Source organism: Cricetulus griseus, chromosome 2 (assembly GCF_003668045.3).
Source record: "Cricetulus griseus strain 17A/GY chromosome 2, alternate assembly CriGri-PICRH-1.0, whole genome shotgun sequence".
NCBI classification, from domain to species: domain Eukaryota; kingdom Metazoa; phylum Chordata; class Mammalia; order Rodentia; family Cricetidae; genus Cricetulus; species Cricetulus griseus.
Genome location: NC_048595.1, coordinates 287,368,684 through 287,439,943, shown reverse-complemented (window position 1 = coordinate 287,439,943; position 71,260 = coordinate 287,368,684). Strand labels below are relative to the sequence as shown.

General features: G+C 47.0%; 2 protein-coding genes across 2 annotated transcripts; one reads left to right on the top strand and one right to left on the bottom strand.

Moving 5' to 3' along the window:
- Positions 1-19,792: 19,792 nt before the first annotated feature.
- Positions 19,793-25,854, top strand: Dynlt1 (dynein light chain Tctex-type 1). The gene is made up of 5 exons (XM_027401079.2): positions 19,793-19,893; positions 22,106-22,147; positions 24,367-24,490; positions 24,922-24,999; positions 25,420-25,854. Exons 1-5 carry the CDS (start codon positions 19,867-19,869, stop codon positions 25,488-25,490), a joined length of 342 nt encoding a protein of 113 aa, XP_027256880.1. The 5' UTR covers positions 19,793-19,866; the 3' UTR covers positions 25,491-25,854.
- A 1,854-nt stretch (positions 25,855-27,708) lies between these two features.
- Tmem181 (transmembrane protein 181) lies at positions 27,709-66,929 on the bottom strand. The gene is made up of 17 exons (XM_027401078.2): positions 66,774-66,929; positions 58,430-58,533; positions 50,247-50,302; positions 48,089-48,179; positions 46,538-46,659; positions 41,519-41,629; positions 40,624-40,704; positions 38,830-38,929; positions 38,143-38,273; positions 37,860-37,951; positions 36,659-36,716; positions 35,070-35,172; positions 34,663-34,714; positions 33,189-33,271; positions 32,145-32,234; positions 31,481-31,547; positions 27,709-30,699 (listed from the first exon to the last, which is right to left on the bottom strand). The coding sequence occupies exons 1-17, from the start codon at positions 66,779-66,781 to the stop codon at positions 30,621-30,623; spliced, it is 1,428 nt and encodes a 475-aa protein (XP_027256879.1). The 5' UTR covers positions 66,782-66,929; the 3' UTR covers positions 27,709-30,620.
- Between the last annotated feature and the right edge of the window lie 4,331 nt (positions 66,930-71,260).

Here is a 71,260-nt window from a genome sequence, read left to right as displayed (position 1 = left end):
TGTTTTTAAGAGAAATCAATGTGGGTGATGTCTGAGAACAATAGCCGGGGCTATCATCTGGCTTCTGTGTGCACGAGCACACATGTGTACCTGCACACACATGAGCAAATATACATGTCACCCTCACACAGTAAAAAATGTTGTGTAATAGGGCTTGGTGGTTAAGATAGCTCTGGAAGAATAACAAGTGGTTCCCAGCACCCACGCTGGGCCGCTTACTGGGTAGCTCACAACTGCCTGTAACTCCAGCTCCAGGGAACCTAAAGCTTTCTTCCAGCTTCTGTGGACAATACATTCCCATGCACAACTACACACTCACACATAATTGAAATAAAAGTAAAAAAATATTATGTTCAATGCATAACATGTACTGTGGTCATTTATCAAGTATCGTTCATACATACGTAGTACGTGCTAACCCAGCCATGCAGTAGGTAAGCATGTACCAAAACCACCACAAACATCTCTGAAATAGTCTTATGGGAACATTATGTTTCATATACATATACATATACATATACATATACATATACATGTTATATAGATGTTGACTGATGAGTCATTATGGAGCACATGACTAACTTTACATTATCTTAATTGAAAATACATTAGAGGAAGGTCATTCTCAGCCGTTGGCTATTGTTTTATAAGTATTGTCAAAACTCAAAAAAAAAAAAAACCCAAAAAACCAACCCGTAATCAGTTAGGGGAATGTGCATAACCACAGCAACCCTGAGGTTTCAATTATTTATATGCTGTAATAGCACTATGAGCACCATTAGGCATTGGGCCTTGTTTCTGTTTAGTTCAAGTCCAGAGATCCTGCATTCGTCCATCTGTCAAGAATATGTAGATGATTCAAGCGGTACACTTTCTGCGGTGCCATTTTAATTTTCTAGCCTACTGGGCCCCTTAGATATAAGGAGTCCTTTTGGTACTTTGACTACCACTCCTTCTGAGCTCATGAATGATGAGCTATAGCGCCTACAGCATCGTTCTCTTTCAGCAAATGCTCTTAACTCTTTTCTTCATCTGTAGTCTGGGGAGGTCTATGTATTTCTTTTGTTTGTTTTTTTGTTTTGTTTTGTTTTGTTTTGTTTTCGAGACAGGGTTTCTCTGTGTAGCTTTGGAGCCTATCCTGGAACTCACTCTGGAGACTAGGCTGACCTCACACTCACAGAGATCTGCCTGCCTCTGCCTCCCAAGTGCTGGGATTAAAGGCATACGCCACCAACTCCCAGTGTGGTCTATGTATTTCTGTGCATAAAATAAAGTACATTGGGTTATGAAAGAAATTGATCATGCTGAACTATTTAAAAATTGTTACATAGTAACCTGTGTATTCATTGACATGTGAGCTAATTAAGCCTGGCTGTTATTTAATTACTATCATAATGCCAAATGGCAATGATATAAACAATGCTTTGAGATACCTATGGTACATGATGTTATAGGAAAATACTTGTGATTTCTATTGGGAACAGTATTACAGGTTTGGCTGATTTTACCTTAGCTTTTATTTACATTTATAATTGAAAGAAATACTGAATTTTAGTTAAGATTAGTGGGATTGGGGTCTGAAGAGGTCCCCCAGTGGTTATGAGCACTGGCTACTCTTCTAGATGACCAGAGTTTGATTCCAATACCAACCAATCCTGGGATCCAATGCTCTCTTCTGGCCTCTGAGGGCACCAGACACACAAGTGGTGTGCAAATATAGCCATATAGCATAATAAAATAAAAACACAATTTAGAAAAGAGGAAAGAAGATAAACTTATTGTTTCCCCCAAAGACCAAGTTTATGGTCCTGCAGGCTAAGGCCTGTGGCCTGAGAGATTCTGTATTTGCTGGTTTCTACACTGTAAGATGAAGTTAACAAAACAGTTGTGGGGGTTGCATGAATGGGAAAGTTAGGTCTGAAAAGGGGCTGCTTGCCCTCTGGACTCCAGTTAAGTATCCTTAGGTATCTTGTCTTAGTCAGGGTTTCTATTGCTGTGAAGAGACACCATGACCATGGCAACTCTTAGGAGTTTTTTGTTTTTGTTTTTGTTTTGTTGTTGTTTTTGGATTTTTTTGAGACAGGGTTTCCCTGTGTAACTTTGGAGCCTGTCCTGGAACTAGCTCTTGTAGAACAAGCTGGTCTCGAACTCACAGAGATCTGCCTGCCTCTGCCTCCCGAGTACTAGGATTAAAGGCGTGCGCCACCACCGCCTGGACCGTGGCAACTCATGAAGAAAACATTTAATTGGGGTGGCTCACTTACAGGTTCAGTCCATTATCATCATGGTGGGGAGCATGGTGGCGTGCAGACAGACATGGTGCTAGAGGAGTAGCTGAGGGTCCTACATCTATCTTGCAGGCAACAGGAAGACGACTGAGACACTGGGCAGAATCCTGAGCATAGGAAACCTCAAAGCCCACCCCTACAGTAACATACCTCCTCCCACAAGGCCATACCACTCAGACAAAGCCATACCTCCAATAGTGCCATTCCCTATGAGATTATGGGGACCAATTACATTCAAATTACCACATTCCAAAGAAGTTGGCACCAGGGACTGGGGTATCAGTGTGATGGGCCTGCTTGTTTTGTTTGAAGGAATGTGGACTTTGGGACTACAGGTTAGAAAAGCAGTTGAATGCTTTAAGTGCTGCTTAATGGACCATCCTACTAGGAGCATGGAAGACAGTGGCTCTGAGTATGATTTGATGAACTGTGGGGTGCTCACTCAGGTTTCAGGGGAGAAGAATTTTAGTATGTTGCCTAGAAATCATTCTTGTGATATTTTGATGAAGGATGTGGCTGCTTTTTTGCCCTTGTCTGAAGAGTCTTCCTGAAGCTCAAGTGAAGAGATTTGGATTAATTCTATTGGCAGAGGAAATCTCAAAACAGCCTAGAATAGACTCAGCTTTGAGGTTACTAGTGCTAGCTCTAATGAGGGTACCCTCATAATGAAAAGGAGCAAGCTGAACAAGGAAAAATATTTGAGGAGAAAAAGAGTACATGGAAGTGGAATGGAGCTAAGCCCTGTGTTCAAGAAAATAAACAGATTAAGAAATGGAATAAAGGGAGTGGTGACCTCAGGGCAAGATCCTACCCAGTGAAGTTCAAACTTGTGAAAAGGAATTAAAGAAAAGCTTAGAGCCAGGTGTGGAGGTGCACAGCATTAATCCCAGCATTGAGAAGGCAGTGGCTGGCAGATCTCTGAGTTCAAGGCTATCCTGCTCTAGAGTTTCAGGACAGTCAAGTTTAGGCTGTGAAGGACAGAAAGCTGGTGAAGATATAATTGAACAAGGAGGCCATGTTCTAGCCCCAGTAAGCAGCAGAACTTGGCAGTTTCAGCCACATGGTTCTAGCTTTAGATAGAGTTAAGGATAGAAGAAATGGGTTATGGAATTTGACTCTGCACCTAAAGAAAGTCCCTGAGACCAGGCATATGGCAGTGGTGTCCCTGAATGGAGGCCTGGAGAGGCCATTCCAGGAAGCTGTGAAGTTGAAGCCTGGATTGCCTTGGAGATCCCAAGGTGTTAGAGATGCCAGAGTTGTGGAATACCTGCTGAGGAGAGCTGCTAACAGGGAGTGGATCCAGCCCAAGAGAAAGAAGTATGTTGCAGTCAACAGAGCTCTCAATTGAGTTGGAGATCTGAAGAGTGTTGACATCAGACAGAGAGATGTAGAGTCTGGAGTTTGCCCAGCTGGTTTTCAGTATTGTTTTGGTCCAGTATTTCCTCACTATGCTCCCTTCCCTGCATTTTGGAATGGCAATGTATGTCTTGTGCCATATATGTTGGAAGTATGTGATCTGCTTTTTGATTTTGATTTTATAGAGAGTTGGAGTTAAGAGATTGAAAGAATCTCAGAAGAGACTTTGAACTTTGGACTTTTAAAATAAATCTGAGACTACGTTAGACTATGGGGCCTTTTGAAGTTTGACTAAATGAATTTTGAATTATGATATTGCTACAAACTTATGGGGCCAGGGAGTGGAATGTGGTAGTTTGAATGTAATTGCCCCCCATAATCTCATAGGGAGTGGCACTATTTGGAGGTGTGGCTTTGTTGGAGTGGGTGTGGCCTTGTTGAAGGAGCTGTGTCACTGTGGGAGTGGGCTTTGAGTTTTCCTATGCTTAGGATGCCACCCAGTGTCTCAGTCCATTTCCTGTTGCCTGCAAGATGTAAGACTCTCAGCTACTATTCCAGCACCACATCTGCCTGCATGATGTCATGCTCTCTGCCATGATGATAATGGACTAAACCTGTAAGTGCCACCCCAACTAAATGTTTCCTTTATAAGAGTTGCCATAGCCATGGTGTCTCTTCACAGCACTAGAAACCCTAAGAAATCTCTGTTCCAGAAAGGCTTCCTACTGAAACATCAGGAAACACAAGGTAACAATGACTCCAGACTCTGGCAGCCACCTAGCATGTCTCTGTGCCATAGCCTTGGGTCCCCTTGTTCCCATTTTCCAGACAGACAATTGAATTAGAAGATCTCTGTTGCAGAGCTCTGAGTCTCCATGGAAAGGAAACCAATAGAAAAGATTGTGGTGATGGCTGGGAGATGGCTCAATCCATAAAGTGTTTGCCTTGCAAGCATGAGAACCCAAATTCAAAACCTGACAGTGTCACAGCTCGTAATCACAACCCTAGGAGGTGTGCAGGACAAATGAACTAGCTTAGCCTAATCAGCAAGCCCCAGGTCCCAGTGAGGGACCCTGACTCAGAAGACAAAGAGACGGTACCTGAGGAACAACAGCTGAGAATGGCCTCTGGCTTTCACATGTGCGCGTTCGAGCACACACACACACACACACACACACACACACCCTAGAAAAGAGTGTGAACCAATGCTATAAGGAGTGTATTAGTATTCCTTGTCACCAGGTTCCCAAGTGTAGCCCTAGCCTTAGCTCACCATAGGCTGTCTTCCCATTTTTGCTTCTAGTCTGCATACTGCTGAGTCAAGTACTGGTTTGCTTGATTCTCGGTTATGTTAAATGAATGTTTTGTGTGTAGTTAAAGCACTGGACGTGAACAGTTTTCTCTTCCTGGTTGGATGCACTCTCCTCTGGCTTCTCAGCAAAGCAAGGCCTCAGTGAGTGTCATCTGGGAAGGATAACAACAGGGTTTTCCACCGGGGTTTCCACAGGAGGAACCCTGGGGTTCTCAGTGCTCACTCAGTAGGTGTGTGTGTTTCAGGAATACAGCTATCTACAAAACACAGCTCTGTTCCATCCCCATTCTGGGCCAGCATCAAGAAGTGGGAAATACCCTGTCCAAGAAGGAGAACTCTGGGGCCCCCTTGTGGCCGAAGAGTGGAGTTCACCTGCAAGATCTAGTCATTGGGTATTTATGGAGTACCTTCCAAGAACCAGGCACTGTTCTAGGGCCTCCATCTGTTGTATATTCCCTTCCTATGATGGGACTATAATAAAAGCATGTAAAGAGCAGAATAAAGCAGAGCGACACCAACAGCAAGGAAAAGAGTCTGGAATTTCTACCAGGAGCCTGAAATGAGACAACCACTATCCTTCAGCATCAAATAGACTTCTGACCTTCCTAGTCACCAAGGCAACACACAACCCTGCAGAAAATCCAGAGGGTTCACAGAGTTCTAACAAACAAAGGAAATGCAGAAGAAGAACACTGAGACAGCTGATCACACCAACTGTGGTTTAAAATCAGATAGAGAACTACGATCCACGACTCATTATTATACAAACTCAAAGCTGAGGATGTAACACAAAATTTTAATTCACCGAAAGAATTTCAAACATAGGCCACATGGCTTTCTGATATTCTCAGAGGACACAGAGACAATGGTTGGCTAACCTCAGGTGTGAGCATTACAAATCCATGTCCCCGTGGTTAGTCTGGACTTTTGGGGACTTGGATCCTAGCTTGCTGTGGAATAGTCCTTCTGTACACTGTGTGAATGGTTTAATAAACAAGCTGACTGGCCAATAGCTGAACAGGATAAAGTTAGGCAGGAGAGCCAAACTGAGAATGATGGGATGAGGAAGGGAGGAATCAGAGGAGTCGCCAGCCAGCCAGACAACAAGTCGGACACACAAAATGGGATAGAGATAAAACCCACGAGAAAAGCCAGGAGCCTTGAGGCAGCACATAGATAAACAGAAATGGGTTATGTTGTAAGAACTAGTTAGTTACAAATCTGAGCTATTGGCAGAGCATTTATAATTTATATTAAGTCTTTGAGTCAGTTATTTGGGAAGTGGCTGCCGGTTATTTGGGGGCAGGTGGTCAGGCGGTATGGACAGGAAAACACCACCTACACCAGCTCCTCTATACATTCAGCCAAATGGAGGCTTTATTTTCATTTAATAAAATTTTAGTATGTCAGCACAGGATGTAAGTAAGGCCTTCTGTTGTTTGAAGCTTGTCTTCTTTTTTGTTGTCACTTGTTTTCTACCTTAGAGGGTTGTCCTGGCTAGTTTTATGTCAACTTGATACAAGCTAGAGTTATCTGCAAGGGAACCCTCAACTGAGAAAATGCCTCCAGAAGATCTGGCTGTTGGGCACTAATTAGTGATTGATGTGGGAGCGGGGGCAGCCCTTTGTGGGTGGTGTCATGCCTAGGCTGATGTCCTTGGTTGTTGGTTTTTTGTTTCTGTTTTTTTTTCTTTTTTCTTTCTTACTCTTTGCTCTTTGGGGGACCCACCACACAGCTCCCAAATCATGCACACAGAGTCTTACTCTTTCTTACGAATGCCTGGCCTTAACTTGGCTTGTTTCTAGCTAGCTTTTCTTAACTTCTCCCATTTATCTTTGACCCCTGGGCTTTTATCTTTTCTTAATTCTGTATATCTTTTCCTATATCTTACTTTCACTCTTATTCTGTTGCTGGTTGTATATCTGGGTGGATGTCTCCTAGTGTCCTCCTCTCCTTGTTCTCTTGCTCCCCTTCTTTTCTCCCAGATTTCTCCTTCCATTTATTCTCTCTGCCTGCCTAACTCTCCTATCCTTTCTCCTGCCTCGCTATTGGCAATTCAGCTCTTTATTAGACCATCGGGTGTTTTAAACAAGCAAAGAATCACAGCTTCACAGAGCTATGATTAAACAAATGCAGCATAAACAAAAGCAGCACATCTTTGCATCATCAAACAAATGTTCCAGAGCATAAACAATTATAACACACCTTAAAATAATACTCTACAACACTGGTTCTATAGGACAGTAGGCTGAGCAAGCAAGTATGCATGCCTTTCCATGGCCTCTGCATCAGCTCCTGCTCCAGGTTTCTGCCCTGTTTGAGTTCCTGTCCTGACTTCGTCATTGATGGACTATCGTGTGGAAGTGTAAGCCAAATAAACCTTCACAACTTGTTTTTTGGTCATTGCAGCAATAAAAACCATAACCAAGACAAGGGCCCACCCACTTCAAGAAAAAATAAAAAAGATCTTTTAAAAACAGTGACACAGAACATCATCCCAAGGTCATTTGTAACAAGAGTTAGCAGAAGGCAGGGCTTGGTGGTGCACACTGGCCTGTCAGCACTTAAGAGTCACGAGTGCAGGGTCAGGACGAATACACAGCAAGTCCAGTGTCAGAAAATAAAAGGGACTAAACAGAAAGCCAGGGAATGTTTGCTCTTTGGTTGGTGGAGCCTCTTCATAGTGCTTGGTGGCTAGGGACATTCTGTTTACGATGATTGATCACTACAGCGTTCCCTGGGGACAGTACCATACCTGGTTTAGGGATGTGTGGCTGTCTCTGTTATTATACTGATAAAGAATTGTGCTAAAATCCCATACATATGTTGACTATCTTACCCGATGACCAACTTTGGGGTGGGGGGGATGCACAGCCCTGGCGACAGAAGTTAACTAACAGAAACACCAGGGATGTTTTGCATACTCTGGGTTTTCAAGGAAAGCAGCTACTGTGAAAACTGGGGGCAAAGCAAACTTTGACCATCATTTACCATCTCAGAAAGACATCACTGTTTATAGCATTTGAATCAATAGCATGACAGGCTAGCGACAGTGGTGCAGATACCACCATCCACAGACAACTGGTTACCTCCCCTGTCTGGTGGTGTTCTTTTTATAGAGCTTCATGTTGCATCATGACAACTTATGTCTCTTTATCACGGCGATGACATTGTACTATTACTGTTATAATCACTGCATGTATTCATAAGTTATGCTGTACAGGTATTAACTGAAGGATGGAAAGTGGGGGCACAAGGTAGTTCCTATGACAACAGCTGAATCCTGTAGGCTTAAGAACCACTGAACTGGAGGACTCTATCATTGCCCAAATCACTTTTTTTTTTTTTTTTTCTGAGACAGAGTTTCTCTGTAGCTTTGGAGCCTGTCCTGGAACTCACTCTGTAGCCCAGGCTGGCCTCGAACTCACAGAGATCTGCCTGCCTCCCCAAAGGCGTGTGCCACCACCACCCAGCTGCCCAGATCATTTCTAAGCTAATTATATCACTCTCTTGTCCATTTGCCAACTTGCCACTGGTTTATAGGAGATTGGGGCCGAGAAAATATAGAGTACTGGTTGGTTACTGTTCAGGGCGTATAAACTGTTTTTGGAGTTTATTTGATTGTGAACTAAATTCTGTTTGATTTCTCGGTTATAGCACAGTTTGTTATTAGGATTGAAGTCTCGGGGCCTAGGGGAGAAGAGGGCGGGGGAGGGAATGCCGGCCGACGGGAACTCACTGAATTCTCCTGGGTGCCCCTAGGCTCTTCAGGGTCGTAAAGTTCGTTGGGCGCCACCTATTAGGAATGAAGTCTCTTTATTCAAGAACACACCAGGGCAAAACACAGGCCAGAGCTAGGTTATAGAACCCAGCAAGCGCGGCCAGAACAAAAGGGGCCCCGTTCCCACGTGCAGCCCCTTAAGAAGCTCCCTTACGTCACCCGGGCTTTCCTTCATCACGCCCTTATGGGCGAGTCCCGGGTCCACCTGGTACCTGTCCCAGGACTATTGGGCGGGGCTAGGGTGTCTCCCTACAGTTTGTAGTTGCTCTTTCAATATAAATCATTTAAATGACTTCAGCTGTGTGTCTCCAATCCTCTTGAGCTTTCTTTTGCCTAGGTTGGCTCTGAATTCTTAGGAGTCATTTACCAGTGTGGGGATTCTACAGTGTAATCCCTTTGGCGGAGTCACTCAGAGCGGCAAGCTCCTATAATCCTAGCCTTTTGGGAGGCTGAGGCAGAGAGGACTGACTACAAGCTCGAGGCCTGCCAGAGGACCTCAGTGAGGCTTTGTCCTAAGACATAAAAATGTGGGATGGGAACACAATTGTATGTAGCGTGCTTGCCTAGGATGCACAAAACCCCAGATTAATCACTGGTTTTTTAAAAAAAAGTTTACTGAAACTATTCCTGGTTCATAGTATACTTTTATACAACAATTTCTTAATTTGAAAAGTTGCTAATAAAATTCTTCCTAGTCAATAGGTATTTTTCTGTTAGATGTAGTTAGTTAGAAAGATGCTCAGGCCCACCATAGATACCAACACTTAACCATTCTAGAAAGATAAAGAACATAGCTACATATTTGATTTCTGGTCATGTGTACTACCAAGAAATTTAAAACTACATTGGGATTTTCATGTGTTTTTAAGAACGTTCACAAAACAAGCATACTTCTCTCTTGGATGCTTTTCATTTTTGTGACATTTTAGAATAGAGCGAGAAAGTGAAGTAATTCTGCAAAACTTGCTTGCACAGTCTTCTCACTACCCCATGTACCACACAAGGGCAGGCCTGTGCTTTTCTATCCTCAGTAACCCCGAGAATGCGTCCTGCACTCTGACTGACCTCACTTACGACCATTCACATGAGGCCAGGGAAATGGTTCAGTTTGCTTCACCAGTGTGAGGATCTGAGTTCGGATCCTCAGAGCCCAAGTAAAAGCTGGCCCGTGCTCTACGGTGAGACCAGGAGAGTCAGAAGAGTCCCCCAGACATTTATCGACACCGAGACCCTCCTCAGAGAAGGTGAAAAGTGAAGACTGACACCTAAGGTTGTACTGTGACCTCCACATACATACCGTGGCATGAACTGTCTCCCTCTACTCCACCCCTGCAACCACAGTCTATTCCCTGAGCCCATCATACACTCTTCTGTTTCCACATAATTTCTCAACTCTTCCTTCTTGACAACTAAATTTCATTTACTCTGAGCAACTGAAGACAATACTAGGCTGCTGTCCTGTAAATAGCCCGATTCTCTCCCTTGCTCACCATGCAGGTCTTGGGCAATTTATGTAAAGTCACCCACCCAAGACTTATGGACACATTAGAGAGAAGCCCGGCCCACTTCTTAGGCCTGTGACCAGTGGCCAGTTATGTGTGATACGTTCAGATAGCTTTCAGCAGGGCTTATGGCAGCAGGCAGTGCCGGCTGATATTAGAAGCAACACTTGGAAGAGGAGCCGCCCTACTCCTGTTCGCTGGCTAGATTTATATCAACTTGACACAAGCTATAGTCACCGTCATCTGAAAGGAGGAACCTCAATTGAGAAAATGTCTCCCTAAGATCTAGCTATAGAACATTTTCTCATTAATTAGTGATGGATGGGAGAGGGCCCAGCCCATTGTGGGTGGGGCCACACCTGGACTGGTGGTTCTGGGTTCTATAAAAAAGCAGACTGAATAGGTCATGATGAGCAAGCCAGTAAGCAGGACCCCTCCATGGCCTCTGCATCAGCTCCTGCCTCCAGGTCCCTGTCCTGTGTCAGTTCCTGTCCTGACTTCCTTCAGTGATGAACAGCGATGTGGAAGTGTAAGCCTAATAAACCCTTTCCTCCCCAACTTGCTTTTTGATCATGGTGTTTCATCACAGCCATAGAACACCAGCTAAGACATGTTGTTAGTCTTCAGAGGGCCATATGGAGTGCTAACCACTTCAGCCACTTCCTCATTTCCAGTCAGAACCAATCACCCCCTTCCTTTACCGTTAGCCCTTTCTACTCTGTATTTCTTCATGGTGGCTTCAATTTCATTTTGGGTTAGGGTGTTTCCCTCTAATGAGGCTCTGAAATAGCAGGAGGTAGCCAGTGCCTGGCTTGAACTCAGAAACCCCATTAACATCATCATGACTTGTGGGTTTACTAAACCAGAAGCAGGAAGTAGCAGAGCAGGAAGGAGACAGTCGGGCAACAGGCACATTCAGAAAGAGGTAGTTTCAGAACTTAGAAGCACATGGGCAAACCTGAGTCATTTCCAAACTTGAACACTGGAAATGATCACATCCACAGAAATGATCTCATGCAGAGACATGTCACAGAGTAAACCCTGAGACCTCTCAGACCTACTTTTCTACGGTGTCTATAATTTCTGTTCAGGAAGGCAGAAAGGGGAAAGGAAGCCATTTCTCTAGGATTGTGAGGCATAGGGCACTGTGTGCGGGGCGGGGAGTGTTTCTATACAGGAACAGCAACCCCCACCCTGGACTGACCAAAGCCCTTAGTAGGTGCCTGGAAGCACAGACAGCACCCACCCTGCATAAAGTGTCTTTTCTCCATACCTATAGTAAAGTTTCAGGTATAAATAGACATAAGGGATTAACGATGGGTAATTACATAGTAACAGTAATCAGCTGTTCCACTTCTGTCCCCGTGACCAGCACCCGACAAAGAGTAGCATAGGACAGGGACAGGTTGCTTGGCTCACGCTTCGGAGCGCAGTCCATCACCAAGGGGAGGTCAGAGCAGAACCTCAGCCTCAGAGAGAAATGGATGCACATGTGTTGACTGCACATACTCAACTTGCATTTCTTTAATGCAGTTCGGGGTCCAGCCAATGAAACGGCACCACCCACACCAGGGTGGGTCTCCCCACGTGAATAAACAATTAAGGGCAGAGCATGGTGGCACACACCTTTAGTCCCACCACTAAGGAGGCAGATGTTGGCATAGTCATGTGAGTTTAAGGCTAACCTGTCTACAAAGCAAGCTCCGGGCCAGTCAGGGATACATTGTGAGACCCTGCTCAAAAATTCAATAAAATAGTCACTCACAAACCAACCTGATCTGGATAATTCCTTAGGATCGCGCTTCCCAGGTTGTGGTAGGTTGACAGTTAAAAACAATCCTCACAAGTGCTGTAACAAATTATTTATCCCAAACATGTAAGATGCTTACTTCTAGAATTAGCTGTTTTGTATTTTTTGAATTGCGGTTGCCCCAGAGTAACTAAAAATGTGAAGGACGAAACCATGGTTCAGGGAGTTGACCGTATTTCTTTTTTGTCTGTGCAGTCATATTGGATCCCCGGGGCAGGGAGGGATACAGTATCCAGACAGCCTGCTCACTGGGTGTGGTGCAGTCTTGCAGCATCACTAGTTTTATTGACCTTCTGAGTGTGGGGCACAAGTGAGGAATTGAGAACATAAAACTGAGTCAGACCCAATCTGTATTCAAGAAGCCAGAAAAACCAATCACAGCACAGGGGATGAACAAACAAACCAATCACAGCACAGGGGGATGCACAGACAAACCAATCACAGCACAGGGGATGAACAAACAAACCAATCACAGCACAGGGGGATGCACAGACAAACCAATCACAGCACAGGGGGATGCACAAACAAACAGGCTCTCCAGAGAAGGTTGCTTGGGAAAGGAAAGCATGCTTTAATGGACATGGGGAGAAAAGAAAGGGCTAGAAGAACCAGGAGGGGCTGACCAAGACACAGACCAGGCACATCTGGGAAGAGTCACACAACTGTAAAAAGAGACCTCGTATAGGATGGCAGCCTGTTCGGGCTTCATTTCTGTTACTGTAATAAAATATCTCAGCCAAGGCAGCTGAAAGGGGAAAAGGTTTGGTTTCATCTTACCATTCCAAGTTTGCTGTGGGGAAGTCAAGGCAGGAACTTGAAACAGCTGGTCACATTACATCCATAGACGAGGCAGGAAGAATGGAAGCACGTGATTCACTTGCTTGGTTTGTGTTTTGTACTTGGCTCGATCTCCCCATTTTTATACAGTTCAGGACCTCCACATCCTCCCCCATCTAGGGGATGTTGCCATCCACGCCAACTAACTTAGGAGAATTTCTCACAGACATGCCCATAGACCATCACAATGTAGACAGTCTCTCACTGAGACTCTTCCCAGGGAATTCTAGGTTGTGTCAAGTTGACAGTTAAAGGTAACCTCCATGCAGTCCCATGCAATTCTGGGGAGGCTGTAGCCATCTATAATACTCTGACCTTTGCACACTGACAATAGCACCAAACATCAAACTTCCCAAAACTTGTCTCTGTGGTTGACACAACCCTGCATTCATTCTTGCTATGGAAACATAAAACAATGATTGTTGCTGTCCTGGGCCCAACAGCCAACCTTGACTCTGGCATTGAGAGCTGGCAAGAGGTCACATACAGGAACTGGAGGGCTGAGGACAAAAGAGGATGCGAGGGGGAGGGTTCCTTGTTTGTAGGCAGGGAACCTTGTTTCTTCATCTACTAATGTGTGCTCTTTGAGCTGGCAGCCACTGACCCAAAGGAAACAGTTGTCAGTGCTATGTTGGGGCAACACAACGGTAGAAAGGAGATGAGCAAACAGCAGTGGCATGTGTGCCTAAGAACACACTGTCTGTCCTCCCTGCCCAGTTCTCTCACAGCCTGCAAGCCACAACCTGACAGTGACGCAGCTTGGGTCCTTTGGGGGCTGCACCTAGGCCCAGCTGCTTCACCACAGCTGTTTTCTCAGTTTCAATGTGAGGCCACAACATTTCTGCCTTCAACGAAAAGGAAAAGCTGAGTGACTAAACAGACCTTGACTCGGTCTCTGAGAAATCACCTTCTTTATGTTCCTCCCGTAGCTTCTTGATGGAGGTTTTCGGAGGCCACAAAGAAGATGGGCCTCGTAAGGCAGATGGCAGATAAAGAATAGCTATTATCTCAAGTTCCAGCCCAAACTGGACACCCATTCACAGGCTTCGAGATTTTGCAGAAATGAGCATTATAAGAAAGCCTTGCACAGGAAGGGGGCTGATGCTTAAAAAGTCTATCTTTCATCATTAATCACTGGTGGGTTTTCCAGGGAGACAATGAAGCCCCAAAGATTCAGCCAAGGCTCCGTTCCTGTTTTATATTCATTTTTTACAGTTTCTACAAGTTTGATCAGCCACAGATCCCTTAGAAGATAGCACTTTGAGATGCTAGTGTGTACATAAAGCCCTGTGGGGCAGAATCACAGCTCCTCAGTAGCAATCCTTTGCATCAATCCTCACTTTGGTAGCTCCTTGCCACTCAGCTGTCCCCTGCACCTCCCACACTCTTGTAGAATCAATATGAGTAAAAGGGGGGGTGTCACAATTTTCACAGTTTAAACTTTATCTTTTCACATAGAAGGTCAAGGAAGTGAAAAATTAAGACAACGATGTTGCTACAGCAACACTAAAACTGACAACTGTCACTATGTTTTTTGTTGTTCAGATAGCCACTGTTTATTTAATACTCGCTCTGGATCAGGCAGTTTAGTAAGTATGTTATACACTAATGATCACTGTGGTAGTCTGAAGTCAGAGCACCCACTCTACAGGCTGGGAGAGAGATGTCTGGCATTTGGTAATTTACCTGAAGTCACACTGGGACCTAGGTCTGCTCAATTCAGAAACCCAATTCTTGGTTTGGATAGTAAAGTTAAGAAGTTATAATCTCCAATTATCTTGACTGAATAATTTTTCCTTTATCAACTCTAATGTCAATTAATCTATAAATCTAATATGCATTTACCTTTGACAACCTATGTTGTACCAAGGTATCTGTTTGGTATGAAGGAAGCTCGATTAAGAGAAATTAAAGGGCCTGATGGTGGACACCTTTAATCCCAGTACAGGAATCAGAGGAGGTGGATCGCTATGAGACTAGCCTGGTCTATATATAGTGAGTTTAAGACCAGCCTGGTCTATATAGTGAGCTTAGGCCAGTCAGCTCTACATAGTGTTGTCAAGATATATAGAGAGGTGGAACTTAAATTGATCCTGGGTAACAATTTCTTTATTGTAAAATTATATTTATCTTTTGCCTCCAAACTAGAGATCAAAGCTCACAAAAATACTCTAAAAATCAGTGAAGTTGGTTGAGGACAAAACAATAAGCTATATGCACAAGACCTTACAAGCTGAAAATCCCAGATGACAGTCTATTGCCTAAGAAGCCCCCATCACATGGCTTTGGGATGCTGTTTTGTGGTTTGTTCTTTAAATCTCAAGTTGCTTTCTCCATACCCTTTAAACCATCATTACATTTTCAGTGTCTCCTATTCAATACAATCGAAAGGCATGGCAATTTACCACGAATTTGTTTATTCCTGCCATCAATTTAAGGGGAGCTGTAACAGCTACAGTTTCACCCACCCCACTCACAAAACCATGGCTCCCATGTAGGCACGAAGCTTTGTCCTACCTTAATTTGGAAGGTGCCCCCATGAGGAAGCCAGTCTTTCAATCTCGGACCCGTGTCTTCTTCCTTCCTGCCAGGCACTGGATGAGGCTGATGATTTGCAGGGCTATCCCAAGTGTGTGTGTGTCTAATCCCATGTCACCAAGGACCCAGACAGCGGAGACATCCTAATGCCACTCTGAGCTCCCACGAGCATTTTATACACTGCAAGCAGTGGATAGTCTCACCCTTCCCCAAAACGCCCAGTAGAGACCACTGTGTTTCCTGTGTGTGACCTCAGTTGTGTGACTAGTGACACCACAAAGAACAGCTTCACATAGACAGACATGGGCATTTCAGGGGTATTTTTTTTTTTTTTTTGAGGGCTAGCTAACGTGCATACAGAACAGTATGCAAATCATAAGTAAACTTGTCATGTTCTGAATGGCTGTCCCCCCTCCCAAACTTATTCAAATATAACTGCTATAGCATTAGATATCAACAGTATGAAGAGGAGGCCACAAGGTCTCTACTCTCAGGGCTTAATTAACAGCAGCATCCTGGGAGTGGGCCCACTAATTCAAGAGTGGATTCCTTATAAGAAAATTAGTTTGGCCTCTCTCTCTCTCTCTCTTTCTCTCTCTCTCTCTCTCTCTCTCTCTCTCTCTCTCCCTCCTTTCCTCCCTCCCTCTACACTTCTGCTGTGAGATTCCTCCCCCATATGGTAGTCTACAGGTACCTGTCTATGTCCTGAATGCTTTATAACAACACAAGTCATATTTGCTTAGGGCCCACACATAGGACTTCATTTTATCTGAATTAAACCTCTTTAAAGGTCCCATCTCCAAATAAAGTCACATTCTGGTGTGCCTGCTGTAGTGCCTGCATGGTGGCATCATTGAACTGTCCCTTCTTCAACATACCCAAAAGTACAACCTACACCCCATGAAGAAGGTAAAATAAAGCTGGAGCTGTACCTGGCTTATGACTCAATCTATCCAATTAGGCTGTGGCCCAACTCTCTACTCAGTAGTTACAGGTATTCACCTGGGATCTACTTAGTCTTGCTTTGCACCTAATTCTTGGATACTTACCTAGAGGATCTCGGGGCTACCAGAAGGAGAATAGAGAGTCTGGTACAGACTTGGGCAGGATTGTGTAGGACTGAGGGTGTGGAGCCAGACAGGTAGAGGAGACCACTTACTAAAGCTTGAAGATGAATCTGGGAAAGCAGGGTCAGAGCTAGCACTGCTTGCAAACCTAGGCACAAGACTGACACTGGAATAGGTGAGTTGAAGCCAGGTAGCGAGAAGGCAACTTCTGTTTTTAATTCAGTGCCTAGTGTGAGCGAGTTTTGATGTCTTTTCTCATTAGCATATATGATGACACTTTTATTCAAGTGTATCACATAATTCGACTCTATTATTTCTTCCTCTTCCTGACTAGTACCCATTCTTTTATTCATGTCATTTGTATGTGTGGTTATACATATATACTTATATATAAATTGAGGTTCACACACACAAGAGAAAATGTGGTATTTGTCATTGCTCTTTTGGAGCCCGTTTTTATTTTGATCAGCCTGGAAATCTCCAATCCCATCCTGTTTTCCTGAAAATGACATTTCACTCTTGTTTATGGCCAAATAAACCCCACTGAGTATCTACGCGTTTCTTTCATCCATTCACCAGTTGATGGACAGACATCTAAGTAAATTCCATGATGTGGCCATTGTGAGAAGTGCCACAGTCAACTTGGATGAACAGGTGTCTGTGTAGCGTGATTCCTTCAGGTGTATTCCCAGAAGTGCTACAGCTGGTCACATGACAGCTTTCTTTTAAGTTTTTTTTTTTTTTTAACTGATTTCCTGGTTTACATCCCACCAGCGTGTCCACATCCGTGCCAGCACTCCATTTATTTGTTTGTTTGTTTGTTTGTTTATTTTTGAAGCTTGAGGATGATTTGTTAGAGTTTAGAAGGAAAACACCAGGGCAGGTTAGCTGTCCACCTCCAAGATGCCCAGAGGAGAAGAATGGAGGTGAGCCACGTGGCATCAGCTTGCCACACAGTGGAGGGGCACTTTAGGAAAAGAACATGAAAGCATTATTGGGAGTTTAAAAGCACGCTTAAGCTCTAGTCAGCAATGGAGAGAAAAGGCTGAAGAAAAAGAATACTCACTCTTTTCTGAGCCAGGACCCAGAGAAACAGGAAGACCCAGATGAACCTGGTTGAGGCGTGGCTCTTAGGGACTGCTGTTGTGGTTGTTTTTAATGATACCCGTTCTTTAAAATAATAATGAAATGATATCCATTCTGACGAAGGGCAGATGGGTCTCAGTGTGGTTTTGATTCCCAGATTCCTGATGGCGGAGGGTCTTGAGCATTTTCTTGGTGTATTTACTTGCTATGAGGAGACTTCATTTTTTTTGAGAAGTGTGTTCATTTCATTCACCCATGTGTTGATTGGTTACTAGGGGTTGGTGTTCAACTCTTGGGGTTCTTTATATATGTTAGATAGCAATCCCTGTCAGATGTGTAGTGTAACTCATGAAGACTTCCCCCATTTTGTGGCCTCTTTTCATCCTTCATGTCCCTTAATGGGCAGAAGCCTTTCAACTTCATGCAAAATTTCAATGTTAACTTCCTGAACTATTGGAGTCCTTTCTAAAAGTCTTTCTCCTGTGCCTATTTCTTGAAGTGTTTCTCCTGAGTTTCCTTTAGTCGTTTCAGATCTTACATGAGGCCTTTGATCCATTTTTCTTTTCTTTCTTTTTAATTTTCGAGACAGAGTTTCTCTGTGTAGTTTTGGAGCCTGTCCTGGCACTTGCTGTGAAGCCCAGGCTGGCCTCAAACTCACAGAGATTCCCACTCCCCCCCCCCCCAATTGCTGAATTAAAGGCATGTGCCACCACCTGGCTGATCCATTTTTTCAAAGTGATTTTTTTACTTGGGGTGAGTGATATGTATCTAGTTTTGTTCTTTATACAGAAACATTTATTAAAGAGATGTCATCTCTCCAATGGATTTTTTTTTACTCCTTTGTTAAACATTAGAGAGCTGTACTGCTGCTATCAGTTTATTCCCTAGTTTTTTATTTTATTCATTCATGTGTGTATATTTGTGCCAATCCTATGCCATTCTTCTATGTAGTATAACTTTAAATTAGGTATTACAACACCTCCACAGTGGTCTTTTAAAAGCTCAGAATTGCTTTGGCTATGTTTTGAGTTTTTTTCCTCCAGAGAAATTTAGATTTTTTTTTCTATTTCTTCGACAAATGCCATTGGGATTTTGATGGAGATTTCATTAATCTACAGATCTCGTTCATTATTAGTACAGTCATTTCCACAATATTAACCCTGAAAACCCATGAGCACGAGGGCTCCTTCCATCTTGTGCCTGCAATTTGTTTCTTCAGTGTTTTAAAACTCTCCAGCCACGTCAGCATCGCTGTTCTTGGCAGGACAGAATGGGACAGAGGGCAGTGTCTTTGGAAAGGTTAGCTTCTTCCTGAAGGACTCCAGTTAGACCCTAATTCTACCCACATTCTGGTAACTCGGTAGTAATCCCAGTGACAGACACCAACCTTGAGTATAGACAAAAGGGTCACTGAAGGATCCAATAGAGTCTGACCCTGAGGCCTTTAAAACCCGCTGTTTCCGGGGGTCCCAACAGCTGGCTTCGGGAAAGTCAGGGGTGACCCTTCAGTTTGAAGTGCATGATAAAAACAGAACACACATTCGCCAAAGTCAAAGCTTCAAGCTTGAGGTCCATGCAAGCTGGTGCACGGTGCACGAACCGCAGCCCGAGTGAAGAATAACTCAGAATAACTGCTCGATGTCATGGATACAAACAAGCAGGCGCCTAATTCACTCTGGTTACGAAAGCTAGGGAGTGGACTGCGTCTTACAAAACGTTCAGTATAAAACGTTTTAAAAAGTGGTTAAAAGGAAAAACTCTCACTGCACATGGAAAGCCTAAGGCCTCCAAACTTTGGTTCAGATAGTTGGAGTATCTGGAACCTAGGTCCCCACAGGGAAGCAACCGGTGCTCCGCGCTGGTACTGTCCCGTCATTTTACAATTTGTTCCTACTTGTCAGGACTAGTTTGAAAGTTTCAATCAATTTCTACAGTGCGAGCGGGAGGCGGGCCAGGACCGTGCTTTCCGTCTTAGCCTGGCTCTTGTACCCTCCTTTGGTTTGGGTAGCCACACTTTAGAGAGCGGTTAGACAGCTCTGACAGTTTGCTTTGGGAACCACCTTCGCAAGGGAGGATTGAGATCGCGCCCTGCTCCTACTTAGAGACCGGGGAGGAGCAGCAGGCGGGGCCCGAGCGGTGGGCGGAGCCCCTAGTGGGCGGGGCCGGGCCCTAGAGCGTGGGTGGCTGTTGGTAGTGGTCCCTGGCGCGGGGGCGGAGGAGTGGGCGGGGCCTGAGCGCGCCTGCGCAGTCCACTCTACTCGGCGGCGGCGGAGACGCGCTAGAGGAAAGATGGAAGACTTCCAGGCTGCTGAGGAGGTAACGTTGGGGATGGGCCACGGGAGGGTGGCGGCCGAGATCCAGGTGTGGCGCGGCCCCGCCTGGGGAGCCGCAGCTACTTCTGCCCACGGCCACGCGGTGGCGGTTCCCAGCGGGCCACTCCGAGGCTTTCCCGCGTGGGCGGTGCCCGCGGTCGGCGGGGCTCCTGGGCTCGCTGGGGCTCAGGTCCCCCGCTCGGAGGATGACATCACCCCGCCCCGTTTGCGCTGCTGCGGACCCCGGCCTGGCCCCGGGTGGGAAAGGAGGGACCCTGCAGTGGCGAGCATGATGACACGGGCGCGCAGGGCCAGCTCCCGGTCCCTGAAGTGGGGGTCTGCTGTCCCCGCTGTCCGTCTGCCAAGTGCAGACGCGCAAACAGAACCTGCCTTTGTCTCGGTGCCGCACCTTGTCCTTCAGTGCGACGCTTCCTCCCCACCACTGGGTACATTTCATTTCAGTCTAAGATAGTAATGAGATTGCTCATTCTTGTGGGGGAAGAATGCAAGCCTCTTAGTGCCCTGGACACTTGCCTTGACGATGTGTTGTCAAAATGGCTTTTCCTTCGTTTTCACACGCATTCAGGAAACAGTTGAATGGACGACCCAGTTATAGTTTCTCATTTTTTTTCTTCCTGAATAATTTTTGTTGAAGCTCAATAAAATACCATCTATTACACAGTTTGTCAAAAATTAAAAACAAAACCATTTCCTCTTTTGACATTTCTAAGGTGTAGTTCAACTAAGGATATTCTGAGGGAAGAGTAAGCCATTTGCATTTATCGGAGACTTTCAGTTTTGGTCTAATTTCTCAATACAAACTTTATGGCGGCATCATTCTGTGTTTGAACACTAGTGGAAACCAAGGGAATACTCTCAAGCCATGATTCGGAAGCAGCTACCAGAGGGGGTGTTTTACCCAGATAGCAAACTGACATAAGGCTAAAAACTAGTTTATGTTGTAGTCACAGCTAGTCGAACTTTATAAAAAGGAAGTGGCCCTGTGCAGAGAAAGCCCCTAAAACTGCATTGTAATTCCAGTTTGTGCACGTGAACTGGCTGACTGACAATGGCATCTGTAAAGTGACATATCTGGACAGAGTGATGTGTGCTTTACATGGATATTGGCTGCAGGAGGATGGATGTTCACCATAGTTAACCAGCAGCCTTTGCAGCTGAGCCTCTTCTGCCTGCCCCTAGCTTCCCAGATCCCAGGTTACCCTCAGCAGTCGTCTCTCTTGTAGCAGCTGGCTACAGCTGGATTCAGTAGTTTCTCTTCCGTCTTTTTCCGAACTTTAACTGTATGTAAAGTTACACAAGGACTTCAGTTTGGGGTTTAGGATCACCGTAGTCACTGGAAGAGTCTTCCAACTGACTTACTCTCTAAGACACCACAGGTTTTCACTAGTTCAGTGATTGGGTTTTGTTTCCAGATGACTTTGGGAGTCTAACAAGTGAGATGGCTATGGGTGGTCAGCTCTGGTTCCTCCTGAAGAGAAAGGGGCAGGGCCCATACTGGTCAGCAGTCAGGAAACATCTTCAACAAAACAGGTCTGTCTGCCTTTCTACCAGGAAGGCAGAGGCCTTGGGGACTGTCAGTGCTAAGGATATCTGAGAATTTAGAGTAGTTTGTTATCACATAAGCAGCACATGGGCAGGCTAGTACCTGGCTCATGTTTTCAGGACACCCTTACACCCACTCAAATCCACTGTTACGTTAAAAGTAAGAAAACTCCAGGCTCTGCCTTTGCCAGCAGCCCACAGACAGGGTAGAGAAAAGTGATGTTCACACACCAGCCTCCTACACGATAAAAGTCCTAATCTGTTTACCTCAGGGAAGAGAATGTCCCGTCTCTAAAATGGATTACTTACATTTCTTCGGCTAGTTTGTACGGAAGTCGAGTAACTCATATCATAGCGCCTGTACTGCTTAATGGTCCCAACAGCCGGCTGCAAGGGAAGGAGAGAGGAATCTCTTGTGAAGTGAAGCTTGGGCTGCAGTGTGATTTGAACAGTGTTGACCTGTGCATTAGCCCTGCAGAGAGCTGACCCTATGGCACTCAGCTGCTGCACACCTTGGGCTCCGAGTAGTGCAGTCCTCTGCATGGTCAGCAGCCTGGTTCTTAAGCCATGTTCATTATCTCACTGTGTGTTTATTGATGGTGTGGAGAAAGATTTTTTAAACCAGACTTAACCTAAGTTTTCTTCCTTAACAGACTGCATTTGTTGTTGATGAAGTGAGCAACATTGTAAAGGAGGTAAGAGGAGACACACTTGTTTTCCAGTGTTTGATTGATGGCAGCGTCATAGGGTTAATGTTGCTATAATGAAACACCATGACCAAAGCAACTTGGGGAGGAAAGGGTTTGTTTGGTTTCCACTTCCACATCACTGTTCATCATTGAAGGAAATCAGGATCAGGAACTCAAGCAGGGCAGGAACCAGGAGTCAGGAGCTGATGCATAGGCCATGGAGGGGAGCTGCTTACTGGCTTGTTCTTTGCTTGTTCAGCCTGCTTTCTTACAGAACCCAGTGCCACCAGCCTAGGGATGGCACCACCCACAATGGGCTGGGCTTTCCCCCTTTCAATCAGTATTTAAGAAAATACCCTACAGGCCTGCCTACAGCCTCATCTTATGGAGTCGTTTTCTTAATTGTGATCCCCTCCTCTCAGATGACTTTAGCTTGTATCAGGTTGACATAAAACTAGCTAGGACAGCATGTATGAAGGAAATGCCATCTGAATCAAAATAGGAACAATCGAGACAGCTATTGAGCCTGTGTTTTGGCATTTCAAACATTTTTACTTAAAAATAAGTAAAAGTCACTCTCATATCATATACATTATATATACTGAACCAGGTGTCAAGGCAGATTCTGTGACCTTGTAGCATGGAAGACTCATGACACATGGGTAAATATCTCCAGTGTTTGATGAAAAATAGCAACTGCCGAGAAAATGTAACAACTTGCTGTAATTTAGGACCTGGTGATACAGTTAGGGCTTTATTCATAGATTTTTCTTATGTTCTTAAATATGTTTGTGAGAAGTATCCAAAACAAAAATGATTTCTCTCTTTTATGTACATTGCTCAGCATTGGGTGTGATTTTTCTGGTGCTTTGCAGGGAGTGTAAGTTTGCCTCTTATTGTTTCTTCAGTGCAGTGTTTCCTGTGGAACAGGTGGGGAGTGGAAAGTGGTAGATTAACCCAGAGCTGGGAAGTAGAGTGGGTTTGTTAGGGATTTGCCTCTTGTTTCTGCATCCACTTAGAGTCAGTTACCAGGCAGCAGGTGGCTGAAAGTACACAGTAGCAGTCCCCAGGGAAGTGTGAGGTGACTCAGCTTTTCTGCCTTGGCACTAGGTTTGTTCTGTCCTCAAGCTGTTTAAAAGTACTATAGGTGGAATATGAGTGGGTTCAAAATTAGAGGTCTCCTCTCCCCCTAAAAACTGAACTTCACAGTGCATAGAGAGGATTGCCCTTCCTCCTTTGACAGTATTTGTGTCTTGACTAACGGAAGACCACTGGTCCTCAGCCCACAGTGTATTCTCAGCCTAGAGTAGGCAGAGAATATGGGGCAACTAGGACCTGTGTCGATGGGACTGATCAGAGCCCCAAGTCTGCAGCTGGAAATCATGGCTTATATGATAGTAGGTTTTTATCCCTCAGAAGCCCAGTTGCTGCACCCAGCCTGCAGTGTGAGACCCTATTCCCTCACCACTGTGCAGTGGTGTCTGGACCTGGTGTCTGAAAACTAAGTCACAACCCTCAGTGAATGCTCTTTACTTTAGCCTGTCATAAAAATCTTCATTTTCTGGCTCCCAGCAGGTTAGAAGATGTGGGGGGAGGGAGCTTCTCAGAGCTGCACCAGCTTCTGGGAGTGGGGCTGCTGGGGAAAGACCCAAGGAGTCATGGATGGGAGGCTCATGGCCCTAAGTGTATCAGGGACAGTGAGCTGCGCTCTGCAGAGGCCCTGAATGTGTGTGTGGTGACTCAGCCCATAAAATGAGGGCTGAAAGCACTAGAAGACTGGTTAGGTTGTATATTGCCAGTTGTACAAACAGCCAGTAAAATGTCATCTAACACATGCTGCTAAATTATATATGTTATGGTTTGATGAAAATATCTAGTATACTTTTAAAAAAATTGGCAAAATAAAATATTTTCAGCTTCCGTAAGAAAAAGGGTTGCTTTTCTCTAGATATTAGCAGTAGTGTGAACATCCATTTGTTTAGTCGAAATGTGGAACACATTTGACAGATTCTGTAAAACACATCTCTTCAGCCAGTGTAAACATAACTGGGATGCAGTGTGATGCTGCTGAAGAAAGCCGCGCTTGCAAAGAGCCCTGTTATAAAGCATAAGACTGCATCCTCCCAGGGTCTGTTTTGAGCTCCCAGGGTGGGCTATGGGCCATTTTGGGTGGGTGGTTGTGGTATCTGGTCTCTCTCCATGACCTCTTGTGATTTCTCCCCTAGGCTATAGAAAGTGCCATCGGCGGCAATGCCTACCAGCACAGCAAAGTCAATCAGTGGACCACAAATGTTGTAGAGCAGACTTTGAGCCAACTCACCAAGCTGGGGAAACCATTTAAATACATTGGTAATGGATCTTCTTCTTGTATGTCTTGATACTGTGCTTTAAATACTGATCAGAGGTGTGTCTGGTGGCAGAAGAAAGCTAACTTAGCAATTCTTACATAAGCTGCAACAAAGTTCCTTCCAGGGCCAGGTCACTGAAGTAGCCATGCTCTTCTAGGACCAGGCCCCTTGTGTAGTGAATGAACCAGCACTTTGTCCATCAGGCTGATACCACTGTTGCATTGTTTATGTCAAACAGGAATTTACAGGATTTCTGGTCAGACATGTTTAGAACATGTTAAGATAAAGGAAATATGTAATTTGTCATAGAGTGAGACGAGACAGTCTGCCCTTATAATTTAGGAACATCAGCCATGTGATCTGCCTACATTTAAAAGCAGGTGAAGTGAGTTTATGTTGCTAAGTTTTCTAACGAGATTTGTTTACTTGAAGTGACCTGTGTGATCATGCAGAAGAATGGAGCTGGGTTACATACTGCGAGTTCCTGCTTCTGGGACAGCTCTACGGACGGTAGGGTTCTCACTCCCTTAGGAAATGGTATGCCCATTTCTCCTCAGCTTTCCCACAGCTCCCTATGGAGAGCTGCAGTCCTAAGAACAGTGTTCTGTGATGTGTGCGCTTAGACATCTCATACTCCCCAGTGCATTTCTGTAACAGTTGCCATTGCCTGCTGTAGTGGTGTACACTTCTAATCCCAGATCTAGAGAGGCAGAAGCAGGCAGATCTCTGACTTTGAGGCCAGCCTGGACTACATAGTGAGACCCTATCTTTAAAAAAAAATTCCCAACATTCTATAGACACTTGCCCATTTATCTGTAAGTAAAGTCAGGCAGCGAAGTCACTTTCTCTGTGTGTATGTCAGAGGCAAGCACTGGAGCACTGCATCTCCTAGGCTTCCTCATTTCCTGTGCCTGTCTGTCTTCCCTACAGGGAGCTGCACAGTCCGATGGGAGAACAAGACCATGTACTGCATCGTCAGTGCCTTTGGACTGTCCATCTGACCTCCTCGCCAGCCTGTAGCCTGCTGTGTCTCAGCATTTCTGTTTCATCTTAACCACCAGCTACAAATTGGGTGAACACCTCTCTCCTCTTTGTGTTTTGTGGCACTCTCAAAATGTAGAGAAATAAACCAAATGACTCCATGGTCACAGGAACCACATAATGTCAGGCAGATGAGCAGCCACCTGTCACATGAGGCTGATGGTGCCACTTGTCTTAACTCTGTCTCTTTTCAAAGGTGCTAAAAACCGAAGTCTGCTAGGAGGAAACTTTCTCTGCTTCCTGAGATGATTCAGATACACTAATTTTCCATACTTTATACTTTTGTTAGAATAATAAATTATTAAAGTTTCTGTGTTCTTTGTAGTCTAAAGCATCACACATGAATCTATGTTATGCCTTCAAAAAAAAATTTTTTTTTTGAGACATAAGACTATAAGCTTATTATAAGGCCCGGCAGAACGGGGAGACTAAGAAGAGGAACAGGGGTAAATGGCTGACCGCCATGGCCGGTCGCCATAGAGAGAGCACATAGGTGAGAGAGAGTAGAAAGGAAGCTAAGAGGAAACAGAGCGGGGAAACAGAGAGAGGGAAAAAAATTTTTTTTTAAAGTTTTCAGTCTTTTGCATGCTGACATAAGAGTGTCCGTGACCACCCTGGCTGATGGCCTCATGACAGTGCAAGGCCAGGAGCATGGTAGGTCATGGGCTCGTTTCTTTGATAGTGAAGCATGGGATACTGGCAGAGCTGGAGAGGTGGTGAACTGCAGAGGCATGTTAGACACATGTGACACCATGAGCCTCCCTCGAAGACCTAGAACAATGGCGGCAGATGTTTCTACCCCATTGGTTTAGTTGTTGAACTTTTAAATTACATTTATTTGTGTGTGACAGCGAGTGAGAACACGAGTGCCATGACACACTGGTGGAGGTCAAAGGACAACTTGGGGGAGTTGGTTCTTTCTCCAGCCCCAGGAATGGAACTCAGGTAGTCAGGCTTGATGGCAAGCCCCTTTACTTGCTGAGCCATCTCACTGGCCCGTCAGTTTAGTTTCATTGTACTGGCCTTCCTAGGGGCAAAACATAGGAAGAAAAACAGCATAGGAGAAGAAACTCCTTGGATCCTTTCCCCAGCTATTGGGGAACAGAAAATGTCTTAGTAGAGAGCAAACAAACAAACACAACAACAAATGCAGCTCTGTCTTGGCCCTCTAGAATGGAACTGTGCTGATTTACCTGTGTGAGTAGGAGCCCAGTGATCCTTTATGCCTAGTTCCTGCTTTTCAGAAGTGAAAAGGTAGAAGCTGGACAAGCCAGTGAGCATGCTTGGCCCGGTGCTGTTACACTACATCCTTTAACCCCACGTTCTTCAATTTTCACCAGCAGCCAGGTGTTTAGTGTTCAGAATTATTGTGTTCACAACAAGTAATGCAGTTGCTTGCAGTTTACCCAGTTAATTGCAAGTCATGAATTCTAGTGAGAAGGGACCCCCAAAGACCAGGCTGTCTGTTGACCACTTTGGGGTTCTCCTTATGGGCCACATTACACACTATGATTGGCATCACCACTTGCTTGGTGTGTGCATGCATGGGTCTGTGTAGGAGTGCATATGCAGAAATGTGTCTTCTATGCTTGTCCAACTCCAGCTTATTTCCTGAGATGGTATCTCACTGCACGTGGAGCTCACTGTTTGAACTGTTATGTGGGTACTGCAAATCCAAATTCACAAGCACTCTACCCGCTGAGCTGTCTCCCAGTGCCCTGAAGAAACCTCTTTGCAAAGTATTCATGTAAAAAGCAAGTACTACGTAAAAGATGAAAAGTTAAAATACATTAACGTCAATACATATGGGTACTGTCAGAATGAATCAGTTACAGTTTGAATGTGAAATGTCAAACACTTGGTCCTCAGCTGGCCGTGCTATTTGGGAAGGTGCTGGAAACTTTAGAGATGGGACCCATTGAAGGAAGCAGGTTACAGCAAGCAAGTCCTGGGGGGTGGGGGTCAGGCCCCATTCTGTCACTCTGCTTTGCTTCTGGGACACCAGGAGGTGAGCCACTTTACCACATACTCTTGGTTCTTCCTCATCATAGGCCCACGGTGGAGTGAGCTAATCATGGACCCATGAGCTGAAATAACTATCCTGTGGATTATTATCAGGTCTCTGTCACAGCAATGAAAGGTCTAATACAGAAGCCATTCCCCAAACATGAGGCTTACTGAGTCTTCCATAAATAAGCATTTATTTGCTCATTGACTGTCTGCCCAGGTGACACTGCTCCACTGATGGCCCAAACCTAATCCATAGTTCCAGCATGTTTACTTAACAAATATTTACAGACATTTGTAAAAAAGGCAGTTTTCAGTAGCAGAAAGTCCTCTGTGCCACCGAATGGAATTATACCTGTTCTGTGTCACAGATGTGTCATGAAGGGTATTACACCTCAAAGCACCAAACACCAAGATAAACTTCAGCAAGGTGTCAGACTAAATCAGTTTCCCTTTGGTCTGAAAAATAGTTGTATCCCACTGCCCAAAGGAAATCTAACCACTAAGGCAAAGGATTTCTAATTCCTCTAATCCACAAATACAGACCAGGTGTTGGCTATGTTCCTCATGGAGCATTCACAGAGAAGGCCCTTTTAATTCTTCGTTCATGGTGCTTGTGTATTTCCTGTAAAGATCAGTAACCATATACTAACCCGTTTATCATTCCTGTGCTCTCAATGGTGCAGCACTTGAGGCCTGTTTTATAAACTCTATCTGCAGTTGGCTTTACACATCTAAACTCACTGCAATCTGGAACTGTACAGAGAATGCCATTCGGGCCTCCAACGTATCTTATATATCCCCTCTCTGGCCATTCAAATGGGGCTTGAAGGCACCGTGACACTGTTACAATGATTTGACAATAAATCAAGCAGACTCACTATCCACAGGGATAATGAAGCTCTCTCAGGGGAAGCCAGAAGACAGCTCCTCATTTTCCAGGTTCCCCTAGATTGGACCAATATCAAAAATACCCAAGGACATTATTATTCAAACCATTACCCTGAAGAACTTGTTAGCCCTTTGAATTTGTAACTTAAATTTATAAAACTTTAATTCCCTCAGAGAGAAACAGTCAGAATTCTCATTACTATCGAAAGTTCCTGGCAGAGTTTAGTGTTTGAACCTAATACCTACAGCCTCAGTCCACCCACCGATGTCTCTAGATCTGTAAGCAGAGTTCACACAGCTTATAACACATGATGTGCATGACACCAGGGGAGAAAATGTGAAAACAATTTCATGACTACTTCCCCTTAAGTGCTTATTTGTAATTCCTATTTCCAACAAAAAAAATTCCCGGATTTTAGTTTCACAGACAGGAGGGACCAGTTTATAACTGCAGTGCAGGACAGTTTTTCTTTTTAAAGTCCTCAAGTCTGTACATAAATGCTTAAAATATCTTACACTGAGTGATAAATAGCGTTCTAAATCACAGAGGATTCTTTATAATGATTAAAACAAGAGAACTATCACATACTGGAACAGCACAAGTCTGTGTCCATAAATGACAGCTGCAGTGGGTCCATTACAAGTTGTTGGTAACAAAGAACCTTCCAGTATGTCTGAGAACACAGAATCAGTGATCGCAGCACTGCTAGTGTAAAAATCATGTAAACGTGTTACCTTTGCAGCTATAGTTTTCATTCAAATGTTCATGTGTGCAAGGTTTTGTTTTGTTTTAAACAATGCACATGGAATCCATATTAAAGTACACTGAGGTTTAAGAAAGACAGGCAGGCAGAATGAAGAGTCTCCAGGCATCCCAGGGGTCCCGGTCCACCTGGGCAGTAACCTGCAGCTCAGAGCAGAGATCTGAGTTGGTGCATAGATGAAGGGAACGTGGTGTTGCCTGAAGAGGGGTTCACCTGTTCCTGGGCCTCTGGATTTACCAGGACAGAGGCAGGGAGGACGGCTACCATTCCCCAGGCTGTGTTCACAAAGGTGTCACGTGTGGGGAGACTCCATGGGACATGATGGAAGGCAATGGTACTCAGGACTTCCAATGCTGAATTTCACTAGTGTGGGTGATATCCACTTTCCATAGGGCAAAACTCCAAGGACAACGACCTTCAAGGAAGTTCCTTTATCTGAATGTGCTTCCATAGGCATTCAAAATGTTTAACTTTCTCTTCATTTCAGTGCCAAATGTTAAACTGGAAACCTTTTTGGCAATAAAGAATTTCTAATATAGTAGTTTTTCATGTAGCTGTCATAAAAAAAAAAAAAAAAAAAAAAAAAAAAAAACCAAACAAGAGCTCTTGGGTCTCGTACTCAGTGGAGTTGCAGAAACCTGGAATGGGAAGGGCCACCCTGTTTTCCGCCCAGTCCTATCACGTAGACAGACCCTTGCACACAGACCCTTCAAAAGCACCGTGGCACAATACCTTGCCCACAGGGATACTGGCTTGTAGACACCTTTGCTGTCTGAGATGCGCGCGCACACACACACACCGACTCAACTGTGTTATCACTTCTGCTCTGGGGCAGAGTCAGACTGCACCTAGCCAAGTTCCATTGTATGTGGCTCACCAAATGGAATCAAAGCCATCATTCCAGATGCTTGGGAGTCAGCGCAGGGACCACTCCATGTGTCTGTGGAGATGGCAGCAGACTGCCCACTGAGGCCGGTGCAGGCCCAGCTTCCCTTTGAGGGTAGAGCACTAAGGAAAGGTGACATGGAGAAGAGACTGCCGTGCTGGGACCTCAGTCATCAGGTCTTCCACAGACTCAAGAGTTAGCAAATTGCTTTGTAAGAGGAACAAAGTACATAATTCTTTTTATTAAGCTGGATAATTTCTCCTCCTCATCACACACAGGCTCCTTCTCATCCGGTGTTTCTGTGAAAGGATTTGCCTTTGGCTTCTCTGCCAGCCAGCCTCTTAATCAATAGTGGAGCTGCCCTGACAGCAAACTGCAACCAACATTTCAATCCATTTGGTTTTTCTTTTAAAAATATGTAAACAAATAAGGAACGGGAAAATCCTTGCTTACAGGAGTCCAAAAACACACAGAGGAAAGGTCCAGGGCACATCACTAAGGAAGGCCTCTGCCCCCCTTGCTGTCCCATCTGCTGCCAGGGCTCAGTCACTGTCCGACTCTTCCTTGTACTTGGCCCGGATGGCCTGGCCGTTCTGGAGGGGCATTTCTTCATAGTCACTCCTGTTATAAAAGAGACCTTTGACACTCTGCCACTCTGGCATCTCTTGCTGTGTGTGCACATGTGTGGAGGCCAGAGGGCAACATCAGGTGTCTTTTTCTTTATTGAGACAGGGTATCTTCTGGAACTGGGAGCTCACTGATTCAGCTAGAGTGGCTGTTCACTGAGCCCCAGAGAGCCTTCTGTCCCCAACCCCTAATGCTGGGATTATAGGTGTGTACCACTGAGCATTGGGCCTGGCTTTTATTTGTGTTGTGTTTTGTTTTGTGAGATAGGATCCACTATGTGGCCTTGGCTGGTCTTGAACTCAAAGATCTGCCTGCCTCTGTCTCCTGAGTGCTAGGACTAAGGGCATGCACCACCACGCCCAGCTCAGAGTCTGGCATTTTGCATGGGCCCTTGGGATCTGAACTTGGGTCCTACACTTACACAGCAGGTACTTACTCAGTTACCTCTCCAGCCCCCACCTGGTAGCCCTTCACTCTGCTTTCCTGCCACACTGCTGTACTGAATGAACCCATCTTACAACCTTTCTCTTAGGGTCTAGTCACCTGACACTGTCCACTCTCCCCAACTTGACTCCTGGCACCCATTAATTCAGACAAACCTATTCTGTAGGTACGACACACTGCAAGTATTCCATGTGAAGCACATAAAACAAAGCCATAAAACTCCGGATGCTCCCAGCCAACAGTCTAATGTCATGGAGACAGTCTTCAAAATACTATCAGTTCAGTAAGCAGACAGAGCCAGGCTGGAAGGCACATGGTGACAGTGACTTACCCGTAAATCACATCGTCATCAGAGTCATTCAGCATGGAAAATGCAGGGTTGTCTTTTAGCTGGGACTCTGAAAAAAAAAAAAAAATCAACAAATGCCCCCCCCCCCCGAGACAGGGTTTCTCTGTGTAGCTTTGGAGCCTATCCTGGCACTCGCTCTAGAGACCAAGCTGGACTCGAACTCACAGAGATCTGCCTGCCTCTGCCTCCTAAGTGCTGGGATTAAAGGCATGCACCACCAACGCCCGGCAACAAATGCCTTTTTAAAGAGAGCGTTTTGTGTTATTAGCCAGGGAGAAGTCTGAAGGAGATAGATCCAAAGCCTCAAACAAAGTCAGCAGGGGTGTGCTGTGAGACTGTGACAGCATAGGCACAGTATTGCCATGTCCTGTGTTCAGCTGTGAGACTGTGACATCATAGGTATAGCACTGCCATGTCCTGTGTTCAGCTGTGAGACTGTGACAGAGGTACAGTATTGCATTGTCCTGAGTTTAACTGTGAGACTGTGACATCATGGGTACAGCATTGCTGGGCCCTTTGTTCAACTTCAGGCTACCATTCACCTGCCTTCTCTCTGTTACAGGACCCTGTACCCAGGGAAAACACGAGCCAATGGAAACTTGTGTTTCAGCTATATGGACAGCACCCCAGACCCGAGGTGGCTCACCGTACAGAGCATTCTTGGACGGAGAGTACACGAAGGCCAGCGTGTACAGATAAAAGTTCAGCAGGCCATAGAAAGACAGGAATTCCGCTGGTGGGTGTTGGTCAAGGGAGAAGCATGGGTTTGGACATGTAAGCCTCCACCTCCTCCCATTCCCCTGAAGCCCTTTTCAGGATGAACTGTTGACCAGCTTGGGGGAGTGGGGTGGGTCCACAGCCCAGATGCCAGGATGCCTTAATCCTTAGCCCATGGCCAGATGTCACAAGGACCCTTCAGGGTTCATAACTCTGAACAGGAAGGGGACTGAGGTCTCCTGACACAAGAAAATGCAGAACAAAAGCTCAGAGTTCCTCCACCTCCTCCACACTACAGACCCTCAAGTACCTAAGAAGTCAGTGTAGAGCTTAGTCACACTTTTTTAAAAAAGCCATCATTAATCCCAAGATACACATGTGTTCCATCATCTGACCACGGACAGGGATGCCAGGAGAAACAGGACATGGCCAGGATGTGGGCACAGTGGGAATAGAAGCTCTGGTGCTGAATGAGCCTTCCTTGTACCCAGACTCACAAGCCAAACTGTCAGCATGATGATGCTGACAACCGGCTGCACCTGAGTGATGCTTAGAAGATGCCGTTGACACACTGGCACACTCAGGGCTCTCTCTCTCTCTCTCTCTCTCTCTCTCTCTCTCTCTCTCTCTCTCTCTCTCTCTCTCCTAGACTGCCCCACTGAGAAGAGAGCAGCCAGGCCCTGAGGATGGGCTAGTGTGGTCATCAGTTTGGATCCAGGCTGTGCACACAGTGACTAATCTTGGGCACTGACTCAGCCCTGCTGTGTGTGAACTTCCTGCCTAAAAAGAAGGACAGATGAAACCTACCCTTCCCAGGGCCAACAGGGAGCCAAGAGAGAGGGCAAGGCCTGCCTGAGGCCTGCTGAGCACAGGTCATAAGGGGCTGATCCATCCCCTGGAAAATGCCCAAAGCTAAGGTGTTAACCATGAACACAGGGCAGCCCGCAGGCCTGGTTCCCCAGGTCAAGGATATAATTCTGGTAGTGAGCCGACAGTTCCGCTACAAAGTTGTCTTGTAACACTTGTGCTCCAAACCTTAGATAGAGGATGATGATGCTGAAAGAGAAGAGAACCACAGTGTAAAGTACAGAAGTGCTCACCCCATTAACACTTAACAGGAAACTCCTATACACATACCTATGTGACCCCCATAGTCACTGTGGCTCCCGGGAAAAACACAACATCCACTATGCACTGTCCAAACAACCAAAAGAGCAGCTCTGGCACTCACTGGGTTGCCTTAACAATCTCTTGGAACTTATTCAGAGAAACAGCTGCCTGTGGGAGGGCCTTGTGGATGGCTGCCACCTGCCCCGACAGTGGCTTCTCCTTGATGCCTGCTGATTGCTCTTGCCCAGTCCTGTCCTCACTACTAAAGGATCTGGGGGCCTAGACGCTCCTCAGGGATACCTCCAAGGATATACTTCCCTGGTGTGGGTGACTGCATGTGTTCGGCAGGGTTCAGAGTGAGGAGGGAACAGTGGTGGGGTTAATGGCTTCATCAGCCAGGACATTCATAGAGGAACTTTTGTTACCCAGACTGTTATATGACTTTTTGTTTGTTTTGTTTTTTTGGGGACAGGGTTCCTCTGTGTAGCTCTGGCTGTCCTGGAGTTTGTTCTGTAGACCAGGCTGACCTCAAACTCAGAGACCTACCTGCCTCTGCCTCTGCCTCCCATATGCTGGGATTAAAGGTGTATGCTGCCATAGTCTGGCTGTCATATAACTTTAACCAGGAGCCCTCTGACTTTGTGGATATGTGTAGCCACAAGTACCCTGAAGTAACTCCACACAGAGATAACAGGAAATGAAGTCCTGGGTTATGAGAAGCTCTGTGGCTGTCATGCGAGCATGAGGACCTGAGTTCAGATCCCTGGTGCCAGGTAAAAGCTGGGAGTGGTGGAAGGCGTCTGTAAGCGCTTGGGAAGTGGGCTGCAGGTGTGCAGAGATGGTTGGATAGCCAGTCTAGCCAATCAGTGGGCTCGGGGTCCAGGGACATCCCTGTCTCTAAAAATCTAAGATGGAGAACTGGGCCAACAAGACAGCCCAGCAGGAAGAGATGCCTGAGGCCACGCCTGACAACCTGAGTTTCATCCATGGACCACACATGGGAGGAGGGAGCAGCAGAGATTCAACTTTTCCTCTGACCTCCACATACATGTGCACACCCCAACACACACAACATATTAATGAAGTAGTTGATATAAAAAATAGTAAGGTGGAAATGAAAGAGGAAGACACTCATGTTGAGCCTCTGGCTCTAGACATACACATGTGTGCACACCCAGACATGCATGCACACCCAGATACACATGCGAACATATCAAGCATAACCTGACACACACATGCACACCCAACCACACCCTGATGCACATATGCATACACACACACACACACACACACACACACACACACACACACACACACACACAAAAATAAAGTCTTACCTAATAACCAGCACTACAAAGGTCAATGCAGTCAAAAACTTTAACCTGAGATCTGAAAAATGAAGGAGATGCTCCCATTAACAAATTCCACCTCACCTCAGAGTTTTAAAGACAATAAACAAAGCAACCCTGGGCAGGCCCTCTCCCTTGCATGCTCTATGCCTGATCTACTGTGGCTGGGGAAGGCCATACACAGTGGGGTCCTAAATCCAGTAGCTTGCCCTGGTCAAGGACAGTGCTATTTATGGTCTTATAGGTCCCTGGCAGTTCTCATAGCCCTGTGGCACCACTGCTTCTACTTTAAAGGCTTCTCTCCAAATTGCCAATCCTTCCTGATGGATTTCTAGGACCTACGGCTTCTGGGGGTGTGGCCCCTGCTGCCCCATACTTCCCAGAGTGGCACTCACCCACATAAGGCATGTGACGGAGCTCAGAGCATGCTCGCACTATCAAGAACAGGAGGTATAAAACGTATAGAGCGGCCACCACCATGAAGAAGACCTTCATACCCTGTAATAAAGGAGGTAGGTAAGGTTGAGACTAGGCAGTGGAGTGTGTACCCTTTGGCATCCACAGGGGTGGAAGCCCAGGGTGATTAGAGGGGACCCAGGGCCTTAGGTCACCCTACTGCGACAGCACTAGGAAGGGCTCCCCAAGCACAGGCATCTCATGCCAAGGTCACTCAAACTCAAGCACCTGTGCTTTGCCTAAAACCTGAGGCCAGACAGTGCTGGGCAATTGGTGGCAGCCACTGGGGGTGGGGCCTGGTCCCTGTGCTACTGAGGACAAAGGTTATGCTGACAGGACGTAGGGCTGGACCCGGCTGGTGTTCCTGAGAAAGGAGGGCTGAATGGAAGGTTCTAGGAGACCTGAGGTCTGGAAACATTCCCTTCCATTGCTTGAGGATGGGAAAGCCCTTGTCTGAGGGCCAGGCCAGTGGCTCTGATGAGATGGTGATATGTACTCCCTCATTGAGCCCTCTTGCCTATGAGGCACCACTGCGTAGGAGCTTGACCCCTTTCCTGAACTTCCTGAAGCAGAGTCCCTCTCTCATGGTCACAGCCTTGAGGGTGAGGCTGCAGGTCAGGAACCAGGGCTTTCTTCTGCTGTGCAAGGGCCTTCAGTCTGGATCCACGTCGTCACAGACAGGGAGGGGCAGGGCAGCAGTTCCCAGTACACTATCAGTCTCTGATCCCTGCTGTGTCCTTCAGTAAAGGGTGTGGGCTGCTCTCTGTTCTTGAGCCCTCACAGCTCCATTCTAGACAGCCTTGCTGGGAAGGAAAGGGCTCGCCAACAATTCAGGACGGATCCTTGCCTGCTACATCTGGCCAAGAGCTCTGTATTCCTTGTATGACATGGGAGATTCCATTATTGATCCATTTTATAGATGAAGAAACAGAGGGGGTTCAGCCACTGGCTGAGCCTGTAAGGCCTTGCAGTGTGGCTCCTGACTCTGCCTTGGTTTGCCAGAAACGACAAACCAGGCCAGAAAAGTGCAATGGTAATGGCAGGCTAGTCTATCACCACCAAGTCCTCTAAATCTGCAAGGGTCACAGTCTTGGCTGACTCTTCCCTGTGAAATAAATGGGCCATAGCTGCTCCTTCCTGGAACCATCCTCTACCCAGAAAATCCCTTGAAACTGTTGCCCTGCCTATAGCTGGCTTCAACCCCGCACCTCCACCACTCAACATGGATTCTCTTTCTGAACTAAGCTCCTCCCAGGGTGCCCGGCCCCAGGGCCCTCATCCCAGAATCCTCTGGTCTCCCCAGATCCTAGACCAGTCTCTTTTCCAGTCCAGTGCCCTCTCTGGCTAAGGCTCTCATGCCTGTGTGGCAAGTACTTTACCAAATCTCCCCAGATCTTCTACCCCTCAACTTCCTATATTCGATTTTAAACAGCCACTGGGAGCTTGTACTAACAGGGTGATTAGAGTTACAAAAGCAGCCACTTCACAAAAAGACTAATGCATGTGAGGCTGCACGAACAGTGCTTACCTGGAAGTTTCCCGTGTCAACACGATACTGGTACATGGGGTCGTGTAGTTCATTAATTCTAAAAGGATGATGTTAAAAATACAGACTAATAAGAAAGCTTACTCTGTATTTCACACTTTTCCTGACTCAGGGTTTTCTTTCTTCTTTTTTGCTTGTAAACAAACAGTAGCTGCTACCACCATTGGAAGATTTTTAAATAGCAACTCTATATTTTACATTGGAAAAGTACCTAGCACTATGCTGGACATAGTGGCCCATGCTCATCGGTAGGGTGAAGGTGCAGGATTTGTTTCTTACAGACACCCCTTACACAGTTTAAAGAGCTATCTTCTATAAAAGATTTGCCTTTTAAATTACGTGTATGTATGTGTTGGGGGGAATGATATGTGCACATGAGTACAGGTGCCTGGGAAGGCCAGAGGTGTAGGATCCCTGGAGCTGTGGTTATAGGTGGTTGTGAGCTACTTGATATGGGTGCTGGGAAGTGAACCTAGGTCCTCTGGGAGAGCGGGACACCAACTACCAAGCCATCTCTCCAGCTCCAGGAGCTATTTTAACGGCACACTTGGGCATGTGAGATACATGAAGGTAGAGCAAGAAAAAAATAAATTAAAAAAGCAATATACACTTGCATGAACTTCAATTTCAGAATTAGCATCGGGAGCTAGGCTGTCAGGGAAGGAAGTGACTTGGATGGCATGAAGTCTTGTCAGTGCCACTGTGGCATGAATGAGGCATGAAACGCCACAAGACCCATACTGTGTCAGGTACCAAGCAGTGTCTTTGGCGAGTTAGGCAGTGATGCATAGCTCTTCCAGCAGAGCTATTTCACAAAAGTGGTACACGTCTAACCAGGATCACATGAGTCTAACCAGGATCAAGCTTGAAACTCTGCAAGGGTATGAAAGCCTGAAGATGCAAGAGGGGGCTCCAATGTCTTTTCTGGGCAGTCCTGGATACTGTCCCAGCAAACCAAGTCCTTTCTCGCTAAAGAAGTCTACGACAACACAGGCTTTCTCACTTTCCACCTCACATTAGGAAACCTTTTGATGCATACCACACAAGTCAAGCCCAATTCCTTGGATTGAGTTGTCTGAGTACGGGTGAGCCAGGGGAGATCACAGGGCAGGCAGGTCCAGCCTGCCCATTGCTGTCCACACTTTCCAGGGGTGACCGTTTCACACCCAGCAGCAATACTCACGTCTGCCATATTCCCAGTGTAACGGAAGCCAGCCACAACAGTCCAACGATGAAGAATTTAGGCAAATAGAAAGTTAAGCATTTTCTTTCTCCCTAAGGAAAAGGAAAAAAAAAAGTAAGAAATACAACAAATAATGACTAACCCTAAAGGAGCATATTAGACCCAAAACACTCCTACCCAGCATGCCCCTGTTGTGCGGTATAGGCTGGGGAGGGTCTCAAGGCACCACTCATTCTGAAGGATGATGGGCACTGGGAGATGGTCTGTCTGTCTGTCTGCTTACCTGGACCCGTATCCCATGATACACGCACAGCCAGAAGAGCAGCAGGGCACAAAGGAACAGAGACTGGAAGAAGTCATCCAGCATCCCTGGGAGCCAGCTGTTCACCAGGAAGGAGAGCGGGAAGAACGGGTCTGGAAGGCAGAAGTGTCGAACATGAGCAAGAACATAGCTGGCTGGCAACCAGCCCAGAACCCCCAGCCTCTTTTTAATCTCAGAGCTCACTGTTGTGTTAGCTCCTGGTCAGAGCTGAAGGGCAGGGGGCAAACCAAAGGCGAGTTTGTTTTCTGAATGTCTAAAGCCACTGAGCAGATTGAACACAGTGACCCTGACAGAGAGAGTGCCATCTGCCCAGTGTCAGCTCCTTCCACAGCCTGCGAACTCCCAGAGCCACAGCTCAGGAAGCAACAGATGCTCTCTGGAATGGGGACAGAGGAAGAGACAGCCACTCATGCACAGACGGGCACCTCAGCCAAGCGCCCACTACCCAGGCAGTCTGTGTCTGCTCAACATCTAAGCATCTGCTATGGCTGCAGAACACGGTGCCTGGGGGCAGGGGTGTGCCACAACATATTCCTCCGGGGATTCCCTTCGGACACTCCCAGGCTCTCTGAGACCAGGCAACCTTTCGAGATGACTGCTAGCTCTGAACAGGAAGGGGGAAAGCCCTGAGATGAAAATGGCACCCACCGTTGTAGAGCAGCAGCAGCGGCAGGAGGACAGACATCCATTTCTGCTCGATGCCCCAGTCTCTCATGGAGAACTTGCGCAGGGAATGTGCAAACAGGCACTGCAAAAGCAAATGGCCCCATGACTGTCTGCTGGGCCCTGACTCCCAGCAGGGTGAGTCTCACCCCATCGGGAGGCACCAGGCAAGATCCACGGGGTCAGTCACCAGTTGGTTAAATTGACTACTGAGGTGCCACCAGGCATCCATGATGGCTAAGACAAAGAAGTGGAATTGCTTCATGGGGCCACAGGTGGCAGGGGCCACAAGCAGCTTCCGCAAGGCCATGAATTCTCTGCAGACAGAAAACATGCCCAGGCCTTGCTTTTCTGCTTGGGTTGCGTCAGTCGGGCCTGTTCCCACTGGAGGCTCACAGGACTTCCCAGAGCACAAGCACGTCTGTAGATGCCACCAGGTCACCTACCCAGCAGCACAGTTGACAGATGGCACCATGTATTCAGGATATTAGGATCCCCAGGAAAAAGCCAAGAGGCAAAGCCATGCCACAATCAGAGGCTGCACATGTTTTCAAACACCTCCATTGTGTGAAGAGCCCTTGGGAGAAATGTCTTTAAACAGCTTTCAAACACTGTACAATGTGTTACACAGAGGTTATTTTCTTCCCTGTCACCTAATATTAAACTTTCTGGGCCCCTGAAATTTCCTGACTGGGGGCTGTTTTTCCCCAGCACAGGTTATCTGCTGATGTTCAGGCCCCTTCCCCATTTAAGAACAAACTTAGGGCTGTGGTTACCAATCTTTGGGCCCCAAGAGAATCCAGATACCAGGTAGGCCTCAAAAAAAAATAAAAAAATATGGAGGATTTCTGACAGACCAACTATGAGCCAGTGGTCCACTTCATTCTTCATGGCCCCAGGCATGGCATAGCCACCCTAAGGCATCTGATTCAAGGGTTTGCACTCTGCCTCTATCCATACCTTCAGTACACGCCTGTGTGCTGCCCTCCACTGTGGCACTACAATATGCCAAGGGTACTTAGATGCCAGTGGAGAGGTCATCCCTACACACTACAGATCTAATGCCACACTCCTGTCAGCAGGAGGGTACTCAGCAGCTGACAGCAGAACTGCCAGGAGTCAGTCAGGCACTAAACACATGTACTCTGTGTCCAATTTCTACATCTCTGTTTCCATGGCTGGGCTTTCTTGGGCACCCTCTGTCCTGTGCTTTAACATTTTCCCAAAGCGAGTGGACTTGTGGGCATAAATTCCAGGTCCCAAATGAACCGTCAGTTTTTGTTTGCAGAATCATTTCTCTGCAAGCTCTTCCTTCAAAAGTCCCCAAACTCAAACTTCCAGAATAATTTTCCAAATATAAGAATCCAAGAGGCTGAGACTGTCCCTCCAACAAGGCCAATTCCTTTTCAGGAGGGTTAAATGACCCTGACCCTGACCCTGACCCTGACCCTGACCCATACGTTCCATCATGGCAATGGGTATTTACTAGACCCTAGTTGGGTATTTACTAGACCCCAGTAGGCAACAACAACTCTTATACTAACTATACAGAAATACCCATGGAATGATTCATTATCCATTCTTTTTGCAGCACAGTGCCTCTGTGGACACAGACTGGTTAGTAAGACCCAGCCAGACCACAGGAGGGCCTCACTCAAGAGTCTGGGTAAAGCTCCCTGGTGCTTGCTCTGTACCAATTAGAACTTCACAGACTAGCCTCATCCCCAGTGACTGGGCCAGAGCTGCACAATGCCCCCCCCCCCCCAAAATGACACTCACAGTGACGATGAAGGTGAGAACCACAAACACGAAGCGGAACCAGAGCTCCAGCTGGGAAAATGCAGGGTTGTATGTTTTCCACTGAAAGAGGAAACAGAGAAGTGTGTGCAGGGTGAAGGTGGATGGGACAGGGGTCTGTGTAACCTGTGCAAGTGCAAGACACCAAAAGTCAAATCTACACCCGAAGGGGAAACAACTATCAGAAACAGTGTCCCATGGTGAGGGCTCAGGCAGACACACTGACTATGAGTGACCATTGCTGAGGAATTTAAAATGCTTTTCCCTTCTGTTTTCTCACAATGTTGCAAATTTTTAACACCTTTTATTTCAAAATTAAAGAACAGACCTTTAATCCTGGCACTCGGGAGGCAGAGGCAGAGGGATCTCTATGAGTTCAAGGCCAGGCTGGTCTACAGAGTGACCAGGGCTATAACAGAGAAACCCTGTCTCAAAAACAAGACAGAAAACAAACAAAAGTAACAAATAAAAAAATCTTAAATATTAAGAACTTCTGGAAATGGTTTTAAGTGGTGAATCTGGCAGATAAATTATTCCATAATTATTATAAAGACATTTGAATTTTAAACTTCCTATCAAAAGTCAGCCTTGCCAATCTTTGCATGAAAAGAAAGCAGACTTGTGTAACATGTAGGTGTGAGAAGTATTTCCTAAAATACTTAGGGAAAAAATATACATATGAATCTGCAACCCTAATAGTCATGTAGGCTGTTCTGCCTACGTGGGCCCCGGCTTCTCCAGTTTCTGTGCTGTTTAAGCTATTCTTGGTTCCACAGGCTTAAAAAACAGGTTTTCCAAAAGAAATCACATGAGGCACTGATGTATCCAACCACCTAACGAGGGAGCCACAGAGGTGTGCAGCTGGCTGTGTACTCACAGTGAAGTTCATCTCCTTGATGGGCTGGTTCAGGTGTTCAAATCCCACGGTCACTGTGTACTGCGTGTAATTCAGGTAGCCAAGGTGGGCCACGATGATTTCTGCACATTTCTGAAAGAGAGGAGGTTCGTGTCACAAAGGCAAGTGGAAAGGACCATCCCACCCACAAACCCCAAGTGACTTGTTCCAACAACAGCTGAACAGAAGGCATCATCTCAGAACTTGCCAAACGCTCAGAGAAAGGCAGATGCCAGCTGAGTACAGTTCTTAGAAAGCAGGCGCCCAGTGGGCATTTCATGACTAACAGTGATCGTCCTACTGCAGATGATGGAAGGACCAGGTATCACACAAGCCTGGCTCCCTGCACACTTAGCCAGCAGAACAGGCCTCAGAGCTTGCCTGGCCTGGACCCACCCTGCAAGGCTGTGACCATGTGCAGTCTATGAGTAACGTGTTTTCCTCTCCTTGATTTCAGCGTACTGTTTCCTATGGATCTCCCTCCCTCATTCCTGTCTCCACAACAAAAGCGAAGGCTGCAAGCAATGACAAGTGGATCCCGTGGATGACAGAGTGGACACTCCATGGGCTACTTAGCCCCACTCTCTAGCCCTTCCGGATTAGGACTCAGGGTCCCACTACACGGTAAACCCTTCCCCAGTGGGACTCTCCATCGCAGCTCTGCTCCGACCCTCCACAGGACCTTCAACCACTGCTCCATCATCTGGGCAGTCACTCCCTCTGCAATGGCTGCGCAGCCAGGGCCCATAACTTTCATTGTGGCTCCCAACAGTACAGTCAGATCTACGCTGGCTAAGCGTACCAAGTGCCCAGTGTCTGAGGTCGGGGTTAGAAGACAGGCCAGGGCTTTATGTAACAGGCCTTAGACAAGAGACAAGAGAGCAATGGCAGGGGACAGGAGCATCTCTCCCAAGGCAGAGCAGGAGTCAGCTGTGATCTCCTCCCACCAGAGCGGCTTCCCTCTCCACATGCATGACTCTCATCTCCAGCAAAGTACACTCCCTTTTCTGCTGTGACCATCATCAGTCACAGGTATCCCTAAGGACTCAGTGGAACCAGGAACGGGCAGATTCAATGTCAGCAGTACCCCAGTATACCTTCTGTGAGAAAGAGACATGTTCGTCTGTCCGTCCTTCCTTTCTTTTCTTTCTTTTTTTGTTTGTTTTTTTTTTTTTTAAAGACAAGGTTTCTCTGTGTAGCCCTGGCTATCCAGGAACACGCTCTATAGACTCTGCCCGCCTCTGCTTCCTGAGTGCAGGAATTAAAGGTGTGCACTACCACTGCCCAGCTGTTAGAGACATTTCTTACACGTAAAAGAACCCTTTGCAATGTTCATGTTGATTCTGTGTGTGTGTGTGTGTGTGTGTGTGTGTGTGTGTGTGTGTGTGTGTGTGTGTGTGTGTCTGTGTGTGTCTGTGTTCATTCACATGCACATGCCCAAAAATGCCAGAAGAGGGCATCAGAAACCTTGAGTTATAGGAGGTTGTGGACCACCTGATGTGGGTGCTGGGAAGCTGGGAAGTGAACTTAAGTCTCTGGAAGATCAGCAAATGAGCTGTCTCTCCAGAGGTTTTTTTGTTAGTTTGTTTTTTAGACAGGGTTTCTCTGTAGCTTTGGAGCCTGTCCTGGCACTCACTCTGTAGACCAGGCTAGCCCTGAACTCACAGAGATCCACCTGCCTCTGCCTTCCGAGTGCTGGGATTAAAGGTGTGTGCTACCACCACCTGGTCATCTCTCTCTCTCTCTCTCTCTCTCTCTCTCTCTCTCTCTCTCTCTCTCTCTCTCTGGAAAGGGTGTTCTTATTAGGAGTTATAGCTCAGTTCATATGTACTGTCACAGACTCAATAGTGAAGCCACCTGAGGATTTGTAGATCCCAGGGTCAAGCCATGCTGTTTGATTACGAAGCAGCTGGTAAAAGGACCAAAGCTTCCTCACCACCTGGGGTGCTGGTGGTGTTGGTTTGTTTGATATCAAATTAGAAACGAAGGCTGGGGAAGTGACTCGGTGAGAAAGCGCTGGCCAAGCAAGCATGAGGACCAGAGTCGGGATCTTTGTCTCCTGTGGTTCCAGCCTCTGGAGGAGACAGGATTTCTAAAGCAAGGCTGCCTATGGTGAGCTCTGGGCTCAAGTGAAGGACCTAACTTAATATATAAGGTGCCGAATGAGTGAGGGAGACACCCAACACCCAACCATGTGTGCAAACATGCAAACATGCACACACACACACTCCACACATATACACAAAATAAAAAGATTTCAAAATGCAAGAGTGTGGCAAATATCAAAGTAACATAAAAATTTCTTGTTTTCTTGGGTTAGGACAATTTCCTTGCAGCAATAAGGAGAGTGCCTATGAAACAGAGGGGAGATGTTCTCAAATAGTGACCAGAGTAAACCATGCAGGGTCACCCCACATGGGCAGGAAGGCCCCACAGAGGTGCTCTAAAGGTCTACTTTGAAGATAGCTGTGGTGGGCACATCCCGGGAGCAGCCATATAACCTAGCCTCTAGACAGCTCGCTCTCCTTGAAGCCAAGAACTGAAAGTCCTGTGTGCTGGGAAATCTCTCAGACAGGCCAGCCAGGGTGACCAGTTGCAGTGAGCAGCTGTGTGTCCCACTCAGTGGCCAAGAAAGATCTTCTCATTCCAGCTGGGAAAAAGCCCCTGGGACTTTCATACATGATTTTCATTATCCAGCAGGACTGACCAAGTGCCTCCTGCCCATAGGACAGTACGGACATGGGGGACCCTGATCCTGGTGACTTCCCCAGAACAGGCCAGAAGGGCCTGATCCCCCACAGACAAAAATACCTTCCAGAAACTGGCTCAGGCTGCTTGCTTTGGTGGGAAAAGGGACACAGGGTGAGGGGTCAGCTAGTTCCCTAGACACCACCCTGTCTGTGATGGGTATGGCTGTGGTTGCTGAGGTGAGAGCCACCACTGTCATAACTCCACTCTTGTGGAGCCCTCCAGCCCCACCCCAGCACAGCTCTAGTGTCTAGAGCTCAGCACCCTCAGGCTGGGGTTCTGAACCCTTTGAATCAGCAGAAAGGAACCACAAGAAGGGGACTAGCCACTGCACAGGAGTCCTTCCCTGCTCAAATTTCGTCTTGCCAGGAGAAACTGGCAGTATTCTTACTGTTAGTAACTCGGCAAGATGAATGTGGTTAAAGTAGCTTCCGGATAAAAGAGCACCAGCTCAGATCCTGCCCCTCCCACTTAGTATCTGTGTCAGCCTGGACAATGGCTGTGACCTCCTGAAGTCTGTTTCTTCTTTTATAAAGTAGATTCTGGTAGTAGTTTCTACCCTGCGGGCCTCCTGTGAAGATTTAATGAGAGGCACACAGAATGTACGCAGTGTGAAACCTTGCAACCCACTCCAACATTCCTTGTCTAGCTGGGCCTCTAATCAACACCCTGCCTGTTCCGACCTTCTTCAAGTGCTCCCACTGCCAGGGACCTGTGGCTCCCGGCTACGGCAGGAATGGGGTCTGAGTTACTGGCTTCTGAAAAGAATACAGTATGGATGAGTAAAGGTATGAGAATTCATTCTTAGGCTAGATCCCCCAGCCACACACTATATCCCACAGCAGATCCTAAAGATGGGGTTGCTGACCCCAAAAGGCCTGGGCACTCTGTCCTCCATCTACAGAGGAATCAGGGCATCCAACACCCAGTACAAACCACCCAAAGCCACCTTGATCAAGACAGACCCTGAACAGAGGCAGAGGTTCATCTGAGGCCTGGCCTTCCACATCACCTACCAACAGCAATCATATGGGCTCAGGGTTTGTGGCAGACTGTGTGTGTGTGTGTGTGTGTGTGTGTGTGTGTAATTACATGGAATTAAATGTTTCGGTGTGGCAAATGAAGCACTCACCATAGTAAAGAGACAGACTACAGAATGGTGGTGGTGGGTGAGGGTGGAGGTCTTTGTCAACTACACATCAGACAGGGGATTAATATTTAGGATAGATAAAGAACCACAAAAACTAAACACCAAAACTCAAATCACCCAATCAGTAAATGGACTAAAGAACTGGACACACAGTTCTCAAAGCAAGAAACATAAATGATAATTGCTTCAAAAAGTGCTCAACATCTGTAGTCATCAAGGAAATGCAAATTAAAAGTGCTTTCTTTGAGAGTTCATCCTACCCCTGTCATAGTGGGCTATTAGTAAGAAAACAAATCCCAACAAACGTGTGCAGAGAGGAGCCGTATTCACTGCTGGTAGGAGTGTAATCTACAGCCGCTACTGATATCAGTGGGAAGGGAAGGGTTCAAAACACTGAAGCTAGAACTGTCATATGACCCAAGCTATAGCAGTCCTGGGATATGCCCGACACTGGCATATTTATGTTTACTGCTACATCGCTGACAGAAGCTGGGAAATGCAACCAACCTGGATATCCATCAACAGATGACTAGAGGAAGGAAATACAGCATACATACAAAATGGAATTTTATGTAGCCAGGAGGAAATGGAATCATGAGGGTCACAGGAAAATGGATACAACTGAAAAGCAATGTGCTAAGCAAAACAAGCCAGATTAGAAAGACAGATACTGCATGTTTTATGTGCAAAACCTAGACTTAAATTTATGTATGGAGTTTACACATGTGTGTATCTGTGTGTGTTGAGTGTAGGTTATAAAAGTAGAATGAGGGTCATGAGAGGGACACAATTTTGAGAAATGGGAAACAGGAGACAGGACACACTGTAAAAAAGAAGAAAGCAGGTCTAACTGGGGTGTGTGTGGGGAGGAAGGGAACCAGAGTAAAGGAGGCCAATGGGAAGGGAACAGATGAGAACCAAGTATAATGGCATGTGTCTGCAGACTGCATGAGGAGACCCATTATCTGCATGCTAATCTAATTAAATTTTAAAACCCACTTTTGAAACCTTCACTGAGCTGCTCCCGTTTGCTGGACAAGCAGGTCTGTGGCAGCATTTGAAGCTATCACTTGACTAACTGTGGAGACATCAAACACACTCACCCCTGCACATGAGAGCATCCTTGTCCGATTGTGAACCTTGTTATGAATGTAGATCGTGGTTCCATCTTGAGCCACACCATTGACTTTCACAGTCATGGAGAAGCTGGTTTTAATAGATGTTTCTACAAGAGAAAGAAATTTAGTTCTCCACATTGGGTGAGACCACACCAGGCACCTCCCAGCAGCAAAGGCACCCACTGACAGACACACAGAGACCACCCAGGAACATGATAAGGCTGCATTACCACCCCCCTCCATGTTTGAAAGTCTTGCATTATTCAGCAAAGCAAAACCTTTGCTACCTCCCACCTTTGCTGAAGGTCCTGTGTTATGTTAACCTTGAATTTCTGATCATCCATTTCACTACACATCAGGATGCATGGGTAGGAAATTATCCCTTTAATTCTCACATAAATTCTTTATATACCAGGAATTAGATCTCTATTTCTGATTAAAATTAGTCTAATTATATTTTTATTATAAAAAAGAGAACAGGGCTGTTGAGATGGTTCAGCAGGTAAAGAAGCCTGCAGCTAAATCTGGCTAACCACCTCAGTTCCATACCAAGGGCCCACATGGTGGAAGGAGAGAACCAACTCCCTGAAGTTATCCTCTGACCCACTTTCTCTCTAATAAATAAATGCAATAGGTTTTTAAAGAGAGAGATGTCTCAGTGTTTAAGAGAGCTTCCTGCTTAGGACTGAAATTCAGATTCGAGCCGCTGTACAAGGGTCCCACACGTGCCTGTAACCCTAGAACCATGGAGAGAAGATGGGGGCTTTCTGGCTTCCAATGCAGCCGAGAAAACATGAGCCCCAGGTTCAAGGAGAAGTCATGGCTCAAAAGAACAGGTGGAGGGTGACGTAAGAAGACACAGGATGCCTTCTTTTGCCTTCTGCACCAACACACAGGTGTGCATCCCCCCATGCACAAGTATTTAAACAAACAAAAAAAAATACAAAGATAAAGGTGGCTGGTGGCTTCACTGAACAGTTACTATCCCATCCCAATAACCATAATTAGCATTTTTGTGTCCATCCTTCTTCTAGACCATCTTCTAAACTTGCTTTTTCTCACTTCTTTTACTGTGGTCAAGGGATGGTCTTTAAAGTCTTTCCTGGAGTAATGCTTGTGTCAAGGCAGACTTTGCTTGTGTCAAAGCTGGTCTTTGAAAACAAAGGAGTCCCAGGGCCGGGCTTCTCAGCCCCCTCCTCCCTCCCGTGGGCACGCTCTAAAACATGTTCAGTGGCAGCCCTGGCCTCTCCCCATGTCAAATTGTGCCCACACATTACCAAGTATCCCCGGGGATCAAAAGCATGCCTTGGGGTATCGGGACATAATTCTCTCTCATCCATACCCTACAGAGCTGCTCCTCGACTCCCACTGGGACACAGCAGAGGGGCTTCCAGTCTTCCCTAGTGTCAGCCCTGGGCATCTTCCTACACATATCTGCAGTGTGTGCCCCAATACTGTAAGTCTTTTCCACCTCTTCAGAATGAGAGTTTAGACCAAACACAACAAGCCACTCTATGTATCAGGCTGTATACCTACCTTCTGAGGGCTCCAGCTCAACCACACACGTCAGCCATAGTTGTTGGTTATATGTAGACAGTGGGTTTGAATGTATTTGAATTGGCTTTAGCTGAAGCAGAAAAACAAAGTCATCACATTCCCTGTTCACAGAATCCCTGAACACCTCATCTTAATGTATAAAACATGCTTTGCACACAGTTGGGATCATGAGTCCTGACAGAGCTGCGTGGCTTCCTTTTGGAGAACATGAGGAATCAGTCTCCTAAAGAAAGGACCAGCTGCACTGCCTGCCTGCCTCTTTCCTGCCACCAGAACTTGCTAAACCCCACAGGAGGCCACTAAAAAGGGCAGACTGATGAGGCACGCGGTAGTAAGGGACAGCAGGGAACAGCGTTCACATTCCTGACACCATGTGTCTCCATAACCATCTCTGTAGTATCGGCAGCCTGGGTATGCCACTGGCTGATGCTTGTTACTTCTAAGGTTAGAGAAGTCTTAATTCACCCACAGAGGAAAATGAGAGGACAGTGGTCACTCTGCCTCTGCAGTGTCTCCTGAAAACACAGCAGTGATGACACATGGCAGAGGCTGTCCCATGGCAGAGGCTGTGGAGGGAGCTGGGGAAGAAGCCTACCTACATTTCCAAAGCCAGCATTATTTGAAGGTCTCAACTGTGGAGGTTAGTGTCTTGTCTTGTTTTCAGGCTGTCAGGGTCTCCACCAAACTTTCTGAGACCACACTTGGGTGAAAGCCATGGAGGAATAGAAGTTATGGGGTAGGGGGAAGATATCTTTCTAAAAACAAGATGTTCACATGGAAGCCCTCAGTTCCATGGGATGACTGTTTCGGCAGAGAGAGAGACCCTGAGAGTAGAGACTGGGAGAGCCATGATTGTCAAGAACCAAACCAGACCCGCTGACCACAACTCAAGACAATAATGAATACAAAGAAACCTCGATGGCTGGCCACCCAGAGGTCGCTCCTAGGCAGTAGCAACAGCTAAACGCACACAGTTTTTCTCCTTGCCCATTTAAAAATCATAAGGATAGCCAGGCATGATGACACACACCTTTAATCCCAGCACTCAGGAGGCAGAGGCAGGTGATCTCTGTGAGTTCAAGATCTACACATCAAGGCCCAGGCTAATCATGGCCACAAAGTGGGACCTTAACTTAACAAAAAAACAAAGAACTGTAAGAGGAGACCCTAGAAGGTAGGCCAGAGAGCAGCAGGGATCAAACAACGACACTGAAACTGTGTGTAGCATGGCGCTGTGTTTTCACAGCGCCATATTTGGTTCACAGAGATTGGTTATGATGACACACAGAGAACCTACTATTTACTTCTCCAATGCAAAGAACTTGTTTTCCATAAAGGTGGCCATAAATCAGGGTACATTTAAGGGGGGGCCAGACTTTCATTTACAATGTGCTTACGAAGGGAAACCCAATCAACAAAGAGAGCAGCTACCACTGGAGAGGACATGGAATTAGCCCTGACCTGGACAAACACGGCAAAAAAGTCTACAAAGTGATTCGCCTGCGAGCATGGGAACCTGAGTTCTGCCCTGGTGGCATCCAGCAGTCTGGGACACAGTTGTAATCTCTATGCTGCATAGGCAGAGACAGGAGGATTCCTCCTGGGCTCACTGGCCAGCAGCCTAGCTGGCAAGGCCAAGTCCAGGGAGGGACTCTTACCTCAACAAACAAATAGATAAATGAATAAATGAGAGGTTGCCAGCTCCTGAGGACCAAACTCTGTGGCTGACCTCTGGTCTACACACACACACACACACACACACACACACACACACACACACACACAAATACCCAATTAAGCTTTTTAAAGGAAGGGTCCCATGCCTAAGTATTGTTAAAATGTGAGTGCACCAGGATTTTCCAACATGAGCAATCAGGGCAGGTTACCCCAACTGGAATTGAGCTGCAGTTCCCTAAGAGGGAACACAAATGTCCTCCCACCACCACCCTTCGGAGGACACCAAGGTCCCTAGAAATGGGAATTTCAGATGACGAGAGCCTAACATGAAATGAGAACTGTGTGTTGCTTGAGCATCAGGAGTAGGGCAAGGGCAGTCTATCCTCAGACCCTCCCAGCAGGGCCACTTCACAGTGACTCCAAGTCTATAATGAACCTCTGATGCTTATGCAGTTCTTACCTTTTTGCTATTATTCAGTGAAAAATTAGCAGCAGAAGTCTGGATCACTTTGGGTCCTAAGAGTAACAAAGAAGAGAAGGGAAAAGGGATTAGAGCAGTTAACTTACTGATTTTAAGTGTGAGAAAGACTTAGACAGTAGACACAAATGATCTCTTGTGCTGATCCTACTTTTTTAAAAGAGATTTTATATAAGTAGGTAAAAATACCCAAACAAGGAATAGACGTGCATTCTGCTGGGGGACACACCTTCCATGAACATTAAAGCAGAACAACCAACACACCATGGTGGGATCTCCATAGACTCCCTCCCCTGGGCTCTCTACTGGGCTCTTTCTATTGTACATGGCCCCAGTGAAATATTACTAAGAAATTGAAGGGACCAGCTCCCCATTTCGGCAGCCATAACAGCCTAACACATGCTTGCCTGACCATGCCTTGGTCACTAGGTCAGATGCCTGCCTCGTGGCAAGGAACCAATCAGAAGTTAGCTGGTGGTGCTATGCTTTATAGCTCTGGGCATGCTTTACGGACAAGTGCACAGCAATGATGTGCAGAGCATAGGAACCTCCCTGGGAGGGCCTATGAACCATAACAACCAGTTGGCCAATCAACACAGGGCAAGTCCTCCAAGCCTGCAGGCACACTAATCCTGAGCCTGTGCATATTCCTAGACACTCTCCTTATGCTGCCCTATAAGAACTTGGTCCCATGGCTTCTCAGAGTCTTTCCCCAGCCTTCCACCATGGTGGATGGATGAAAGGCCCGAGATAACATGGGGTTAGCTCATTAACCAACTGCAATAAAGCCTAGTGCTGTTTGCATCAAGTTTTCGCCTCTACCTGGTGATTGGGATTGCCTTGATCCTGGGCTGAGATCCTGGGGGCCTGAGCTACCAGGGTCTTTCAAAATGAAGTTAACACATTCATCCAATTAATCCAACCATCTAGAAATATTAAGCAGAAGTGACAAAGTGACAGATATCCTAGCATAAGCATGACATAGGGCTTTCTTGAGATAGATGTTTTATTAAGTTCTCTCTTCCCCAATTTTACTGCGATTAAAATACACAAAGAACTTACTATTTTAAGCGCATTTAAGAGTACAATTCAGCAGGATTAAGTAGTGTGCAGACATGGCCATCCATCTCTGTAACTCTTCTTGTAAAACCTAGTCTGCCCCACCAACTGACTTGGCACTCCACCCCTCCCTGCCCTGGTAACCCTCTTCGTGTACCTTGAATGGAATCACAAATCTGTTTTGACTGGCTTATTTCATCTAGTATAATGTCCTCACGACTCATACAGCAATGTGTCTAAACTGTCTATTTCTTCCCTTTTTACAATTTGTGTGTATGTGTGCCACAGTGTGCAGATGGAGATCAGATGACAACTCAACATAGTTGGTGCCCTCCTTTGGGGTTGTGAGGCTTGGCAGCAAGCTGCCACTGGCTGTGTGACAGTTTCCTGCAGGGCATCTCTTTAAACAGAAAGGTGAGTGACTCAAAACAGCTTAAGGGAGTCCCTGAAATTGACCAGAGTCAGAAAAAAAAAAAAAAAAAAAAAAACAGCCCTGAGTCCTCAAAGGAAGGAGAGATGAGGTAAGAAGAGGCCAGAGAGAACAGCTGCAGAGTCTGAGGTCAGACTGGCTGCCTGAAAGTGGTTAGACCAGAGTCACTTGGAAAGCTAACCTGTTGAGCTGCCAGCAGGCTGTGCAGTGTGCAGCTATCATTTCTGCTCCTATAAGGAGCCCCTCGTTGGACTTTGGTGGTACCCATACTTTGGTCTGTCGTGGGATCCCTATCTAGAGCGAGTGTTGTGTCTCCCCAGGGAAAGTTTTGTCATACAATAGCCATCTTGAGTGAATAACGTTCAGCTGTAGCACATGTCACATTTTCCTTACCGCTGCATGCTGTTTAAACAACCCAAAGAGCAGCTCTGGCACCCACTGGATGACTTTAACAATCTCTTGGAACTTATTCAGAGAAATGGCTGCCACCTGCCCTGACAGTGGCTTCTGCTTGATGCCTGCTGACTGCTCTTGCCCAGTCCTGTCCTCACTACCAAAGGATCTGGGGGCCCTCAGGGATACCTACAAGGATGTACTTCCCTGGTAATGGATATGTAAACTGGTTCACCATTTTAACTATTATGGATATGTTCCTATGAACACAAGTATACAAACACCTTTTCATGACCTTGCCTTTGATTATTTAGAAATCACAGGGAGAATCATCTGATACTATTTATATGGAATATTTGTTCTACCCCTTCTCTTCAACCCATCTGTTGTCTTTGGTTAGAAAAGAAGGCTTCTATAGATGAAATACAGTCTGTGTCATATTTGTGCATGTATTTATATGTGTGCATGTGCACACGTGTTGTGGAGTATATGTGATATGTGTATACATGGAGGGGAGGTGCATATATCTATGAACGCGCGCGCGCGCGCGCGCGCGCGCGCGCGTGTGTGTGTGTGTGTGTGTGCGCGCGCGCGTGCGCGTGCACGCGCGTGCGCACCCTCGCGCAGAGGCCAGAGAAGAGCATCAAGTGTCCTCCTCTATCACCCCCCACATTCGTCCTCTGAGGCAGGATCTCTCCCTGAACCTGGAACTCACATTTTTCAGCTAGGATGGAAGCCAGCAAGCCCCCAGTGATCCTCTGTCTCCATTTCTCCCACCAACAGTAGTGGGGATGCAGGTATACACTGGGATCTGGACTCAGCAAGCACTCTTAACCTCTGAGCCATCTTCCAGCCCCTCATGCTATACTTTAATCTATGCTACCTACTTCTGCCTTTTAAATGGAGAATTTAATCAACATAGATTTAGTTACTGGTTAGGAGGGCTCAATCCTGCTTCCTCTAACCCTCTGTTTGCTATGCATTTGCTTCCTGTTAGTCTCACAGCTTTTAGTTCTTCACTTAACACCCACGAGTTGTATTCTGATCAGAGTTTATAACAGTTTAGTACCAATGATACACAAAAACTCTTATCTTTCAACAATTGTGACAACATGTTCTTTATGAACACACACATGTACACACACGAACAGGCACACATATTGCACATTATGGGGAGGGGCATGCTGAGGATCAAACTGCAAACCCACGGCCTTGAACATGCTAGGTAGTCAAGTACTCTTCCACTGAGCTGCAGTTACAGTCTTTGTTATCTTCTACCCCAAGCTATAAAATACTGCTAATGATTTATTCTCTTATGTAGGAAACAAGGCCTTGTCTTGCAAATGCACAATAAGAACAGCTTTTACATTATGCACTTTTAAACATCAGCCTCTAAGTAATACAGAAAACAGAAAGTGGCTTTCACACTGACGTGGGAATAATGTGAGCTTTTATAATTACAACATTCACCTTTGCTAGGCTACATGTGTTTCAACCTGCAGGCTCCCTTCCAGCAACCAGTAGCACAGGGCTGGGGACAGCCACGCCCCCAGCTTTAGTTCGCCTGGGAATGGCCTACTCTCACTCCCACATTCTCATCAGAGACCGCATCTCACTACGTAGCCTGACCTCAAACACATGATCGATCCTCCCATCTCAGACACCCAAGTTCTGTTAACATGGGCCTGTGCCACCACACTCAGCCTCTCCCCCTCGCTTTTGAAGAACATTTTTGCTAGGCAGGATTCCAGGTTGAGAACTCTTTCAGCCTTTTGAATATATCAGTCTGCCTTCTGCCCCGAACAATTTAGACAAGAGCTGGCAGCCTCACTGGGATCTTCTATCTGTAATGAGTTCCTCTTTCTTGCTGTAGGCAGGGTTCCATCTGGTTTAGGCTTCCTACATAGTTCAGCTGCAGTGTCTTGGTATGAGACTAAATTTAGCCCCCCTGAGCTCATTAAGCTATTCACCGTTCATCAAATTGGGAGCTATTCTCCCTGCCTCTTCTTTCTTCTCCTGAGACTCCCACAATGTGTGTATCAGTCTACTTGATGGTGGCCCCAAGTCCCCTTAGGCTCTGCTTATTATTCCCCTCATTTTCCGATCTGCTTCTCAGACTCACCGTGCCCAACATCCTACCCTAGGTCTGCAGATGCTTCGTTTTGCCTGTACCTATCTGCTTTTATCTTTCTGCCGAGTGCTCAATTCAACTATGGTCCCTTTTAGCTCCAGAAATTCCTTTTGGTCTCTCTCCCTTTCCTGGCATTCCCACCATGCATTGCTCTCTGGCTCCTCTACACCATCCTCTTATTCTTTAAGACAGCTGTCACAGCCTTTGTCTAGCAGATCTGTCACATGGTTTCAGGGACAGAGTCTTCATATATTTACATTTTTTTTCTTTTGATGGCCATACTTTATTATTTCTTAGTTGGCTTTGCCTTTAAATATAACACTGTGGTGGCCTGGAAGTCAAGGCCTTCCCCACTCCCCAGAGGTTTCGTTTTGTTTTTGTTTTTGTTTTTGTTTTTTTTGCCTGGTTGGTTGTTGTTACTGTAGACTTGCTGACGAGCAGCTGGCAGGGTTAATTTAAGGTCTTCTTGGGTTTGTTTTCTTGTCTGCATTTCTCTGGACAGGTGTGGTGACTGTGTAATTTCCCCTGACTATGCTGCTGAATGTTTGGTTCCCAAGGGGAAGAAAGGAGGTCCATGAAGGGGTGGGAGGAGAAGGGGTAGCTAGCTCTTTAACTCCCTGGGTGTTGCCTCTGCTGGATGGGGGTGGGATTGCAACAATGGTGGTCCCAAGTACATCGGCAATGACTATATTCCCTGCTTCACCGCTATGACCAGAAGCAACAACTGAGCTCAGGTCCCCAGTTAGGGAGGACTGAGTCCTTTTGTCCACCTTAGCTCCCACAAGCTACATGCAGACGGATTCGGAACCTGAACCAAGATGTCTGCTTTAGAGCCAGCACGGGAATGAGAGCCTGCCACAGCACTCAGGGCCATACTGGCTAAAATCAGTCGCAGTGTCATGTCCAGCTGCTACCCAAGGATTTACAAACCTCCAATAGACCCCAGGATCCCAAAGTAGCTCTCCAGCAAGGTTCTACTGCTATGGCTGGTTCTACTGCTACGGTGGGAAAACATTCCTTTCCACACTACCATCTTCCTAGAATCCTTAGCATCTCTGATTCTTACTGATCGATTCTTCAGGGCTTTACCCTTAAGTGATTTTAAAATTAATTTACAGCTGGATTTGTCTAAAATATATTATTCTTGCCAAGTATGGTGGCACATGCCTTTAAACTCAGCACTTGGAGGCAGAGGCAAGTAGATCGCTATGAATTCCCATCAGCCTGGTGTACATAGCGAGTTTTAAGCTAGCCTGGCCTACACAGTGAGACTTTTCTTAGCTTGCGATGCCAATTCTCTGGGCTGCCTCTGAGACTGCCCCAGCCTCTGCCAACAGCCCTCCATCCAATCCAGACCATGCTGGTATAGTATATATGCCTTGACCAGCACAACTTCCTGTCTCAGAGGCACCTGCAAATGCTGCAAGGCTGTCTCCATGTAGGAAGAGGGCCACTCTGCAGCAAGACTTCCAAGACCAGTGGACTCTTATTCTGGCTTCTGGGAAAGTCTTAAGAACCGACACCTGAACTCTATGTTAACCAGGCACTCTGATCCTCAGTTTCCACATCTGCAGAATAAAGCAGTAACACAATGGTCGCTAAACTCCCCCTCTCCCCAACTCTCCAATAGTAACATTGCCACATAAAGTAATTAAGAAGAGAGTGCTAACAACAGCTACTTTCATGTGCTAATCTGGGCAGGGTGGGGGTAGAGGGGCACAGGGTGCTTGATTAAACACCGCTCTCATGCTCCCACATGTCTGTGAGGACTTCTGGGTAAGATTCATGCTTCAGCCAGGAGTCTGAATAAAGCAGACTGCCTGACTCAGGGAAGACAGGCCTCCTCAACATGCTGAGGTCTAAATAGACAAGCTAAGGAGAATCTGGTCTCCCGGTCTCAGGTAGTAACCCAAGTCACCACCATGACACTCAGGCCTGGACTCACACCAATCACCTCTTGGTTCTCAGGCCCCTGGACCCTGACTGATGCACTGGCTCTGCTGGCTCCCACTTGCTGACTATAGACCTATGGATTCCTTAACTCCAGAACTGTGTGAGCCAGTTCTCTTACTTTACATAGATATAAAAATAATATCACATATTATATAATCATACAGTATATACTATACCTCATAGTTATACCTGGATCTAATAATATACTATTAATAATTATTCATATTATAAATAATTTATACCTTAATATAAACACAAATGTTTATATTTATAATCATAAATATATACTGTATAAGTGTATACAGTAACGAGATCTAATTATAATAATATAATGGGTACATATGTATGTATGCATATACACGCACACACATGTATTCCTTATTGTTTGGCTTTCCAGAAGATTGACAGTAATCTGAATGATGAAAAAAAGTAATGGGAGACTGACATCACCCCTGTCTTGACCTCAGGGCATCAATTTTCATCTTCCTTTCAGAGTAAAGGCTGGGTACAATCTGGGGTGTTTGAGACAGAGTGGCTCGAGGAAACAAAAGCTAGCTAATATCCCACTGAGACTGCATGCAATATTAATGCCTCCCCTACCAATATGAAAGGACAGTTTGAAATGTGAGATAATGGACAAACCCTGGATTATGATTAATATAACTTTAATCCTTGGTGACTTAACAGGAAGGAGAAGAAGTTGGCTATAGTTGCTATGGTCACAACTGTGTCATTTTCATTAACACAAGGCACAGAACATCCCAATGGCCACCTTCTGCCTCCAGCCTCCTCTAGCCACCCAGCAGTCTAAACTTCAGTTGAGATTAAGACACTAGCTTTCTGAGGTCCAAATACCTCTGGAATATAACTAAGTCTTAATGCTGTTCACACTCAGTGTTAAGTGCATCCATCACTCACAACAGCTGCCACAAACTACCCTCAATGAACAAGCTATCTTACTTAAGAGGAAAAAGAAATGGAGGAGAGTACTATCTCACCAAGGCTGGCTGGCTCCTCCTGCCCATGTTGGAGATAAGACAGAAAAGACCCCAGTCTCTGAAACCTTGTGAGGACCACTCAGCTTCTGTGGATCTGTTTCGTGACTGTTAAAAAGAAAGTTGGGGGTGGGATGGGGAAACGCCTCAGTGGGCAAAGAGCCTGAGGTTCAAGCATGAGGACTGAAGTAAATGCTGAGCAATACAAAGGCCTGTCTACAATCTCAGGGCTCAGAGGGCAGAAACGGTCCCCAGAGTGAGCTGGCTGGGTTCAAGTGAGAGAGCCTACCTCAAAGTATAAGGTGGTGAGTAATAGAGAAAGATAGCTGACATCAACATCTGGATACACACACACACACACACACACACACACACACACTGACACAGACACACACACACACAGACACACACGCATACACACACAGATACGTACACACACACACAGACACAGACACATACACACACATACACACATACACATCAAAAACAAAATCCTAGAGGATGTCAAAGATAAAAACCACTAAGATGTGGCTCTTTTGCTAGGACAGTTTCTACTGCCTGGTGCTCATCACACAGTCCTGGAGCTTGAGATGTCACCAGTCCAACCCTCTACACCCCGAGTCCTAGTAACCTAGATTTTTACATGGTCTGTCTCTCCCTTAGTCAGTGGGTTCTGGATCCCCCAGGTCACAAAATGACTCTAGATATGTTTGGATGGGCTACATAACAAGTTCAAAGCCAGTTTGGCTTATTTAGGAAAAAGGAATAAGAAGAGGAAGAAGAGGAAGAAGAGGAAGAAGAAGAAGAGGAAGAAGAAGAAGAGGAAGAAGAAGAAGAGGAAGAAGAAGAAGAAGAAGAAGAAGAAGAAGAAGAAGAAGAAGAAGAAGAAGAAGAAGAAGAAGAAGAAGAAGAAATTATATGGTAAATAAAAGGCAGGAAGTAGAAGCTGCCAGCATTGACAAACTGACCCAGGCAGGCTGTTTGCCTGGCTGCTGAGGACGGCATGCCTACATTACCCAATGTGCCTGCTACACCTCCTGAGAAGACAAGGTTCAGGGCATGACCATCTCCTGCCCTGTGGGCTCAGAGAGAAGGCTCATCTCTCTTCACACTGAGGCCTGGCTGGAGTAAGAGGGCACAGCTGGGCTGGCAGCACCAAACTAAGGTGACTGAAAATGGAAAAATGATTAAAAGAAAGACTTACCCTCAATCCCAACGAAGACGGTCAGTCCAAAACAGATGAAGAAAACGACAAACACGAGGACAAAGTGACGCTTAGAGAGTGTGTAGAGCCGCATGGGCGCCAGTCTGTGGAGCAGAAGCCGCGAGTGAGAACCATCAAGTGTCACACAGTCCCTCCCCAGGAGTGAGGACAGTCAGGTCTCACCAGTCCCTCCCCAGGAGTGAGGACGGTCAGGTCTCACACAGTCCCTCCCCAGGCCAGCACCACCACAGGCTGCATCGGGCCCACTTCTCCTCAGCCTGGTGCTGGCCTCAGAAGCACACTGATCCAGAACCAGCTGACCATCCCTTACTAAATAGTCCAAATGACCTAGGTAATCTCTCATGAGTGGATCAACTGTACGCCTTGCATCAGAGCCACTGCCACTCTGGCCTGCCTCAAGCAGACCAAACTCATCTCTTGTCGTTGTTGGAGAATGAACTGTTTGTCCCATGCCAAGGAGAAATGTCACCACACCACAGAAGTGACCTAACCTTTTACATACCCCACTTCTAGCTGCCACGGTAGACACAGCTCAGACTGACAAGGAGCCTGACTCCACCATACAGCCTTCACTACCATGCCCAGACTGAGAATGCCAGGGACCAGAGGCACCAGCCATTTCACACTCAAGAGTCCCTCAGAGCTTCCAGCAGAAGCCCCCACCCTGGTGAAGAGCAGCCTACCCTTCCCAGAAGAGAGCTTCTGACTCCTCATCAGGGGCCTACAACCCTCTGTGACCTACAGGAGCATAGGCCATTCACAGGCTTGATCCCAGCATGCACCGACACTTTCCCTCAGAACAAAACATGGAGAGAGAGCTCAGCGGTTACAGCCATGTACTGCTCTAGCCAAGGACTCGAGTTCAGTTCCTAGAACCCACATCAGGTGGCTCACAACTGCCTGTAACTCCGACTCCAAGGGATCTTATGCCCCCTTGGCCTCAGTGGAAAATTACACATACCCCCACAACAGATACCTGCACACATACACAATTTTAAAATGAAAACAAATCTTTTTTTTTAAGATTTTATTTATTATGTATACAACAGTCTGCTTCCATGTATATCTGCACACCAGAAGAGGGCACCAGGTCTCATAAGGGATGGTTGTGAGCCATTATGTGGTTGCTGGGAATTGAACTCAGGACCTCTGGAAGAGCAGTCAGTACTCTTAACCTCTGAGCCATCTCTCCAGCCCTGAAAACAAATCTTTAAAAACACACACACACACACACACACACACACACACACACACACACACACACACACACACACACACAGAGGAAAATGTTCCTGTTCAGCACTCCATGTAGCGTATTAGGCGGGTACACCAGAGAAATCTCTAAGTACACTCAGCTTTGTAAAATGCTGGCAAACTGTAGGCACAAAGCTGGGCCCTCCAGAGTGGCTGCACCTGTGGTCCTGCTGCTTGACTTGGAAGCTGAAAGCAACAGGAAGGCAGAGTCCACGCAGACAGAGGTGTGGCCTGGAGAGTCAGGGTAAGGTTGCTGACTTGTGCTCACAGGGCACACCCCTTCCTTCCACATGTGCCTGAGACTCCAGATGGCAGGAAGTCAGTCAGCCACGGGGCTGGGCAGACTCAGCACAGACAAAGGTGAGGCCTGGGAGCCACTGCCACTCTGACGTGGCACTGCTGACTAAGTAGGGCCCCTGTGCAGTCCCCTGGGTGGCCTGGCTGCCTTTCAGGCCACTGTCCATGCATTTTCTGAAAGATTGAGTAAAGCCTGGAGGTTTCCCTGGGACTCTGGCCCCAACAGAGACCCATAAGACACCTGTTGACATGACAGGAGAAGCTAGTGAAACGAGAGTGTGCTGCTGGCTTAGAGTAAGGGCCGGGAGGGCCTCGTGTATCAGAGATAGAACTGGCCTCTGGGAAGGAGCCAGATTTCTTTGTAAAACACAGTTCTCACTCCAAAAGGGCATAAGAAAGAGTATATTCTGAGTTAAACATGAGTGACCAGGGCCTAGGTACATGGATTCATTACTTTAAAGGGTTTATTTGGCTGTTTGTCATCAAAGGAAGCCAGGGCAGGAACCTGGAGGCAGGAGCTGATGCAGAGGCCATGGAGGGGAGCTGCTTACTGGCTTGCTCATCACGGCTTGCTCAGCCTGCTTTCTTATAGAATCCAGGACCACCTGTCCGGAGATGGCACCAGCCACAATGGGCTGGGCCCTCCCACATCAGTCACTAATTAAGAAGATGTCCCACAGGCTTACCTGCAGCCCGATCTGATGGAGACATTTTCTCAGCTGGGGTTCCCTTCGCTCTGATAACTCTAAGCTGTGTCAGGTTGGCATAAACCAGCCAGCGTGGCCCGTTACTGCATCACAAAAGTTTCACCTGATGGTAAGGATGTTACAGAGGTAGGTGGTGGATGGCGAATGGGAGAGCTAGAGCTGTGAAGGTGACCCTGGCTTTCAGTTCACCCTGCAGCAGTCCAGCATACAGGTGTGTCTTTTCCAGTTGGGTTCACACCTCGGATTTACAGATAGGGAAGCTGAGATCCGGAGGTGACAGACCTGCCCAGGTTGTCACAGCCATGCTGTCTGGCAGCCCCTGTGGCTTCCCTGGAGGGAGGAGGCTCTGAGAAACAGGACCCAGTTAATGCGCATCTGAAAAGGCCCATGGAATGCCAGTTCTGGAAGAAGACCAAGTGTCCCTCTTGTCCCTCCCTGTGACCCAGGTGTCTATTTATTTACACAGTGTGTTTGGATATGTTTTTGTTTTAATACTGAAAGGAAGGGATGGCTTCCAGGCAACTGCATAGGACATTTCCATGTAGAAATCAAAATTTACACAAAGCTAAATGGACTGGGTGGTGGAAACAGTGCAAACAGAGTTAGTTAACAGGATCTCACCAGTGTTAATGATGCAATTGAGATAAATGTGCCAGGTCACATGAGGCGCTCGGATCAGGGGAGGTTGGAGGGGGGTGTGCAGGAACAGTGTTGTCTTTGCCGCTCTCCTATGAATTGAAAGTGGCTTTTAGAAATCTCAGAGCCATTTGTGAACTACGACTACACTGTGTTCAGAGTGACCCGATCCTGCTAGTAGATCAGAGACCAAGAAAATGGAGAGCTCATTGGACAAAGGCTAAAGCAGAGGCTTGGAGGCAGAGAAATCAAAGCAAGATTAGATTTTAAAACTGGAGTTAAAAATGCACCCTTGTGGCCAAGCATTGTGCCACACGCCTTTAATCCCAGCACTCAGGAGGCAGAGGCAGGTGGATCTCTCTCTAGGTTCTGAACTATGTAGCAAGCCTGAGGACAGACAGGGCTACACAGAGAGACCCCTTCTCAATAAACAAACAAACGTGCCACTCAATGCATGATCACTTAGCAGATGAGAAAGCAGCCGAGTAAGGAGACATTAAGAAAGTGCCCGATGACACTTTCATCGGCTAATGGCTAAGCCACTTTTCACAAGACAGTCAAATGCTTCCTAAGAGTATGCCTATCCCCCCCAGCCAAACAAAATTAAAAATGAAACTCAGAACTGTATAACGGCATGGAAGGCCCCTATCTCGCTCACGCAGGCATGGAAAGCACTTATCTCGAAGCATCTGAACACACTTTCGAGGCTCACTCAGTTATATGGATCCCTGCTTGCAGGCCTTGCCCTGCCCACTGTCACTGACTCATCAACCAGTGCCAGCCCCCAGGTACCTCTCCTTCCTCAAGTGAGAGACCCCAGCCACTATTAGAAGAGCAGACCACCTCTTAGGGTCTCCCACCCCAGCCAGGAGCTGCCTGCTGCTCCAAGTATGTGCACTGTGCATGATAAACATCTGATCACTTCTGAGTCTCCAGTCTCTTACTTTCTGTGCCCTCGTCTATGGTTTCTTCCTTTGGGTTCTACCACATTCCCTGCTATGATAAACAATCAACTACTGTATATGTAACTATCTTCTCCCTAGGTCACCTTTAGTGGCATCTGGCAGTTTTGTCTTCTACACTGAAGGCAGGCAAAGCAGCTCCATGTCACTGTGGTTCAGAGGCCATCTAACACCTACACAATCCTCAAGGATCAGGCTCACCAGGCACACGGAGCATCCTGGCTTGACCAGCTGGAAAGTCCAGTCCCCATGGCCTGGCTGAGTGGCTCTGAGTCCCTGTCACCACCATTATGTCCACTAAGCACTTCTCTCTCCCACAAGGGCCCCTCATAGCCCATAAAACAGTGGGTAGAGAGGGTGGGAGACAAGAACTGATGACAACTCATGACGGGCTGTTAAGTCAATGACAAGGCAGGACTTAGCTGCATGGATTACGTGAGTGAGCACCTCATGGTGCTGGCTTGACTGTTGTGGTATATTTAACTATGTAAAGGTGTGCTGTATTTGTTTAATTATGCAAAGATATACTGCATTTGTTTCACCTTGCCTGCCCAAGGCACCTGAATGGATTAATAAAAAGTTGAATGGCCAGTAGCTAGGCAGGAGAGGGAGACACAGGGCTTGCAGGCAGAGAGAATAAGTAGAAGGAGAAATCTAGGCAGAAGAGAGAAGAAGAAAATAAAGGAAAATGAGAGGGGCATGCCCAGGGCCGGAAGCCAGGCAGCCCCTGGCCAGACACAAGAAGCAGTGATAGTAAGACACACAGAAGAAAAACAGGTAAAAACCCCAGAGGCAAAAATGTAGATGAAGGGAAACAGGTTAAGTTATAAAAGCTAGCAAGAAATGAGCCTAAGCTAAGGTAGAGCACTCATAACTAATAATTAGTCTCCATGTCATGATTTGAGAGCTAATTGGTGGCCCAAAAGAAAGTCTGCTACACTTTTTGCAGAGGGCAAACCCATCATCACCTTTACAGAACCCCAAAGCATCACCTAAAAGGAAGCAGGTTCGCTCCCGAGACTTCTCTCTTCAAGCCACTAGAATGTGGAGAAGACTGAAGCTACAAGGCTGGGGAGGTGGTAAAGTACCTGCCATACAAGCATGAGACCAACATAAATCCATGCTCAGCACAGCACACACCTGTAATCTCAGCATTGGGGAGGCAGAAAAAAGCCAGTGAATTTCTGACGCTCCAGGCCAGCCATTCTAGCCAAATCTGTGAGCTGCAGATTTGGTGAGAGAGAGACCATCTCTAAAAGTAAGGTGGCGAGTGACTGAGGGAGACAGCCAGCCTTGACCTGCAGCCTCCACTCGAGCACTTTGTGCAGGCAGACATGCACTCATGTATGGAAAACAGAGACTGGAAAGAGTACACAGGACAATTGGTTGGCTACTTGGTCAAACAATGCCCAGATTCCCCACTTCAGTGGGAAAGGAGACTTGGATCTCTCACCCCACTTCACATTTTAGTTGAGTCTATTTTTTCTCCTGCAATTGGCATAAAAACAATGTCTCCTTTGGTTCAAGGTACTGGCCTGATGCCCACAAGCCTGGATCCCCACTTTCTACCATGTGAGTGACATTTTTTCCCTCTTGGGATAGGGATAAGCCGAGTGCTTGGAAGGCTGTTTTACAGGTTGTGGAATTATCGAACAAAGGGTTTAGAGTAATGTAGTGAAAAACCTAATAGGATAACCAATCATGTTAGTTATCAGTTGTACATTTGCTTCTCTGCTGGGGGGAGGCATTTCTTTTGTTTTCTTATAATTTATTTATTGGTTTTCTTCCTCATGTAGCCCTGGCTGACCTGGAGCTTGCTAGGTGGAACTCTCTGGCCTCAAACTCAGAGATCCACCTGCCTCTCTCTGCATGGTCCACCCTGCTCTGCAACTTTTCATTTTTCAAGCAGGATTTTAATTTGTTGCCCAGGCTAGACGCATACACTGGGTTTAAGAGATCCCCTTGCCTTAGCCTCCCAGTCACTACCAGAACCCCAGGAATGGGCCATCACGCCCAGATTTCCTCCTTACATTTGAAAAAACAAAATTTAGACCCTGGCACAGATAACTCTGAAAATCCACTGTGTAAAAAGTCTCTGCTCCTTTAGCCAGCCCCCACCAATGAGAGGGAAAATTGTCATTTCCTGTGTACCTGCTTGATACCAGGCTAGCCACTGGGGGAACAGGTATTAGCAGGCCATTTAGTATAGGGAGAAGTGGGAGGAGGAGTTGGGGCAGCAGGAGGTAGAGGTGGAATCTGAACCCACAATGCACACAGCATCCCCTCACACTCTCTACAGTTCCTTACCATCTTCATCTTTTTAAATAACTGATACTTGACAAGAAATGCTAGGGGAAAACCTGAAGGTTGAAGCTCCAATCAGCTAAGTCGAATAGACTGCAAACTATTGAGCAGACCTCCAAAGGGGGCATCATGAGGCCACTCAAGGCCTAACAATTGTACACATTTTAACCAACAAAGATCTAGTCTCCCTGGGCCACAAGCCCAGTGGCTCGCACCCAGATACATTCTGGCTAGGTCATCGAACATCCTGCCAAGCCAAACAGGAGGAGGATGCGGGGAAGGCCAGACACTGATCACACAGGCCACGTGTGTGATGGGCATGGGATAGCCCAGTGCCAGGCTGTACAGTCCAGAACCCAGGCAGGAAAGCCTCTCCACCGTGGGTCAGCAGGGTGACCTGGGGCGAATCGCTGTCTGCCTCTCTACAATGCTGGGCCCCTAAACTGTAACATCCAGGAAACAGGCGCCCAAAGTTGCCAGGAGGATGAAGCCTTGTTCCCAAGCATCCTTGACCGGGCACACATTAGCTGCCATCTGCTGTCAAGAGTGTGGGCTCTGGAGTCTGACTGAGGAAGCTACAGTCCGTCTCAGGGAGACTTAAGAGTTACATGCAGACACTCGCTGACTCCCATACACCTGTTTCCTTTCCCTTACTTGTAGCTTGGAGTAATATGAGTAAAGCCCCTACAGGAGGATAGTGGTGAGAAAGTTCATAAAACAATGAATGAAAAGTAACACAGTAGGGGCTGGCCAGGAGCCTCGGGAGGTAACAGTGCTATTCTTCCAGAGGACCTCCGTTTGGCTCCCACCGCCCACAAGTGCTTGTAACTCTAGCTCTGGGGAGCCCAACATCTTCCTCTGGCCTTTTGGGGTACCAGTACACACATGACAGGTACTCACACATAAACAAAATAAAACAGAATTTTAAAGGGGATACAACAGTCTCTACCACACAGTTAACATTCAAGTTTTCTTTAAATTTTTTAGACATCATTTTAATTCAGGAAAAAAAAATTACCCTAAGAGATATACACCACTCTTATTTATCCTCTTGCCCATCATAGGCTAAGGCCTGCCTCCCAGACAGCAAATGCCCGGGGCTGCCACACTGTAGGTGACAAACCCTTAGCACAGCTGCAGTTTGCAATAGTTCCCAGCGACCTTCCCCTAGTAATGGCTTTCCTCTGGTCTAGTTCCTTGTCCTGTAACACAGTGTAGTCTCCTGGGTCTCAGACCTGGATCAAGGCCCATCTCTCCCACATCATCTGACCCCCCCTACCTCGCCGTAAAGTTCTAAGGATGGGGTCCTGCCAAGCAGATCCAGGCTTGGGAAAACACCCCTGAAGCAAGCAGCTACCCCTCCGCTACAGAGCCCTAACTCCTGGAGAAGGTACCATTCCCAAGAGGCAAGAAAGACTACCTTTGAGTGCTGCCCTGCAGCTGTGCAGAGGCCGGGGCGCTAACTCACCTCCAGCTGGCCTCTAATCCACCTGAGTCAGGATTGCCTCCATGGGCTGAAGTGACCGAAGTCAAACTTCTAAGGAAGTAGGAGGAAAGACCTCTTTCCACCGTGAACTCTTGCATTGAGAAGATGCTTCCCGAGTTACCCTGCTGCCCCCAGAACCCCGAATGAGACTCAGAATGGCATCCGGTCGCCCGAGGCCACCTTTCAACCTCCACGCCGCCCCCGACTCCAGGCACTCCCTCACCGCTACTTCGGTGCACACCCAGGCGACAGCTGCGTCAACAGCAGCTTTAGGGATGGCGTCCCTGGGGTTCGGGTTTCCTCGTTAAAAAATCTCTGCACTTCACAGAGCGACTCGGGCCCCAAGTCAGCAGATTGTAAAACTCGTATAAAACTCAGCAGCAGAGAGATCTAACGAGGCTGAGCCAGCCCCGGCGTGCCCACGTCACCAAACGCCACCGAGAAGCGCGTCTGGGGCAGCTGAGGACCCCGATCGCAGCTGGGAGTCCAGCTCCAGCTGGCGGGTGCGCGAGCCCCGGCACCCTCACTCTGGACGCGGAGCAGCTACGGGCCAGCCCTCTCCGCCGGTCCCCGCTGAGACTTGCTCGCGCTCGCCCGCAGCCCCGCGGCGCTCACGAGCCGGGGACCCCAACTTCAGGCCCCGGGACCCCACGCCCAAGCCACGGCCCACCACTTACGGTTCCATCTCGGAGCCCCGGGCCCTCGGCCCCCGCCGGCGCGTCCCGAGCCCGCCCGGCGTCCCGCAGCCTCCGTAGCCGCAGCCCGAGCCACCCGCGAGGCCGAGCAGCCGGCCGCGGAAAACGCATCAGAGCGCGACGCTCAGTCACGTGCGCGGAAGCGGCGGGCAGGCGGGCGAGCGGGGCGGAGCGGCCTCCCGCAGCAATCGCGCTGGACACCTGTCACGTGGGTGATCGTCGGGGATAGCCCAGCTCCGAGGCCAAAAACCACCCAAGAGCACGAAACCCCAGAGGCCGTGTCCAAGTCCCCAGACACTCGTCATGGCTGCTTCCTCTTTTCTTCATCTCCGAAGGAGAGAGGAAGTAAGCAAGGAACTGTTAGCATCTCTCTAAAGTTTGCTACTGTGTTAAGGTGTTAACTTGTGCCAGAACCTTGCGTCTCTCTAACAACCATTAAAACTAATGCCCAATCCAGTAGCTGAGGGAGACGAGCATGCCCAGTGCAGCGTCTCATCCTTCAGCCTGCACGACTCAGGCCAACTCCTGTATCTCCCTTCACCTTTGCTGCCTTCCGCGATACAGGAGTTTGAACTCATCAACCCCAATCTATCAGGGTAAAGCGGATGTTAGTCCTACCGCTGTTGCCACTCACCACTTTTTATGTGCCCTCACTCCTTCCAAGATTTGACAGCCTAGCACGGAAGACACTGCACATGAGCATTAGCCAAGTGATTCAGGAGGATTTTGCTGACTGACTAGAAGTATACCAGTCTGCCTTCTAAAACTGGGAGAATTGGGATGCCTTCTCGAAATGGGATCAGAGACAAGAAGGCAGGGGCCAGTGAGTGCCCTCACCTTCTGACTATGGTGAGCTGGTGGCTCTGCTTGACTGGAGACTTTTCATAGTATAAACATTGAAAGTGCCAAACTCAGAGGAAAAAAAAAAAAAAAAAAAGGTCCAGCCAAAGAAACACATCCTGAGCAGAGCCAAAGAAACACACTTTGGCCCTGCAACCAGAGCCGAAGAAATGCATCCTGACCCTGAAACCAGTGCCAAAGAAACACACTTTGTCCCTGGAATCAGAGCCAGTGAAAGAAATACACCCTGGCCCTAAAATTAGACCCAAAAGGCTAAAAAGGACCAGTGAAAGAAACACACTTTGGCCCTGAAACCAGAGCCAAATCTGACCCTAAACCGCTGCAGAAAAAACAACCAATCCCTGAGCATAAGATCAAGCCAATCTGATCTCAGGGATTGAAATCTGACCAATTCCCACCTTGGAAATCTCCCTGGAAAAAACTCTGCCCCCTAAGAAGCCATATATAAACCCTGTGCCAGTTCAGCTAGTGGCTGTGCGGGCTGCCCAGCTGTCCTCTACCACCCTGGCAGAGGGCAACCACTCTCCTGGATTCTTCCTTCCCAATAAATCTCTTGAATGAGGTTTGGGTGAAACCTTTCCTTAGCCTGAATGGAGTGGAGGAGAGAAGTAACAACTTTTCCAGGAGCCAAAGCAGAGAGGAGTGGAGCCAGCAGAGCAGGGCTGTAACTCTCCTCCCTACCACCACTCAGGAGGGGGGGGGGACCTGAGTCAAACTGTAACAACCTCTCCTGCCAGAGCAGAGCTGTTACACTGGGGAAGCCTATCCCTGGAGCAGGACTGTAAGCTGTTACGCTTAACTATGACCTGAGGTATTCTGTGACTCCTGAGTACCAGAATACCTTTCCATCTGAGGTGCAACATTCAGTATTCTGTGGCTCTCAAGTACCAGAATCCATCCCCATCCGATCCAAGCCATCAAAATGCTTACACCACATCCTGAAGAGACCCCTCAGATGCAGGCAAAGCTTGAGAGCAAGTCACAGCCTGGGCCCTGGTTTTTATTGCTGTGGGATGTTTCTGTGAGTTACCAGGCAAACCTGTCTTAACATTAAAAAAAAAATGTCCTTAGTTTGGTTCCGCCAAGAACAGAACTAGGGACAGCAGTCTCCATGTTAATTCCATCAAGAACAGGGACCTGGAGAGGTGACAAAGGGAGGGAGGCAGAGGAGTACACTGGAAGGGTCTGAGGTGGCTGGAAGCTCCACCACACGTGGCTGATTGGTCTACAGGAGAGTGCCAGAGAAACCGCCAGAAACAGAGTCCAGAAGCCACCGTCTCTTGGCTTATCCTGTCATCTGTGGCCCATGGGTTAAGGTTTTGCCTACACATCCGGTATGACTACTCATCCCAGGCAAACAACCTAGGGCCAGTGCCTGTAGGTACCGGGCAGCCCACAAGTGACAAGTGAGTCTCCCTTGTCAGCAGTAATGGGCCAGGGTCTGTGGTGGCAGAGGCTGGAACCATATGTGTGAGTTTCCTCCAGGACAAGGGAAGCAGAGTGGCATGAGGACCAAGGTGGAAAGCCAAAGCAGGGACAGCATGAGTCTGGGCAAGTCCAGATCTGGGGAACTAGCTAAAGGGATCCTGCACTTAGAAATGGGGGTTGCTATGGAAATGCTAAATGAGACATGTGGGAATGACTAGTAGTCCTTTCTTGAGGCTCCAGCCTTGTCTCTGAGATAACCTCAGTGAGTGCCTACCTGAGGGTGAGTTCCTCCAGCAGAGCAGGCAACCTGAGCACATGTAGGGAATCCTAGCACTGATCCAAGATCGGGGCAGGGAGGGGGGAAGATGAAACAAAGGAGCAGATGAGCAGATTAGCTGGGGACAGTGGGTCACAAAATGTGCTGAAGTGAGGCCACTTGGGGAGCTTTAAGAAACCTCAACCCAGTTAAAGCAGGTCTGAAGTGCAGCTTGGGACCGGTGCTTTGTAGCCACCTCCCCGCTCCCCCCCCCGGACTCAATCAACTGCCGCTTTTCCTGGGGGCCAGCTGCATCTCTGAGCTCCAGTTCTGTGGATACTCTCTGTATCCTTGTAAGAAACCCTTTAATGCTCAAAACCCACAATCATAAATGCTGCTGTGCCATCCGTGCAGAAAGTGATGGTGAGTGCCCCTAGCTATCCCTGGCACGGGCATGGCTCTTAATGCTGGGGACTATGACAAAGCTCCCATCGCACTGGCCTGAGAAGAACAGTGATTTCCTCTGCAGTCCCCAGGATACAGAAGCTGGCCACCTGCAGAAGCTTCCAGTCTCCACAGTGGCCACGAGACCACGCAGAGGTCAACCTGCCCTTTCCAGAACATGGGCAGGTTCTAGAATCATCAGGGCAGTCACAAATTGAGTGACAAACCTGGGGCAGTGATACAGTTAGCTTCACTTAGAGATTGAAATCCCACCTTGGAATCCTGCTGAGGTTGGGTGGAGAAGCACAGTGGATATGCTGTCCTGGAGCAAATGGCTAAAGGGGCTCTTTACTGGCCATGCAGGTGCATGGAGACAACAGAAACAACACAGCATTGCCGCCGCATTCTTTCCAAGTTCTCTTTGGCTCCTTCATTCCACAAGGAGCAGAGCAAGACAGGGAGTGACCACTGGCTCCCACTGCCCCCCCATTACAGAGGCAGCACTCACAATGGGGGTCTCTGATGGGAGAAGAAGGGGGAAAGCAAGAGCAGGCAGGCATAAGTACCTACTTCTGACAGATGGACAGTCCTGAGCTCAACCGGTTTCCTGTGTAACAAGTCAAAGGCTGCTCAGTTAGATCATAACAGTCCATAAACTGCTGAGGCAGGGAAGGCTGCGGTGGAGCCAGTCCTAGGCACAGGATGGATCTGCCCAGCTATAGTGCCCATCGTCACAAAGAAATCCTCTGCTTTGGCCTTGAACACACAGATGGGGTCTTTCCCTTGGTTTCCTGGCTCTGGACTAAAGCAAACGACTCAAGAACACACAGGGTAGGGGAGGATGGAGTACAGAAAGTTCCAGAGCAGGCACAGCAGTGGCCTGGGCCAACAGACCTGGGGGACTTCTGAGAGTGAACCTGGACTGATGGGGGAGGTCCTTCTGTGTATATGATTGTCTTATTGGTTGATAAATAAAGTACTGTTGGCCAATAGGAAAACAAGATAGGTGGGACTAGGAGTCAAGGAGGATTCTGGGAAAGGTAGGAGAAAGCACAGAGTCACCATGTGAGCCTGGGAAGACAAGATGCTTCTGCTGGCGTCCGATAAGATAAGTCTTATAAAAATATATAGATTTATGATAATTAAGACTGAGCTAACAGATGAGAAATCCTAGTCATTGGCCAAGCAGCACCTAATATAAGTCTCTCTGTGTTACTTGGGACCTTAACATAGCGGCGGGTGAAACTTGGGCGGCCTGGCGAAAAGCACCCAAATGGCAGCAGGGCTTGGGAGGCTTGGCGGAAAGACTTATTTTACACTGGACCATAAGTGGTGGTATTAGAGATGTCTACCTGCACACAGGGCCTAAGGCGGTGGCTTAGGGAGAGCTTGCCTCCTGACACCCTTTCCTAGAAGGGTGTTATGGTTCAAATGCATCCGTTTGCTACAATTTACTTTTCATACATTGCTCATCTGGATC

Bases quoted from the DNA above. Each gene is read 5' to 3' on its own strand.
- Tmem181 (XM_027401078.2), bottom strand. The intron at 41,630-46,537 runs GTGAGTGTGTTT...CCTCTCTTTCAG, and splicing joins GGATGCTCTCATGTGCAGGG to AAATGTGCAGAAATCATCGT. The intron at 40,705-41,518 runs GTGAGTACACAG...TTCCTCTTTCAG, and splicing joins TCAAGGAGATGAACTTCACT to TGGAAAACATACAACCCTGC.
- Dynlt1 (XM_027401079.2), top strand. From the start codon at position 19,867: ATGGAAGACTTCCAGGCTGCTGAGGAG. The intron at 24,491-24,921 runs GTAATGGATCTT...GTTTACTTGAAG, and splicing joins GAAACCATTTAAATACATTG to TGACCTGTGTGATCATGCAG. The intron at 25,000-25,419 runs GTAGGGTTCTCA...TCTTCCCTACAG, and splicing joins CTGGGACAGCTCTACGGACG to GGAGCTGCACAGTCCGATGG.